The sequence below is a fragment of the Hyla sarda genome, chromosome 5 (assembly GCF_029499605.1).
Source record: "Hyla sarda isolate aHylSar1 chromosome 5, aHylSar1.hap1, whole genome shotgun sequence".
Taxonomy (NCBI): domain Eukaryota; kingdom Metazoa; phylum Chordata; class Amphibia; order Anura; family Hylidae; genus Hyla; species Hyla sarda.
In genome coordinates this window covers 198,476,437-198,548,525 of record NC_079193.1, presented here as the reverse complement: position 1 = coordinate 198,548,525, position 72,089 = coordinate 198,476,437, and positions in this window count along the sequence as shown.

The window sequence follows — 72,089 nt, the reverse complement described above, 5'->3', positions numbered from 1 at the left end:
ACGGCAGTGCAGGGGACCATAGAAGAGCGGCCGGCTGCATCTATGAATAATACAAAAGGATCGCAATGGACCCGGGGTGATCTGTCAATTAGTCCAGGTACTACTACTCCCATCATGGAACAGTGTGTTCCATGCTGGAAGTAGTAGCTACCTAAAAAATTTATACCATAAAGAATAAAAAGTAAAAAACAAACACACACAATACATTTTTATTATTGTCGGCTACATTTTTAGTGCCCTGCCCGCCCACATAAATTGATCCCTGTTTAAAAATTTATAAAAATTTAGTTATAAAAAGATACATTTCATTAAATACAATTTTTCCATCACTAATGTATCTTTTTTATAATTTTTTTTTTAATGGTACTCTACGAAATGTTATTTAAAAACGTATCTCCATCACTTTTTTGGATCGCTAAAGTCCAAAAAAGAATAAACACCGCCTGCAAAAACACCAAAGTTAAAACCCACATGGCGTTTTTCTTGGCTTTTTTTTACTCCCATAGACTTCTATGGGAGGAAAAACACCATGATTTCAGGGATAAAAACGCCATAGGCTCAACATGCTGCGATTTTGCAAAACCGCCAAATAGCTGAAAAAGAGTGAAAAAACGACAAAAGGATAAAAAAAAAAAAAAATGCCAAACTGAAAAACGCAAAGTGGAAAAATAATTTTGCGTTTTTTTCATTGATTTACAGCTAACATCTGATCACAGCGTTTTTTTGGCCGAAAAAATGCAATGCGGCAGAATTGGAGTTTTTCATGAGCGTTTTTCCCCCCAAAAAAACATGTGGAATTCCAGCCTAAAAAAGTGCAGTTTTGTAGCTTTTTTGGTCTAGTTTGCCATGGTATGCATATCTCCTACCATGTGCATTGTGTTTCATCTTGTTCTGCTGCTGCTTTGATCCCGTACATTTTTTATTTATTATGTTTTTCTTAATATAACACCAAACTTAATAGTTAAAAAGCCTTTGCTTTTTCCGATATCACCATGTGAAAAGAAAGAGCCAGCACTGGAGCTCATCCACCATGCAAGCAACCACCTGAAGTGCCAATTCAGTGCAACAAACAATTACCAAATACAGTCACGGCACAATTGGGGGCCTTATGTAACTTTCATGCATTTTGTTACATCAACCTTAAAGTGCAATGTTTTGACTACATTGCTACAATGCTTAATACAGGCAATATAGCAAAAACAATGCACTTTTTGGGGGCATGTAATAAAAGCATGGCTTGACAGTCATCAGTTTTTCTGGTATTATTCCATTTTTGAACTTGCTGCTCCTGCTTCCCTAAAACATTTTGTTGTAACAACTTTAAAGGGGTGCTCCACTGGAAAATATTTTTTTTTAATCAACTGCTGCCAGAAAGTTAAACAGATTTGTAAATTACTTCTATTTAAAAATCTTAATCCTTTCAGTACTTATCGGCTTTTTGAATTGCCTTTCTTCCTGACCACAGTGCTCTCTGCTGACACCTCTGTCCATTTTAGGACCTGTCCAGAGTAGGAGAAAATCCCCATAGCAAACCTTTCCTGCTCTGGACAGAGAACTTCCTGTGGATCATACTGCAGCTTATAAGTACTGGAAGGATTAATATTTTAATTTACAAATATGTTTAACTTTCTGGCAACAGTTGATATAAAAAAAAAATAATTCCAGTGATGGATGTCTGTGGTGCTTCAGGGTCAGGTACTGTGACCCTTATGTCTATGTGTACTTCACTAAGAAAGTTCTTGCTGCTGATGCTGATTCAGTGAGAGATGTTAATGGTAAGTATTATTAATCAACAATATGGTAGTCTATAAGCAGATGACTAATAGCTAGGCTTTAGCTGGCCATTGCAACAGGAGCACAAGTTCCAACATCTAAGGGGTACTCTCATGAATTCACAGGAATTGAATCTCCTGATGGAATTGTGGCCATAGATCCAGTGGGTGGCCAATGCTGACTCATCCCAAGGGTGGATTGACCACATTGCCATCTCTAAAGAAAACAATGCTTTTCTGAGCCCTCCCTATGTCCTTTCAGCTGATTGGAACATCACAATTTCCTTGCAATGGTCACGGTCAGCTCCGATCGTCCCAATCATTTTACTTTCATTTTAGATAAAGTGGATTGCGGCTTTAAAAGAGTTAATGCCGGACGTCAGCCCAATTGGTGATGCGTGGCATTAACCCTGGATCCTGGCTGCTGATAGCAGTCAGAAACCACTGGGCTTGAAGCACACTAGCCCGTGAGCATGCTTTAAACAATGGTAACGGGACCAGGGCATGCAGATATGCCCCTGGTCCTTAAGTACCAGGACGCAAGAGCATACCCTATCACCCTTCATCCTTAAGTGGTTAAGTGTTTTTAAATGTGATATCTTTATTGTGGTTTTTTTTTTTTTTTTTTTTTGTAATTGTGTTTGGGCTTCTTTGGATATATGTTTTTTCCATAGACATTAGCACTCCTGAAGCAGTGCTCATCCACATTTGTGTATATGTTATTAATGTGATAATACTAAATATCAAAAACACATATTTGCAGGCGTTGAGGGGTTGGAAAGCACAACTGTGGAATGTATTATAAGCATAGATGTCTACTGATCGGCTGCAGATTCTCTTTAAGACTGCAGAAAAAATATTTAGTGTGTCTATGCTTTGTGTAGGCGTTGTTACGCCTAGCGCTCCGGGTCCCCGCTCCTCCCCGGAGCGCTCACGGCGTCTCTCTCCCCGCAGCGCCCCGGTCAGTCCCGCTGACCGGGAGCGCTGCACTGTCATGGCCGTCGGGGATGCGATTCGCACAGCGGGACGCGCCCGCTCGCGAATCGCATCCCAGGTCACTTACCCGTCCTGGTCCCCTGCTGTCATGTGCTGGCGCACGCGGCTCCGCTCTCTAGGGCGCGCGCGCGCCAGCTCTCTGAGACTTAAAGGGCCAGTGCACCAATGATTGGTGCCTGGCCCAATTAGCTTAATTGGCTCCCACCTGCTCCCAGACTATATCTGATCACTGCCCCTGCACTCCCCTGCCGGATCTTGTTGCCTTAGTGCCTAGAGAAAGCGTTTACTGTGTTTGTCCATACTGTGTACTTGACCTCCTGCTATTGCCATTTTGACTACGATCCTTGCTGCCTGCCCCGACCTTCTGCTACGTCCGACCTTGCTCCTGTCTACTCCCTTGTACCGCGCCTATCTTCAGCAGTCAGAGAGGTTGAGCCGTTGCTAGTGGATACGACCTGGTTGCTACCGCCGCTGCAAGACCATCCCGCTTTGTGGCGGGCTCTGGTGAAAACCAGTAGCAACTTAGAACCGGTCCACTAGCACGGTCCACGCCAATCCCTCTCTGGCACAGAGGATCCACCTCCTGCCAGCCGAATCGTGACAGTAGATCCGGCCATGGATCCCGCTGAGGTTCCCCTGCCAGCTGTCTCTGACCTCACCACGGTGGTCGCCCAGCAATCCCGACAGATCGCCCATCTAACTCACCAGCTGTCGGAAGTGTCCACCATGGTGCAGCAACTTCAGTCGCAACTTCTGCCTCTGCTACAGCAGCAACCATCTCCTCCGCCAGCTCCTGCAGCTCCTCCGCAGCGAGTGGCCGCTCCTAGCCTCCGCTTGTCCCTGCCGGACAAATTTGATGGGGACTCTAGACTCTGCCGTGGATTTTTGTCTCAATGTTCCCTGCATATGGAGATGTTGTCGGACTTGTTTCCTACAGAACGGTCTAAGGTGGCGTTCGTAGTGAGCCTTCTTTCTGGAAAGGCCTTGTCTTGGGCCACACCGCTCTGGGACCGCAATGATCCTGCCACAGCCACAGTCCAGTCCTTCTTCGCTGAGGTCCATAGTGTCTTCGAGGAGCCTGCCCGAGCTTCTTCTGCCGAGACTGCCCTGCTGAACCTGGCCCAGGGTAATTCTTCAGTGGGCGAGTACGCCATCCAATTTCGTACTCTTGCTTCCGAATTATCATGGAATAACGAGGCTCTCTGCGTGACCTTTAAAAAAGGCCTATCCAGTCGCATCAAGGATGTGCTGGCCGCACGAGAGATTCCTGCCAACCTGCAAGAACTTATCCATTTGGCCACCCGCATTGACATGCGTTTTTCTGAGAGACATCAAGAGCTCCGCCAGGAAAAAGACTTAGATCTCTGGGCACCTCTCCCACAGTCTCCGTTGCAATCTACGCCTGGGCCTCCCGCCGAGGAGGCCATGCAAGTGGATCGGTCTCGTCTGACCCAGGAAGAGAGGAATCGCCGTAAGGAAGAAAATCTTTGTCTGTACTGTGCCAGTACCGAACATTTCTTGGTGGATTGCCCTATTCGTCCTCCACGTCTGGGAAACGCACGCACGCACCCAGCTCTCGTGGGTGTGGCGTCTCTTGATTCTAAGTCTGCTTCTTCACGTCTCACGGTGCCCGTGCGGATTTCTCCTTCAGCCAACTCCTCCCTCTCAGCCGTGGCCTGCTTGGACTCTGGTGCCTCTGGGAATTTTATTCTGGATTCTTTGGTAAATAAATTCCGCATCCCGGTGACCCGTCTCGTCAAGCCGCTCTACATTTCCGCGGTCAACGGAGTCAGGTTGGATTGCACCGTGCGTTACCGCACAGAACCCCTCCTGATGTGTATTGGACCCCATCACGAAGTCATTGAGTTCTTCGTCCTTCCCAACTGTACCTCTGAGGTCCTCCTCGGTCTGCCATGGCTCCGGCTTCATTCTCCCACCCTTGATTGGACCACCGGGGAGATCAAGAACTGGGACTCTGCCTGCCATAGGAAGTGCCTCTCCCCCCCTCCCAGTCCCGTCAGGCAAGCCTCAGTGCCTCCTCATGGCCCCCGTCCTGGTGTCACACTGCCCCGTGCCAGGCTTCGCCCTCTGCCCTCCCTCCCCATTCCCACTCCTGCTGTACTGCCTGCCGTTGAGGAAACCCTCCATTCTTTCCCGGTGTCCTCATCCCAGGGGAGGCAGTTACCGGACAAAGAAAAGGGGAGACCTAAGGGGGGGGTACTGTTACGCCTAGCGCGCCGGGTCCCCGCTCCTCCCCGGAGCGCTCACGGCGTCTCTCTCCCCGCAGCGCCCCGGTCAGTCCCGCTGACCGGGAGCGCTGCACTGTCATGGCCGTCGGGGATGCGATTCGCACAGCGGGACGCGCCCGCTCGCGAATCGCATCCCAGGTCACTTACCCGTCCCGGTCCCCTGCTGTCATGTGCTGGCGCGCGCGGCTCCGCTCTCTAGGGCGCGCGCGCGCCAGCTCTCTGAGACTTAAAGGGCCAGTGCACCAATGATTGGTGCCTGGCCCAATTAGCTTAATTGGCTCCCACCTGCTCCCAGACTATATCTGATCACTGCCCCTGCACTCCCCTGCCGGATCTTGTTGCCTTAGTGCCTAGAGAAAGCGTTTACTGTGTTTGTCCATGATGTGTACTTGACCTCCTGCTATTGCCATTTCGACTACGATCCTTGCTGCCTGCCCCGACCTTCTGCTACGTCCGACCTTGCTCCTGTCTACTCCCTTGTACCGTGCCTATCTTCAGCAGTCAGAGAGGTTGAGCCGTTGCTAGTGGATACGACCTGGTTGCTACCGCCGCTGCAAGACCATCCCGCTTTGCGGCGGGCTCTGGTGAAAACCAGTAGCAGCTTAGAACCGGTCCACTAGCACGGTCCACGCCAATCCCTCTCTGGCACAGAGGATCCACCTCCTGCCAGCCGAATCGTGACAGGCGTATTGAAATAACATATCTGACAATTGAACTTACTGTTACGGCTTAAAGAATTTAAAAGAAACATTTGTATATTTACTTGGTATAAATGTATACATCTTTTTTTCTTTTTCTTGAAATTTTTTGAGTGACAGTTGAGTATTGGTTTAACCCTTGAAAATCTCCATCATACATTTAATGCTGCAGCTTTAAAGGGACACTCTGTTGATAGACATGTTATCCCCTATCTGAATCAAATCAAGATGTCCCATATACTCCAAAATGTTACCAATAAAGAAATTCTAATCATCCCACAGAAATTAGCCCTCAAAATTTGGTGACACACACCATTTTTAAAAGTAAAAGTATTAAAATGTGGTATCCAGTATTATTATTATTATTATTATTATTATTATTATTATTATTATTATTATTTACATTCTTTAAATTGTGGCCGTGTACTTAAAAAGAGTTTCCCTCCCGCTCATTCTGCACTCAATACCACATACATTCAAAGTGAATAAAGAATATTACAAATCTTTGATAATATGTTAAAAAGACATAACTATCAAAACTATCAAACTTAGTATTTTGTGGAAGCCCGTGTAGCAGTGGTTGCAGTCTGCCGTCTTCTCTGCAAATCCTCTCAAGCTCTCTCAAGTTCATCATCAGCTTAGATATGGACCATCAGTTGGTAGCTATTTTGAGGTCTCTCCAGATATGTTTGGTTCAAATCAGGGCTCTGTGTGGGCCACTCATGAACATTAAAGAGTGCCTATCATCAAACCAAATTTTCTAAAGTAACTCAGATTATATTCCATAACTACTCCTAACACCCCTCCTGCCCTTAATTTTACCGAGCTTTAAAAAGCTCTGTATCCTACCTTTCCCCTTGCTCACACCGCGTGAGCCTCCGTCAGGAGAAAGTGGGTGTTCCCCAGCAGGTGTGATGTCACTGAAGCCTGCAAGAGCTGTGCCTCTCCATGCCGGCACAAACTTACTGAGTTTGGTTTCCTGCCAGACTGGGAGGAGACCAAACTAACTGTTTGACTTGTGGCAGGGAACACAACAGAGCCACCTAGAGGCCATTTTTTCAGTCACATTGAAAACATATAAATGTTGAGTATTTTAACAACAAGTAAATAGCAAAGTGTCTTATAATTACATAAGGAATAATATATGAAAGGTTTAGTTTGGTGACATGTACTCTTTAACAGAGTTGTCCCTAAGCTACTCCTGTGCTGTCTTGGCTAAGTGCTTAGGGTTATTTGGGGGTCATTTATCAAAACCTGTATAGAGGAAGAGTGGTACGGTTGCCCTAGAAGCCTTTTTTAAAATAAAAGAAGCAATCTGATTGGTTGCTATATGCAACCAACTGCACCACTCTTCCTCTACACAGGTTTTAATAAATCTCCCCCATTGTCTTGTTCAAAGGTGAACCTTTGAAAACAGTGCTGCCACCAGTATGCTTTACAGTAGGGATAGTATTGGGTGTGAGTGATGAGCAGTGAATATTGTTTTTCACAGTCTCTTGTGTTTTTTACAGCCTTTTGTGCTTTTTTTTGCAAACTCTAGATGACTTACACGTGCCTTTCAACTGTCTTACTACATGAATATACCTATAGATTATGCACCTCTTTCACATAAAGCAAGGAACCAAACATGTTGACAGGGCTATCTTTAATGCAGGGTAAAAGGAGAAGTTGTCTTGTCATTCTGAAGCAGCTGCCCATTGAGCATTTTGCGCTACTCAGCCAAAACTTCAGTTGAAGGGGAAAAGGAGGGGCCCACTCACTAAGTGAGTTCATATTTTAACTGTGCATGTATCTTTGAGATGCCCTCAATGTTAGACTGCACCACTGAATGTGGGCTGCCAGGGAAGCAGTTTTTATTTCATGTTGCCACATAAAGGGGCAGTGTGAAGTGGTCTTAACTGATATATTGGGCAGTGTAATACACAATGGACAACTTAGTGTAACACTCATGTTTCAGAAGACAGGACCCCCAATGGATATGGATCCGCTGGACCTATGTGGCAGGTGACTCGGACCATACCAGGGAGCAGAGTCTTAAAGTGATAACTAAGTGGCTCAGCGAACAAGACACAAATTTTGGGCCCATGGCCAGGAAACTCCACAAATCTCAATTGAGAATCTGTGGTCGATCCTGAAAAAAGCGGGTGGACAAAAATAGCTTTAGTAATTGTAAAATACTCCAATAACTAATTAGGCAAGAACTGGTTATTACTAGTGTTGAGCGGCATAGGCCATATTCGAATTTGCGAATATTCGCGAATATATGGTCGAATATTTGTCATATATTCGCGAATATTCGCATATTTGTAATATTCTCGATTTATTTTCGCATACGCGAAAATTCGCGCATATACATTAACTTAAGCGAAAATTCGCATGTGCGAAAATTAGCATATGTTAAATTTTGCATATGCGAAAATTCATGTATACTAATTTTCGTATATGCGAAAATTCGCACACTGGTCTCACACAGTAGTATTAGACCACACAAGCTGGAAGCAGAGAGGGATGATCACTGTGATGTGTACTGTGAAAAAAAAAAAATAAAGTAAAAAAAAAAAAAAAAAACGAATATTCGTAATTATGAATATATAGTGCTATATTCGCGAATATTCGCGAATTCGCGAATATGCGATATTCGCGAATAAAATTCGCATTGCGAATATTCGCGAGCAACACTAGTTATTACCAGTCAGGATCCAGCATGACAAGACGAATTGCAGAAGTCTTAAAAATAAGGGTCAATGCTGTAAATATTAAGTATTTGTATTTGTCAATAAAAGTTTAAAAACATATGAAATGCTTATAAGTGTACTTTAGTATGCCATAGACTTAAAAACCTAAAATCACCGAAGCAGCACATTTTTGAAAAATACAATGGGGGAGATTCTCAAAGAATTTTGCGCCAAAAAAATAAATTCCCCGCCTAAATTTTGGTGCGAAAAGTATCAATCCCATTTTCAAAGAGCTTCGTGCCTCGGTTTACACTGTTCACGTCAGTTTTGTAAAAGTGGGAGTGTCCACGTATATTGTCTGCTTCACATTATATTTTCAAAGAGGTGAGTGTCCAGTTTACATAAAAGATTTCACACAATCACAGAAATGGTTGTAGTTGTATTGTTTTATTTTCTTTTTTTGGGGGGGAAAAGGTATTATTTAATTTGTTATGATTAAAAAAAGAAATAATTGTTATTGAAAAATGTTATTAAAAATATATATCTTTTTTTTTTTTTTCTTGGTCACTGCACCTGCACTCACATTTAAGCTAAGCAATGTTTTATTTATACAGTTGCCGCTTGTCTGGGCATTAGTAACCATGGAATTTTTTGTGAGATGTTTCCACCAGAATTTTCAATATGGCTACAACAAACAAGTTTTTGGGCCATAAAAAAACACAAAAGTGGCGCGAAAAAGGAATTTTCACATATTTTCATATTTTCAAAGCAGCACAAAAGACCTTTGAAAATATGATGAGAAAAAAAAGTGTGAATAATATCGCGCAAACAGGAATTACAGTCGTTTTTGAGAATCTCCCCCAATGTATGTCAGACTGTAATGTATATAAATAGCAAGGAGATTGTGCAGTTAAAATAAACATAAATAAACTAGTAGACAATGGAGTAAAAAATAATAAAAATAGGGAATCTATTTTCAGACATAAAGACACATCTTTCTTCCTACTGCACTAAAGTAAAATACCAACAAATGGTAAAACATATACTCTACAGTCTTTCCTGTATCCCACAAGGATTTATTTAGAAAGCCGTCAAGATGAAAAGGTTAATGTTATGTTGTTTCAGTAACGTTCACTGTGTGAGAACACACTGCTGATCCAAAGGTAGTTTTTATGTATTACATAGTAATTTATTTTCTGACTTGGACATTTAATATGTGGATAATATCATAACATCTTATTCTTAACATTTTGTTAGGAATATATTTTACATTCTGCTCGGCTTTCATGTCTATTTAGAAAATGAGAGGAGAGGACCCGACCACCTACAAAGTAAAACAGAATGTACTTTGATTATGTCTATAACCAGAGTTATATTGCACTATTATTTTCTTGTGAACTATAATACCAAGGTAATGGTTCTGCTGACATCTTATGTAGAACCTGAAAGAATATATGACCTTATCAGCTGTGCATGCTACTACATCCTCCTGGCATTAATATCTACTGAACCACAACATCAATCATGTTGAGAAGAGTGCACAATCCATTTCCTATACATCGCTCACACAAGCGTTACATTTATTGCAAGATATTGATAGCTCACAACCAATTCCCTCACAAAGCTCCTATACCTGTTTTATGTACAATGCTCAGCTTAGATGATATGGGATTCTAGAAGATTGTGTACATATTTATGTCTAATGTGGTTACTAATGATCATTATTTATCATTAATGTTAATGAATATCCACGTTGATAACAACAACAACAATCATGCAAACAATTAAGTTTTACTCTGGGAATACAATACGGACATTACGCAAATAGCGTACATAATGTACATACAGAAGTGTACATTACGCTGCAGGCCTAATGATGATGTCCTTTTATCATGCGGCGGGTCAGAGAAGTCCTGCTCTGGTAAAAGCAGAGAGCCTGGCCTTAGTGCAGGAGTGGTGGAAAGGTGAGGGAATTTTTTTTTTCGTCGAGGACCTATTGGGGGCAATATCCACCGGAGACACTGCCTATTGGGGGTATTTCATATTGAGGGCATGATGAAATCTGATGAAATCTGAACAGAATGGGGCTCCACAGAGAATTAGTGAGTCAAACAATGCATGCAGAAAAGACATGCTTATTCCTCTTCTCCACCTTCTTCCTTCCCCCTTTCTTTTCCTTTCACCTCTCATCCCACAGGCTCCAACCTACCTTGTTCATCATACCTCTAGTTCTGATATGGTTACTCATGTTTCAGACATCGCTAGTTATCGGTGCATGGGTAGTTTTTTTTTTTTTTCCTACGTACGACTACCATTTTACGTTATTGCTGATTGTCAGGCAAAATTTTCTTTGTTATTTCATATCTGTTCATTGTGCACCCTGCATGGAGCTTTTGCTCTGTGACACCGCCTGTCTGTGCAGGGTTTGTATTTTTAATACTGGTTCTTGTATTTTCATTATTTACGAAAAAATGAATAAATATATACTTTGAAAAAAAAAGACATGCTTAAAGTACTATAAAAAGTACTAAGAACATAACAACAATATGGCAGCTAAGTGTATCCAGGTAGGTTAATCGTCCAACCAACACTAGGGGAAAGAAAAGTGCAAAAATATAAATATACAGCAATAATTACCAAGTGGTAAGAACAAAGTGTAAAGTGCAGGCCTCCAACACCCAACATTTCGCTCCAATGCTTCTTCCGGGTGCCTTAGTACTTGTTATGAGCGCTCCTGTGGTCTGGTGTCCCAGCCGCAGGCACTCCCCTGCTGTTATGGGTGCTCCTGCAGTCCAGTGTCCCGGCCGCAGGGGCTTGCCTCTGCCCCCCTCTGGTGCTGCGGTCCGCTACCTGGATCGGGTGCACTCCAGTGTTCCCTGCCCCTACTCACCTCTCCATGCTCCTATACATTCTGTTTGCCGGCGTGCATATGCGTTCTGTTTGCACACCTGTCCAATAGTGCGCGCGCATGCTGTCTCTCTGAGATTTAAAGGGCCAGCGTGCCGGTTATTGGTAATTGCTGGGCACTGAACCTATAAAGGGGACTGACTTCCCCTTGAACCCTGCCAGATCTTTGTGTCTCCTAGAGCTTTAGAGAAAGCATTTTCCTGTGTGTTCTGATTATCTGTGTACCGTACGTTCCTACTAAGTTCCTGACCTTGCTCCTGTAGATAGGGGATAAGTTGCTTTTTGCTGCAAATGTGCTTTAACCCCTTAACGATCATGGACGTAAATGTACTTCCTGGTTTGGCAGGACTTCCAGCACCAGGACATACATTTATGTCCTGTGTATGACTGAGAGCATCGGAACGGTCATACGTGTCATACACGGCAGGTTCCGGCTGCTAGTAGCAGCCGTGGAGCCGCCAGTAATGGCTGACATCCGCGATCGCGCAGATGTCTGCCATTAACCCCTCAGATGCCGTGACAATACAGATGATCCGATCATCCAGCATGGCGGCCGGAGGTCCCCTCACCTGGCTCCCTCACCTGGCTCCTGGGGTCTTCTGCTCTGGTCTGCGATCGAGCAGACCAGAGCAGGAGATAGCCGATAATTCTGATCAGTGCTATGTCCTATACATAGCACTGAACAGTATTAGCAATCAATGGATTGCTATAGATAGTCCCCAATGGGGACATAAAAAGTGTGAAAAAAAACGTTGAAAAATGTAAAAATAAAAAGTAAAAAAAAAAGTGAAAAATCCCCTCCCCCAATAAAAATGAAAATTGTCAATTTTTCCCATTTTACCCCAAAAAGCGTAAAAACATTTTTTTAAAAACATATTTGGTATTGCCGCGTGCATAAATGTCCGTACTATCAAAATATAATGTTAATTATCCCGTACGGTGAATGGCGTAAATGTAAAAAATTTAAAAAGTCCAAAAATTTTTTATCACATTTAATTAAAAAAAAATAATAAAATATGATCTAAAAGTTTTATATATGCAAATGTGGTATCGATAAAAAGTACAGATGACGGCACAAAAAATTAGCCCTCATACCGCCCTATATATGGAAAAATAAAAAAGTTATAGGTGGTCAAAATAGCGCGATTTTAGATTACTGATTTTGTACAAAAAGTTTTAGATTTATTTTTTTTGAGCTGTACAAAAATATAAAAGTATCTAGCCATGGGTATCATTTTAGTGGTATTGACCCACAGAATAAAGAGCACGTCATTTTTACCGTAAAGTGTATAGCGTGAAAACAAAACCCTCCAGAATGTTCAAAATTGTGGTTTTCATTCAAATTTCCTCCCCTTTTTTGGATTTGACGTACATTTTAAGGTAAAATGAGAGGTTTCATTACAAAGTACAATTGGTGACGTAAAAAACAAGCCCTTATATGGGTCTGTAGATGGAAATATAAAGGAGTTATGGATTTTAGAAGGCGAGGAGGAAAAAACGAAAACGCAAAAATAAAATTGGCCTGGTCCTTAAGGTGAAAATGGGCTTGGTCCTTACGGGGTTAAAGGGGTACTCCGGTGGGAAACTTTTTTTTTTTTTTCTTATCAACTGGTGCCAGAAAGTTAAACAGATTTGTAAATTACTTCTATTACAAAATCTTAATCATTCCAGCTGCTGAATACTACAGAGGAAATTATTTTCTTTTTGGAACACAGTGGTCTCCAAACTGTGGCCCTCCAGATGTTGCAAAACTACAACTCCCAGCATACCAGACTGCCCAAGCATGCTGGAAGTTGTAGTTCGGCAACATCTGATCCTTCAGATTTTGCCAAACTGCAACTTCCAGCATGCCTGGGCAGTCTGGGCATGCTGGGAGTTGTAGTTTTGCAACAACTGGAGGCACACTGGTTTGGAAACACTAAGTTAAGTAATAAACTTTCAAGTGTTTTGCAACCAGTGTGCCTTCAGCTGTTAGAAAACTACAACCCCCAGCATGCACGGACAGCCAAAGGGCATGCTGGGAGGTATAGCAGTATGCCTCTAGCTGTTGCATAACTACAAGTACCAGCATGGCCTTCTGCTGTAACTGCATGCTGAGATTTGTAGTTTTTGCCACAGCTGAAGGCACACTGGTTGCGAAACACCAGTTTATTATCTAACTCCGTGTTTCACAACCAGTATGCCTCCAGCTGTTGCAAAACTGCAACTCCCAGCATGCACGGACAGCCAAAGGGCATGCTCGGAGTTGTAGTTTTGCAACAGCTGGATTTTTGCCCCCCCCTCCCCCCATGTGAATGTACAGGGTACACTCACATGGGCGGAGGTTTACAGTGAGTGCTGCAAGTTTGAGATGGCGCCAATTTTGCACTGCAGCTCAAGCTTCCAGCGGCAAACTTGCTGTGAACCTATGCCCGTGTGACTGTACCCTAAAAACACTACATTACACTTACATTAACCTAAAATAAAAAGTAAACAACACTACATATACACATACCCCTACACAGCCCCCCTCCCCAATAAAAATGAAAAACGTCTGGTACGCTACTGTTTCCAAAACTGAGCCTCCAGCTCTTGCAAAACAACAACTCCCAGTATTGTCAGACAGCCATTGACTGTCCAGGCATGCTGGGAGTTTAGCAACAGCTGGAGGCACCCTGTTTGGGAATCACTGGCATAGAATACCCCTATGTCCACCCCTATGCAAATCCCTAATTTAGGCCTCAAATGCGCATGGCGCTCTCTCACTTTGGAGCCCTGTCGTATTTCAGGGCAACAGTTTTGGGACACATATGGGGTATCTCCGTACTCGGGAGAAATTGCCGTACAAATTTTGGGGGGCTTTTTCTTCTTTAACCCCTATGAAAAGGTGAAGTTGGGGTCTACACCAGCATGTTAGTGTATAAAAATAAAAAATTTTACACTGACATGCTGGTGTTGCCGCATACTTTTCATTTTCAAAAGAAGTAAAAGGGAAAAAAGACCCTCAAAATTTGCAATGCAATTTCTCCCGAGTAGGGAGATACCCCATATGTGGGCGCAAAGTGGTCTGGGGGCGCACAACAAAGCTCAGAAGGGAGAGTGCACCATGTACATTTGAGGTGATTTGCACAGGGGTGGCTGATTGTTACAGCAGTTCTGACATAAACGAAAAACAATAAATATCCATATGTGACCCCATTTTGGAAACTAAACCCCTCATAGAATTTAATAAGGGGTGCAGTGAGCATTTACACCCCACTGGTGTATGACAGATTTTTGGAACAGTGGTCTGTGAAAATGAAAAATAAAATTTTTCATTTGCACAGTCCACTGTTTCAAATATCTGTGTCAAACGCCAGTGAGGTTTAAATGCTCACTGTGCCCCTTATTAAATTCCATGAGGGGTTTAGTTTCCAAAATGGGGGTCACATGTGGGGGGGTTCACTGTTCTGGCACCATAGGGGCTTCCTAAATGGGACATGCCCCCCAAAAACCCTTTCAGAAAAACTCACTCTCCAAAATCCCATTGTCGCTCCTTCCCTTCTGAGCCCTCTACTGTGCCCGCCGAACACTTTACATACACATATGAGGTGTTTACTTACTTGAGAGAGATTGGGTTACAAATTTTAGGGTGATTTCTCTCCTTCTATCCCTTGTAAAAATTCAAAAATTGGGTCTACAAGAACATGCGTGTGTAAAAAATGAAGATTTCAAATTTTCTCCTTCACTTTGCTGCTATTCCTGTGAAACACCTAAAGGGTTAAACACTTACTGAATGTCATTTTGAATACTTTGGGGGGTGCAGTTTTTATAATGGGGTCATTTATGGGGTATTTCTATTATGAAGACCCTTAAAATCCACTTCCAACCTGAACTGGTCCCTGAAAAAGTACGATTTTGAAAATCTTGAGAAAAATTGGAAAATTGCTGCGGAACTTTGAAGCCCTCTGGTGTCTTCCAAAAGTAAAAACACATCAATTTTTTTATGCAAACATAAAGTAGACATATTATATATGTGAATCAATATGTAATTTATTTGGAATATCCATTTTCCTTACAAGCAGAGAGTTTCAAAGTTAGAAAAATGCAAAATTTTCAACATTTTCATGACATTTTTAGATTTTTTTACCAAGAAAGGATGCAAATATCAGTGAAATTTTACCAATAACATAAAGTAGAATATGTCACAAAAAAACTATCTCTGAATCAGAATGATAAGTAAAAGCATCACAGAGTTATTAATGTTTAAAGTAACAGTGGTCAGATGTTCAAAAAATGCCAAGGTCCTGAAGGTGAAAATGGGCTAAGGGTTAAGTGTTAAATTAACTATCCTATATTTTAAGTGGACATATAAGTAACATTTGACCAAGTATTATCGAAATATCTCAAGCCGTTTGGAAGTTATGCAGTAACATATATCTCCCATTGACTTGTATGGAACTTTAAACATAAACCCCGCCCCTGGCAAATGGGGGTGAGTAAGGGTTAAATCACCTATCCTATGTTTGTTCTTGACATATAAGTAACATGTGTGCCAAGTTTGGACGTGATGCTGGAACATACACACATACATACACACATACATACATACACACACAATGATATATATATACATATATATATATATATATATATATAGATAACATCACACAAACTGATCGACAACAAAGGGAACCTCTAAAATATAGCTTTCAATTATTATAAAAGTTAAAAAATCAACACGTCCACTTGTGAATTGGCAGTGGCAATGTGGTGCTCAAGAGCAGACTGGACTGTTGATGAGGATCTATATATTTGATGTTTACCGCACAATGTGGACAGTGGTCTACGTTATCATCTCATATCATAGGAGAGCTGTAGTACTGGTCGCAATTTATGCATGTCTAACGCATGAGATATAAACATATGCTGTGCCTTGATTGAGCACTGTACGCTTCACAAATAGTTTGAGCTGAATATTCTGGTACCCTGCACATTTGAAGATTTTCAGAGTGGTTCATGGTGAAGTATTCTTATCGGAGACTCTGTACTTCTGTGGAATAATATTGATTAACATCTTTTGTGTGAACTGCAACTTATGAAGATTGGTCTATGCATCTTAAGTGAACTGCTACATATTTTTTTTTAATTGTCCAGTTAGAGTTCTACATATCTGAACTGTGCCGCTGTGGCTACTACATATTCAATCGGATTCTTTGGACTACATGATGGCCCGTAACTAATTGGATTTTTGAGTATAATATATATTTTTCAATTTTTTCTAGTTTAATTTACTTCTATTTCACTTTTTTCACCACAGTAATTTTTTAACATTTATAATAATTAAAAGCTATATTTTAGAGGTTCCCTTTGTGGTCTATCAGTTTGTGTTACTATTGGGAGACCTAACATATATACATTTATATCAGTGCAGATATATAGATAACATGCCCAGTTTTAAACTGTTTCACATCCCATACAGTCCCAGAAGCAGGATTTGTTCAATCCCTCTGTCTGCCTGTCTGATAATTATTTGAAATTACAGAAATAAATTCAGCATGTGTCATGCTACTTTCCTTTAGTCATTGGTGAGAAAAGTTTCTCAAATTATTTTCTAGTTTTGCCTTACCATTGTTTTATCATGTTCTTATTTTTAACAAAAACATGTAGGATGACAGATGAGAGAGAGAAAGAGAGAGCATATTTTTCTACCTTGTCAGTTTGAAGCAATACATTCTCTCCAAAATCAGTCAGAAAATGTAGAAAGAAAAAAAAAAATAATAATGGTATTTTATTTGCTGTTTCTATAGAGAGAGAATTTCTTTTACATTAAGAGATTGTGAAAAAAAAAAGCATGACAGATGATATGTAAAATAGAGCGAGTCAAAGAATCAAATAGCGGATAGAATAAAGGAGTGAAAATAAAGTAGACTAAACCTAGAGCAGAATAGAAAAATACAATAGAGTGACAGAGCACAAATGAAAAAGAGACATGGGAGGGAGTTATCAAGAGCGACTTTTAACCCATTGGTCCAATGTGAACATGCTGTTTTCTCTACATGCCTCTTAACCCCTTAAGGAAGGACCCATTTTTTTTTTACCTTAATGACCAGGCTCTTTTATTTTTAATTTGACATAGAACTCTTTAAATGGTAATAACTTTAGAACGCTTTTTTCGTGACCCAAAATACTTTATATAAGTGGTGCATTTTTGTTGACACATGCAGCATTTTATGTGAAAAACTCCAAAATATTAGGAAAAACTGGAAAATGACTTTCATTTGTTTTATTTTTTTATGGTGTACACTGTGCAGTAAAAGTGATGTTATATTTATTCTGTGGGTCAGAACGATTATGGTGATACCCATTTTATATTGCTTTCTATGTTCTTTTTCGGGTCAACACTATTTGCGGCAAATCTATATTAAAAACGGCTATTTCTGGCCTACAGAGAGCATCAATAGGGGTGTAGAACACTTTGCTTTTTCTATCACGCATATGGAGTGTGCTGGGGTAGTGAAATAATACTGATATTCAGAATAACATGCAGATTACAAGCATTGCTTTTAGAATCACTGCCGCAGAGAGGCACAATGACAGAGCCTAGAGGTGTCCTCAGTATGAGGACACTATATAGTGGCTGAATGACACAGTGTGGATGTGTTGGCACCATGAAGAGACCATATTGTGGCTGAATGAAACAGTGTGGAGGTGGCATCAGTATGAGGAGACCATACAGTAGCTGAATGCACAGCATGGAGGTATCGGCAGAATGAGGAGACCATATAGTGGCTGAATGACACAGCGTGGAGAAGTTGGTAACAGGAGGAGACCATATAGTGGCTAAATGACACAGTGTGGAGGTGTTGGCAGCATGAGGAGACCATATAGTGGCTAAATGACACATTGTGGACGTGTTAGCAGCATGAGGCAAACATATATAGGCTAAATGAAACAGTGAGGAGGTGTTGGCAGCATGAGGAAACCATATAGTGGCTGACACAACATGGAGGTGTTGGCAGCATGAGGAGACCATAGAGTGATTGAATGAAAGAGCATGGAGGTGTTGGTAGCATGAGGAGACCATATAGTGGCTGAATGACACTGTGGAGGTGTTGGCAGCATGAGGATACCACATAGTAGCTGAATGACACATCGTGGAGGTGTTGGCAGCATGAGGAGACCATATAGTGGCTAAATGACACAGCGTGGAGGTGTTGGCAGCATGAGGAGACCATATAGTGGCTGAATGACACAGCTTGGATGTGGCTGAAGCATGGAGAGACCATATAGTGGCTGAATGACACAGCGTGGAGGTGTTGGCAACATGAGGAGACCATATAGTGGCTGAATGATGCGGCTTGGATGTGGCTGAAACATGAGGAGACCATATAGTGGCTGAATGACACAGCATGGAGGTGTTGGCTGTATGAGAAGACCACATAGTTGCTGAATGACACAGCCTGGAGCTGGCAGCAGCATGAGTAGACAGTAGGGCTTCGCAATCCCTAAAATTAATTGAATATTTATGGTAGCTAGTGCTACCATAAAAAATTTTAGGCCCAGGCCCAGCAGCATCAGTAAACCATAAATTGGCTGAATGACACAGCCTGGAGGTGGCTGAAGCATGAGTAGACCATATAGTGGCTGAATGACACAGCCTGGAGTTGGCTGATGCGTGAGGAGACCATATAGTGGCTGAATGACACCGCCTGGAGTTGGCTGAAGCATGAGGAGACCATTGAAATTAAAGATTTTTAAATTTAAATTTGAAATTGAGGATTTTGAAATCGGTACACGGGACCAAATCAAAAAAGGAGTCACATGTCACATGGCAGCACAATGACAGAGCCAAGAGGTGGCATCAGTATGAGGAGACCATTTAGTGGCCGAATGACTGCCTGGAGTTTGTGGCAGCATGGGGAGAACATATAGTGTCTGAATGGCACAGTCTGGATTTGGCAGAAGCATGAGGAGACCATTGAAATTTAGGATTTTTAAATAGAAATTTAAGATATTGGAATTGAGGATTTTTAAATTGAAGTTTTAACTCCCAAGTTTTAGTGTCCTGGGCCCTGGCGTGTGGATACAAATGACCAAATCAAACAAGGAGTCACATGTCACGTGGCAGCACAATGACAGAGCTCGGAGGTGGCATCAGTATGAGGAGACCATTTAGTGGCTGAATGACTGCCTGGAGTTTATGGCATCATGGGGAGATCATATAGTGTCTGAATAGCACAGCCTGGAGGTAGCTGAAGCATGAGTAGACCATATAGTGTCTGAATGGCACAACCTGGAGCTGGCAGCAGCATGAGTAGACACTAGGGCTTCACAATCCCTAAGATTAAAAGATGGATTTTGAAATTTAAATTGAATATTTATGGTAGCTAGTGCTACCATAAAAACTTTAGGCCCAGGCCCAGCAGCATCAGTAAACCATCAATTGGCTGAATGGCACAGCCTAGAGGTGGCTGAAGCATGAGGAGACTATATAGTGGCAGAATGGCATAGCCTGGAGGTGTCTGAAGCATGAGGATACCATATAGTGTCTGATTGGCACAGCCTGGAGTTGGCATAAGCATGAGGAGACCATTGAAATTTAAGATTTTTAAATTTAACTTTAAGAATTTAAAATTGATGATTTTGAAATCAGGCCTCGGCGTGTGGGCACAAAGGAACAAATTTAACAAGGAGTCACATGTCACATGGCGGCACAATGTGAATTCAAGTAGAAAAAACAGACATGGTCTCACCTCTACATTTTGTATTTTGATCTAATTGCTTCTCAACATAAATTCAAAAAATTCAAAAACTAACAGGTTGTTAGTATACATTTTAATCAAAAGGTACAAGCCCACTCACCATGTCAAAGCCACTTATTTAGAGTGGGTCCCTAACGTCCCTTGCATAAAATGGCGTAGCACTGGGCGGTGACCACCACCGCCACAACACCAGTGCCCACAGGGGGAACGACCCACTGGCTGAACGGCCCCAATGCCACTCAAATCAGTCCTTGGGCCGCACATACCCACAGATACGGTGCCACGGCAGCAACGGACGCCGCACAGCACCACACCAGTGTGAGCAAGGCCTAAAAGCTCACTTACCATGTGCTCCAAGTCAGACTGAGAGACCTGCTACTTATATAGAGTTGGGCTGAGGGGGTGGGTCAGAGTGCAGACACAAGGGAAAACAATAAAAAAAAGGAGGGGATAGAAAACACAATGTGAATTCAAGTAGAAAAAACAGACATGGTCGCACATCTACATTTTGTATTTTGATCTAATTGCTTCTCAGCATGGCGGAACAATGACAGAGCCTGGAGATGACATCAGTATGAGGAGACCATATAGTAGCTGAATTGCACAGCCTGGAGATGGCTGAAGTATGAGGAGACCATTGAAACTTAAGATTTTGAAATTTATATTTAAAGAGGTTATCCAGCATAAGGTGATTTTAGTACGTACCTGGCAGACAGTAATGGACATGCTTAGGAAGGATCTGTGCTTGTCTTGGGGATAAATGTGTATGCTGTGAGATTACCATAACACTGTGGCTAGCTTTCTGTGAACTTGTATTTCCTGTTTTCAGTTTTCTTGTTTGCCTACAAATCTCATGATACAATTTTCCTCCTTCCCACACATCAGCTACCCCACCCATTGAAACATAAATGAGCTGCAGACCTGTGGTCTTCAATCAGGATGTCTACAGCTGTTGCATTAGTTGCAGATTGCTCTCTCCACCCATTGAAGCAGACAGGCTCCCTGTCATCAGCTGACTAGTGAGTCAGGTCTCGACCGCATTGCAAGCTGGGAAAAATCTGAGACAGCAGTCATTTTGTATGCTGTTAAAAATTGAAATTGGGGTTAAAAAACACAGAAAAATTGTGAAAAAACCATCACACACAGGTAAAGACACCATATTATGAACTACACTAACTTTACAGCCCCTTTAGCATAGTCAAATAAAAAAAATTCCCAGAATACCCCTATAAGATTTTGAAATTGAAATTGAGGATTTTGACTCCTAAGTTTTAGTGTCCCAGGCCCCGGCTTGTGGGTACAATGGACCAAATTTAACAAGCAGTCACATGTCACATTGCAGCACAAAGAGAGAGCCCAGAGATGGTAGCAGCAGCATGAGGGCCATGCCAACATAGGGTTGAGTCTGAGGAACCCACCAACTGTTGAATGGGGGTGTCGGATGTCACTTGGAATGAAGTGGATGACTGAGTGAACCGATCAATCATGGCTGCTGGGTTGCTAGTCGAGACACGACTGCTAGCTGACATCGGGAGCTAAGACCACTCGCTGCAACTCCCGCTGCCAAACGCCCCTACTCTGCTGCGACCTTTGCCTGCGCCTGATGAATTTTGGCCTCTGCCACTCCTGTGCACATCCTGGCACTACTCTACCTGGCATACTTATTGTGTATATGAGGGGAGTACAATACGCTTCACTACGGTTAAAACAGTATTTGTCTAGAACAGCAGCAGGTGTGTACTATTGGCTGTCCTATCACAGTATATAGACCATTGACAGATTAACAGATACAAAATATTACACTACTTAGATGTAGTATGCACTTATGAGAGCAGAAAAATGTGCTATAGTACGCTTAAAAATATTTATTTTTACCTGTGTCCCAGATGCCAAAATTCCTTTATAATCAGAAAATGTCAGAATACCACATGACATTCAAAATAAGAAAATGATACATATGTTCTCTGAAGTAAAGGATCCTTCATTAGATGACAATTTGAGTATTGTGTGTTCCAGTTACATACAGTAGCTCATTGGAGGAACAGAAAAACATGATACAACTTAATTCTGCAAATGAAGAACCACAACAAAGAATGAACGACTTAAAGCCTACTGGAACTGAGGAACTTCAAAATGGTAAATCTACCACCTGGGATAGTCAGTCAATTCCAACAGCCAGTGATCAGTATCCACAGTTCCCTGTTTCTGCTTGTCCTTGGCAATATTCCTTTTATTACTGGTATCAACATGGCAATAATGCTGGGTGAGTAACTCAAGGATACCCACGTTTCGTACAATACACAGCCAACCAATCCTTATAATCAGTCATCTGCATTTGCAGTGCCAAATTCCTATAATACAAACCAGCCTTACTCTGATTTCAATGGACAGATTCAAGCACTTATGTATTCAGTTTCTGGCCCATTTGGTGCCAATTTGCAATACTATTATGCAGATCCATCCTCTTCTTCAAATCAGAATCCAGTGCCAAATCCATACTCTTATAGTTCTCCTGGAAATACAGGCTGGCCATGGAGTTCTTGGAAATAATGAAGAAAACACAATGAAAGATGAGACAAGATGAAAAGATGAAACAAGACAATGATCTCTGGATTCAATATTTGAATTTTTAATTGCAAAAAATTTGTAGTTGACTACTTGCCGTAGTACAATTTATGCCAATGACATTTGTAATTTTTGGCACATTTCTTAACTGTGCTAACTTTTTTGTATGTTTTTGCATTATATTATCTAAAGTTAAAATGTTTTGCCAGTATTTCATTTTTATAAGCAAAATACTTATTTTGATATATTTTTCAATTTTTTATACAATTCTTTTCCTCGGGGCACTTGCTTAAAGTGCTTATAACTCTTTTATATATTTGTTTGTTAGGAGTCACAATATATGATTGTGTTGTTTTGTAATTGATATTTATATTTGAAAGATTTTGTGATTTAAATAATTGTTATGTGTTTCCTGTCTTGTATTAAAAAACTGAATTGACACTTTCCAGCTCTTAAGTGAAAAATGAAGTTAGCACCCTTATCATCTATTGAGCAATGATTAAAAAGTGAAATAGTTAGTTTAAAAAAAAACGCCCTTTGAAAAAGTTTGGGAGGTTTGGTGTTCCCCAACAAAGGGAAAGAAAATAAAAAAAAATATGTATTTTTGCACCACACCAGCAGTACACAACAGTGCTACAGTCGCTGTGTACGAAACACAAAATTGCACTCTCTCACAGACTATTAGGAATGGACTGCAGGGTATGTATTATACCATCTACAGACTAGTATAACAGGCAGACCATTTGTAGTGGAACAAAGAGGGCAGACAAATGTGCTACAGTACGCTTAAACGTATTTTAGTAAAACACCAGACGGTGATTACTTTTGTCTGGACTTTCACAGTATCTAGGCCCTTGACAGATTAACAGGTACAAAACAGTACTCTACTTAGATGTACATATGTGGTATGCACTTATGAGGGCAGAAAAATGTGGTACAGTATACTTCAAAAAACATATTTTAATAAAACACCAGCCGGTGATTTCTTTTTGCCTGGACTTTCACAGTATCTAGGCCCTTGACAGATTAGCAGGTACAAAATAGTACACTACTTAGATGTATGCATGTGGTATGCACTTATGAGTGCAGAAAAATGCGCTACAGTATGCTAAAAATATGTATTTTAATAAAACACCAGCCGGTGAGTACTTTTGCCTGGAATTTCACAGTATCTAGGCCCTTGACAGATTAACAGGTACAAAATAGTACACTACTTAGATGTAGGTATGTGGCATGCACTTATGAGGGCAGAGAAATGCTCTACAGTAAGCTTAAAAAACACATTTTTGCACAAGACCAGCAGTACACAACAGTGCTGCAGCACACAGTGGCTGTGTACCAAACACAAAATTGCACTCTTTCACAGACTATTAGGAATGGACTGCTGGATATGTATTATACCATCTACAGACTAGTATAACAAACAGGGCAGACAAATGCGCTACAGTACGCTTAAAAAAACGTATTGGAGTTAAAAAAAAAACAGCCGGTGATTACTTTTGGCTATCCTTTCACAGTATGTAGGCCCTTGATAAATTAACAGGTACAAAATAGTACACTACTTAGATGTAGGTGTGTGGTATGCACTTATGAGGACAGAAATATGAGCTACAGTATGCTTATTAAACGTATTGGAGTAAAACACCAGCAGGTGATTATTTTTGGCTGTCATTGAGAGATTACCAGGTACAAAATAGTGCACTACTTAGATGTAGGCATGTGGTATGCAATTATGACGGCAGAAAAATGCGCTACAGAACGCTAAAAAATATATACATATATTTGCCCACAGCCCCAGCAGTACACAACAATGCTGGAGCACACAGTCACTGTGTACTAAACCCAAAATTTCAAAAAAGACTCTCTCTCAAATGCAGTTAGGAATAGACTGATGGGTATGGATTATACTGTCTACAGACTAGTATAACCAGCAGACCAGTTGTTGTGGAACAAAGACACAGATTTGCCCTAAAAAAAATTATTTCTCCCTCCTGTGAAAACGTTTCTGCAGTTGAGGCAACATACAGCTCTCTGCCCCTCTCTGTAACACAGTGCTGTTCACAGTGACTGAGGGGTTAATCGCTGCAGTAAGAATACATTTCTATGCAAATACGCTGTGCTCTATGTCCTACAGAAGGCTGAGATGACTAAGAGGTGAAACGCTGATGCAACAAGCTTTTCTGTGTAACACACACAGCAATGTCCATCCTATCTCTATGGACAGCAGTAAATTAAGTTAAATGAAGAGATTCGTCCAATAGAATTGCGGTGATATTCGAATTTGTTACAAATTGAATATTTTACGCTCCCTCTGTCAACACCATAGATCCGGGATCAGGATTGATCACGGCATCTATGGGTTAATGCTGCCGGGACTGGAGCGACCGTGGCTCCGGCAGCTACGGCGGGACTCCAGCTGTGATTGACAGCTGTGTCCCGCCGCCGATCTCCTGCGCTGCCCGTGGCAGTGCCAGAGATCACTAGGATGTATGCATACGTCCCAGAGCCCGAACGTGTCAGATGCTGGAATGTATGCATACGTCCTATAGCGGGAAGGGGTTAATAAATTTAAAGGGGTACTCTGTTACCTTGCTGTCGGAGCTCCGCTTTCCAGCATCCGGAAGTTATTGTTCTGAACGATGTGTGTGCGGGCTTCCGTGTTCAGGGCCGCCCCTTGTGACGTCACGCCTGCCCCCTCATGACGTCACGTCCGCCCCCTCAACGAAAGTCTATGGGAATGGGGCGCAACATTTATTTTTTTAAATCAACTGGTGCCAGAAAGTTAAACAGATTTATAAATTACTTCATTTAAAAATTTTAATCCTTCCAGTACTTATCAGCTGCTGTATGCTCCAGCGGAAGTTGTATAGTTCTTTTCAGTCTGACCACAGTGCTCTCTGCTGATACCTTGGTCCATGTCAAGAACTGTCAAGAGTACAAGCAAATTCCCATAGCAAACCTCTCCTACTCTGGACAGTTCCTGACATGGACAGAGGTGTCAGCAGAGAGCACTGTGGTCAGACTGAAAAAAAAAAACTATATATGTACTGGAAGGACTAAGATTTTTAAATAGTAATGGTATAGTAAATAATTTACAAATATGTATAACTTTCTGGCACCAGTTGATTAAAAAAATAAATAAAAATAAAAATTTCCACCGAAGTGCCCCTTTAACAGGTCAACTTTTCCTTTGCACAGGTTTTGATAAATCTCCCCAATTGTCTTGATTTAGAAAACCCCATCTGTGAGAAATTATGTTATCCCTGAGGGTGTTGATTGGCACTAGCTGGTGTACAAAGTAGTAGGTGATTCTTTAGTGTAGAGAGCAATAAATTGAAAAGGCTCTGGAAGCTTGCCATGTTTTTGCATTTACACCATTAAATGCTCCTTAATTTAAAAGGAAAAAAAAAAAAGGATTTGAGTCAAAGTATCCCAGGAAATGACAGGTTCCGAGAGACTCTAACAGTTGTTCAGGGCCTGGAATTCTGTGAGCCTTGCCTTTCTTCAATTCACAATCTGTGTAATCCAGTAGAGCAGCTTTGATGAGAGATTGGAGGTTTTTTTGTGAAGTCTGCTGGTATTTTGTTCAGATATGCCACATGATTTGATGTTATTTAGCCGTCTCTTATATTCCATATCCATGATTTTAGCATACAATTGAGTCACTTCAGATTCCAAGATTTCAAGTCATAATAGATGTCTAGTAATTGATTGTACAATGTTGATCATCTCAGCATTTTGCATGTGATCACCTAAATAGCTTACTGCAACTTTATTGGGTTTGCATGAGTCCCTGCAAGCTGACTCGCAACAATTTGCAACAAGAAGGGCCACTTTGACCTTTATGATTAAGATTGCTCCCATCTGGTGCAAGGGCTGCATCAGAAGAAGCCAATGCTTGGTCTCCGTGAGTTGGACCATTGGAAAAATTGTGGTGGCCAGAAAGATGAAAGCTGAATATCTGAAGCAGGTAAGTTGTGAATATTTGTCTACAAGTACAGAGGATGTGGTCTGACATAGAGGGACTCGTAGTGTGTATGTAATCCGCACCATTTTGAAGAATCTGGTTGCACAAGTAAGAAATTCAGCACATCAACCAATGCATCTGCTAACCACACTCCTCGAAACACATAAGAAAAATAACAAAGCCAGCAAAGACAACCTAAAATAGTGGAAAATTTAATGATAATTTGGAGTACTGCTCAAGCAATTTTGCAAGTTAACACCAGTTAATAAATTCTGCCCTATGTGAGTGTCCTGAGATCATATATTATGATGATATAGTATACTTTAATAAATACCAAGAATAATTTGAAAAGAAAAAATCACAAAATTGCATCGGGGGAAGCGCACCGACCAGCTGTCAGAAATACTGTATTAGCTCACTTTAAAGCAATAATGAATTCCAGGTAAAGCTCTAAAATTTAACCCAATAACAAAGTCCCTTTATGCATATGTCCAAAAAATTACCTTGTGCAAAGGCTGTACTACGTACTAATATAATAAAAGACCTGGACCACAGAGAGGAATTCCCAATCATGCTGAGAACGCTGGATGTCACTGGATGCTAAAGTGCTCCATGTCTATGGACCCGCCACATGCACACCTCCAGAAGGGCCCCCCCAAAGTATCCGTGCTACAATAAGGTTATACAAATGGGCAAAACTCAATTAAGGTTTGCATATCTCACCCATGATGCATAAAGTGACTAAGTAAATATACACAAAAAATAGGGGAGTGAATTTAAAAAACAAAACTTTTACTAAATATCTACTAAAACACATAATATAATTGTATTTAGAAATGATTGTAGGTAGATAATTACCTTACATTTGACGCAAAATAGACAACTGCTAGAATCATAAACAACAATTAGCTCAATAGAGTGTAGATAGAATCCCTATCTGATTAAATGGGTCTCCATGTATAGCCTGACACATTTCTGACATAGTTTCAAATGTCTTCTTCAGGGGAAAATGGGGAGTCAGACACCCACATTAGATAATCATAATCAATGTACCAAGTCATGAAAAGAGCCAATCACCCAGGTGGCTGATACAGTAGAAATCCGCCGTAATCCGCTTGCAGTGAACACTGTGAGCAGACGGAGCTCTGTTAACTCCGCCGCTGCTGAAACGGACATATAGTAGCACTAGCACTACTATATGTCCGTTCCGGCAGCGGCTGAGTTAACAGAGCTCCGTCCGCTCGCAGTGTTCACTGCGAGCGGATTACGGGCCTCCCACCATGGCATCAGCTGGGGGACGCTTCATCACGGAAGCTCCACCTGCCGCGCCGGAAGTGGATATGAGCTCAGATGCCGCTGTAGCTCAGCCATGCGCATAGTAGCCGGCACAACTGCACGGCTCCCCACAACAGCGGGTTTGCGCATCAGACGAGCGTGGACGCACAAGCCTAATAGTGAGTAAGATCCCCACCTTTTTCTTTACAGGCTGTAGGGGACAATAAGCGAGCCTCATCATATATGTATTATGTGTTTTTTATTACAGGGTCTACAGACCAGACCTCATGAGGCTACTCCCGCTCACTCAGTGCTTATTGTGCCAATAGACTTTTGTGCACATGTATATGTAAACCTAGGGTGCTACTGTATCAGCCACCTGGGTGATTGGCTCTTTTCCTGACTTGGTACATTGATTATGATTATCTAATGTGGGTCACTGTCTCCCCATTTTCCCCTAAGGAAGACATTTGAAACTATGTCAGAAACACGTCGGGCTATACATGGGGACGCATTTAATCAGATAGTGACTCTATCTACACTCTATTGAGCTAATTGTTGTTTATGATTTTAGCAGTTGTCTATTTTGCATCAAATGTAGATAAGGTAATTATCTACCTACAATCATTTCTACATACACTTATAGTATGTGTTTTAGTAGATATTTAGTAAAAGTTACATTTTAAATTCACTCCCCTATTTTTTGTGCAATTCTGAGACTGGGAGCATCACACATGCAAGGTGTTTATATACGTGATTTATCTAAATTTTTCAAAGCAAATATACCATTTAATAAGTTACAGATTCATTCATATACACACTATTAAATATATAAACAAATTAACTATAAACTGATTTCTGCATATAAAAATACATTGATAAATAAAACTTCATATAATAAAGTGCTAATAAATTTCTAATTTAATTCCAGAATACTTCCTCTAAATTCAGTCATTCCTTCAATGTCACTTCCCTTAGTTGCATGTGACAAAGATGTTAGATACACAATCATATAGCGCTAACAATTGTCACTCATGGTTTATTAATATAAAAAAGTACAGTGTGTCTATCTTAATACCTCTAACCTGTAACATGCCAGCATCACAATTATGATGCAATCTTAAATGTATATAGAGTTTTTAGTTCACACATATCCACACGTACATCTCTTGTAGCAACAATGGGGGAGATTTATCGAAGCCTGTGCAGAGGAAAAGTTTGCAAGTTATCCATAGCAACCAGATAGCTTCTATGAAAGAAGTGATCTGATTGGTTGCTATGGGCAACTGGTAAACTTTTCATCTGCACAGGTTTCAATAAATCTCCCCCAATGTCCCTAATACGTTCAAAGATTCTGACCTGTAATTCCCTGGAATTCAGTCTGATATATATTCTTGAACATGTGTACGTTGGATAATAAATTGCTTGGGAAAGCATTAGGAAGCATGAAACAGCTGCTGTTGCCTTTTAGAATCTTCTTTTAAGCAGACAGTGCCACTATAAACATTCTTCTTTAGAGCACATAATAAATTACACACATGCCGCTGCAAGGGATGGACTGGTGGATGTTCTTCTCATGCAAACCGCCTGAAGAGATGAACACCGGTGTGCCAATAGAACCAAAAGGATTTGATGGTCTTGCCACATAGTGGCTCTTTGCTAAAATAAAAAGGTGTGATAAATTTGGTGCAGGTACACCGTTTCCACTGCATGACTTAATGGTGTAAAACATGTTCACCTACCTCACTTTTCATGAATACCCCCCCATAATCTTAGAGAGTTTACACTTAGAATATTAGCTATTCTATAAATGCACCACATTTTTAAAAGTGGCTTAGGCTGTTCAAAAATCTTGCACATCTTTAGACTATCTAGTTTAACCCCTTAAGGACGCAGGACGTAAATGTACGTCCTGGTGAGGTGGTACTTAACGCACCAGGACGTACATTTACGTCCTATGCATAACCGCGGGCATCGGAGCGATGCCCGTGTCATGCGCGGCTGATCCCGGCTGCTGATCGCAGCCAGGGACCCGCCGGCAATGGCCGGCGCCCGCGATCTCGCGGGCGTCCGCCATTAACCCCTCAGGTGCCGGGATCAATACAGATCCCGGCATCTGCGGGAGTTCGCGATTAAAATGAACGATCGGATCGCCCGCAGCGCTGCTGCGGGGATCCGATCATTCATAACGCCGCACGGAGGTCCCCTCTCCTTCCTCCGTGCGGCTCCCGGCGTCTCCTGCTCTGGTCTGTGATCGAGCAGACCAGAGCAGGAGATGACCGATAATACTGATCTGTTCTATGTCCTATACATAGAACAGATCAGTATTAGCAATCATGGTATTGCTATGAATAGTCCCCTATGGGGACTATTCAAGTGTAGAAAAAAATGTAAAAAAATGTAAAAGTAAAAAAAAAGTGAAAAATCCCCTCCCCCAATAAAAAAGTAAAACGTCCGTTTTTTCCTATTTTACCCCCAAAAAGCGTAAAAAACATTTTTTCTAGACATATTTGGTATCGACGCGTGCGTAAATGTCCGAACTATTAAAATAAAATGTTAATGATCCCGTACGGTGAACGGCGTGAACGAAAAAAAATTTAAAAAGTCCAAAATTCCTACTTTTTTAATACATTTTATTAAAAAAAAAATTATAAAAAATGTATTAAAAGTTTTTTATATACAAATGTGGTATCAAAAAAAAGTACAGATCATGGCGCAAAAAATGAGCCCCCATACCGCCGCTTATACGGAAAAATAAAAAAGTTATAGGTCATCAAAATAAAGGGATTATAAACGTACTAATTTGGTTAAAAAGTTTGTGATTTTTTTTAAGCGCAACAATAATATAAAAGTATATAATAATGGATATCATTTTAATCGTATTGACCCTCAGAATAAAGAACACATGTCATTTTTACCAGAAATTGTACGGCGTGAAAACAAAACCTTCCAAAATTAGCAAAATTGCGTTTTTCGTTTTAATTTCCCCACAAAAATAGTGTTTTTTGGTTGCGCCATACATTTTATGATATAATGAGTGATGTCATTACAAAGGACAACTGGTCGCGCAAACAACAAGCCCTCATACTAGTCTGTGGATGAAAATATAAAAGAGTTATGATTTTTAGAAGGCGAGGAGGAAACAATGAAAACGTAAAAATTAAATTGTCTGAGTCCTTAAGGCCAAAATGGGCTGAGTCCTTAAGGGGTTAAAGAGTAGCTCCCACCATCTTTTTTTTTTCTGTCCCTGCCTATTGCCCATCTATCCCTAACTCCCTCCCTGCCTTTAATTTTTTTTTTTTTTAACTATATTAAAAAGGCCTTTTTGTCTGCCTGGTAGTGTGCACACTACCAGGCAGACTTCCCCAGCAGTCACAATGTCACTGATGCCTGCTGGCGCCGACACTTACACCCTTAGTTCATCTTTACAGGGTGCCTCCAGCTGTTTCACCACTACAACTCCTAGCTTGTCCTGACATTTATTGGCTATCAGGTCATGCTGGGAGTTGTAGTGGTGAAACAGCTGGAGGCACCCTGTGTTAAAAACAATATCTTTCCATGGCCACGGCGCAACCCAAAACCCAAATGTCGACCCCCCACCCCTACCCACGCGAACATCGCTACCCGAACCCCGGCTCGCAACACGCTCTACCCCATACCAAAGTGTAGGACAGTGCTGTTTGAGGTGGATACCGGCAGCAGCGATGGGATGCTGGGAGGCGGGGCCGGCATGTTAGGCCAGGGAGCAGGGGAGCCAATACGTGCATCTGTTCTCAGTGCTCGCTCCCGCCTTTCTGATTGACAGGCAGGGAGCGAGCGCAGCCTGACTGAATTCAGACCGATTGCCCGGCCGGCATCGGTCCGAATTCAGGCGTGACGTCACACCAGGCTGCAGCCGGCCACTAGGGGGGAGACCCCCTAGTGGCCGGTTTTCAAATGTAAATTAAATCATTTTTTTCATAAAAATAAATATAATAACTATATTAGAGATATGTTGTTGTACATAAGTACTACAACATATAAAAAAAAAAAGTTGGTGACAGTGTGCATTTAAGTTTGCACCATCTTTAAGTTGGATTAGTTTTTGACACTATGATTTGAACATTGTTGGTGCCATTTTGGCACATTCTCAGTACACAGTCTTTGCTCTGTGGTGGGAAACTTAAATGGGCACTGTAAGATATAAAAAACTTTTTATATGTTGTACATCTTGGCAAACATTAACCTTTCTAATATGCTTCATAAGAAAATCATGGCTTATAAAATCACGGCTTTGTTCATGCTGAAGCACAGGCTTGGACAAAGTCTAGTAAGTTAAAGTAAGCTAGAGTTTCTCTGTGCTCTCTTCTGTCTGATTGCACTCCTCTGTGATCTCTCCTATCTAATAGGACACCTCTGTGCTCTCTCCTGTCTGATAGTACTCCTCTGTGCTCTCTCCTGTCTCATAGTATTCCTCTGTGCTCTCTCCTGTCTGATAGTACACCTCTGTGCTCTCTCCTGTCTAATAGTACTCCTCTGTGCTCTCTAGTGTCTGATAGTACTCCACTGTGGTCTCTCCTGTCTGATAGTACTCCTATGTGGTCTCTCCTGTCTGATAGTATTTCTCTGTGCTCTCTCCTGTCTGACAGTACTCCTCTGTGCTCTCTCCTGTCTGATAGGACTCATCTGTGTTCTCTCCTGTCTGATAGGACTCCTCTGTGCTCTATCCTGTCTGATAGGACTCCTCTGTGCTCTCTCCTGTCTGATAGTACTCCACTGTGCTCTCTCCTGTCTGATAGTAATCCTCTGTGCTCTCTCATGTCTCATAAGCCTCCTCTGTGCTCTCTCCTGACTGATAGGACAGGAGAGAGCACAGAGGAGTGCTAGCCCACCCCTACTTACTGGACTTTGTCCGTGCATGTGCTTCAGCTTGGACAAAGCCATGATTTTACAAGCCATGATTTCTATAAAAAGGAAATACATTTTTTTTCCAAGATGTACAACATATAAAAAGGTTTTGAATTTGACAGTGCCCATTTAATTCTTGCATAATTTGTGTTGAAAATGTGTCCGATGACATGTGCAAACACTGTTGTAAGAACCTTTTCTGGCATTGTGTACTACAAATCTTACCTAATACAGTAGAGTTGCATAATGATGTAATCCCTATAGGAGTTCTATACAAAACTGATTTGAAGTCAACAATACATATCAGAAATATTCCAAAACTGAAGCTTCCCTGCCTCAGTGTCCTAGTCATGAGACAGTTTATTACTGTGTAACCATCAGAATAACTGTCATGCTAGAAGAGATGAAAGGTAGAAAAATGTATATCATATTACAGATAGAAATATTGATCTGTAATATGGATATCATACAAAAAATATCAGTATTTGTTTACAGACTCTTGTTTTTTCAGGCTATGTTGAACTCTTTAAAGAGAATATGGATGTCATATGGCATCTGATTTTTAACTTTGATGTGGCCCTAATGAATAACATTATCTCTGTATTACGAAGCAAACAAAATGAACTGCAAGCATAGGATGCTAATTTAGTCATATGCTTAAAATTTTGACCTCTTTTTTTCTTTCAGACAAGCACAAAAATGCTATTTAAATGCATTCATTCTTTATTTAAATATTATTTTTACTGAAAGAAACCTCATTAAAAGTACACCTTGGTCAGTACCAAATCCTTTTTACCCCTATATATTATAGTGTTGAACAAATATTAAAGATGGCTTACTGAAGATGCATTTTTGAAGAGTTGGTAATTCTGCTGTTGGACCCTTGTGGTAGAGTGCCCCCCCCCCCCCTTTTTCCCATCCTGGTTACAGGGGCATAATGACTGGGCCTTCCGGGGAAGGGTGGACAACCCGTGGGAATCCGATGAGTAAAGATGGTGGCCAGAGGTCACCTTGTCTGCCTTCTGATGCTTTCAGGGGATCCTCTGCTCTGGTCTGCCTTCTGGCAGATCAGAAATGTAGATTACTGATTATAGTGATCAGTGCTATGCCTATGTATAGACAGTATGAACAGAATAATCAATCTAATTTCACATAAAAGATGTAAAATAAATTGTAAAAAAAAAAAAGTATGTATAAAAAAAAACATATTTGGTATCGGCACGTGTATAAATGTCTGAAGTACTGAAGTATAAAAAATATCATGTTCATGATTCCATAAAGTGAACCGCATAAACGTTATTAAAAAAAAAGTCCAAAGATGCTGCTTGTAGGTCACATCACATTCCAAATGTATTTTTATAAAAAGCGATTGAAATAAAAAGTAACTTTATATGTAGAAGTTGTACCAATAAAAAAAATACAGATTGCAATGCAAAAAAGAGCCCTCATACAGCTCCGTATACATAAAAATTTGAAATGTATTAGTGGCCAAAATAGAGCAGTACAATAAAATAAAACATGTAAAGATGGGTATCGTTTTTATTGTACTGACCTACAGAATAAAGAAAACAATACATTTTTACTTTAACCCCTTAAGGACCAAGCCCATTTTGACCTTAAATGGGTACTCTGGCGCTTAGACATCTTATCCCCTATCCAAAAGATAGGGGATAAGATGCCTGATTGCGGGGGTCCCACCGCGTGGGACCCCCGTGATCTTGTACGCCGCACCCCATTAGAATCAATCCCAAGAGCGTGTCTGATTACTGTCGATCACGGGGACGGAGCATTGTGACATAAAATCTGTATGTTTAAAATTGCCCTTTTTGTAACCACCTATAACTTTTTCATTTTTCCGTAGATGGGGCGGTATGAGGCTAATTTTTTTTGCTGTAATCTGTACTTTTTATGGTTACCCCATTTGTGTATATGAAACTTTTAAATCTCGTTTTATAATTTCTTTTTCGATTAAAATGTGACAAAAAATAAGCAATTGTGGACTTTTTTTTATTTTTTACGTTCACCGTAAAGGATCATTAACATTATATTTTGATAATTCGGACTTTAATGCACGCGGCAATACCAAATATTTTTATTCATTTTTTTACGCTTTTTGGGGGTAAAATGGGAGAAAGGGACAATTTCCATTTTTATTGGGGGAGGGGATTTTTCACATTTTGTTTTACTTTTTCTTTTTACATTTTTAACTTTTTTTTTTTTTTTACACTTTTTATGTTCCCATAAGGGACTATCTATAGCAATCACTTGATTGCTAATACTGTTCAGTGCTATGCATAAGGCATAGCACTGATCAGTATTATCAGCGATCTTCTGCTCTGGTTTGTTCGATCTCAGACCAAAGCAGAAGATCCGAGGAGATGGCCGGAGGCAGGTCATCTATCTGATCATCTATTTAAACATGCGCATTCCCACAGATTCTGTGATTGGAATTGCTCAAGGCATCTGAGGGGTTAATGGCGGCAATCGCTGATGTCCGCCGTTACCGGCGGGTCGCCAGCTGCTGATAGCAGCCGGGATCTGCAGTGCATGACGTGAGTACCGCTCCGATGCTTGCGGTCATATACAGAACGTAAATGTACGTCCTGGTGCATGAAGTAACTCCGCATCAGGACATACATTTATGTCCGTGTCGTTAAGGGGTTAAAGTATTCAAAGTGAAATGAAACCCTCCAAAATTTGTAAAAATGCAGATTTCTTTTCAGTTTACCTAAAGAAATAATATTTTGGGGGGTTTGCCCCACGTTTTATGGTAATAGGAGTGATTAAATTGCAAAGAACAATTGGTCACACAAAACAAGACCTCATATGGGTGGGTCTGGAAGGAAAAATGGGCAATGTTCTTAAGGGTTTACGGCAGAAATATTCAATACTTTTTATCCCTCCCTCTATAACATCAGACAAAAAGAAATATCACCTAAAATGACAAACAGAATGATCTGAATAATACAACAGTTTCCCTAACCACTAAATTACCCAGAAAATTAACAAAAGGAACTGATGTTCCCCATCATAGAAGGTGGCATTACCTATACAAAAAAAAATAATAATCCCTTCCCTATACAAAAAAATCTCCAGGCCATACAGCTTTCTGAATAGTTACTGTAATGACTTGACCTGATTCTGGCAAAAGGGTTACATTTCCTTGTGTTTGGCTGAAGCATCATGCTTAGCTGTGGTGATACACGATCCTAGCAGGGGTTTTGGATCTAGAGACTATCAAATCTGCTCTCTTTGTTCACACCCCTCTCGGTATACAATAAATTCCCAGCCAGCCTGTCATTCATTACTTGTTTGTATCTGCATTAGCTCTTGTTATACTCCTGGCTTGATCTTCTCTGTGTATTTTTGATCATTCTCCTGTCTTCCGTATTGGTTCTACGTGTCTTCTGCCTTGTTAGACTCTAATTTTAAGTTTGTGCCTTCAATAGCTTTCTTTTGTCTTAATTATGTGCTTGTTAAACTAATATATCCTGACCTATTTTCCTGACTTCCATAAAGTGTTGTTTTTTGTTTTGGCCCTTTTACGTCCCTGCACTAAAGATAGAGACAGTTGTCCAGTTGAGGATCCGTTGCTTAGGGTAGATACTCAAGTAGGCAGGGAAAGTGGCTGAGCTCAGGGTTTGTGAGCTAATGACTGCTTATATACATATCCAACGTGACAGTATTGTATAAAATGGCATGCTATTTTAACCCTGTATTTGAGAAAAGTTTGTAATGAATTATTGACAGCAACACACACACATTTCCTTTCATATGCTCAAAGCACACATCAAAATTATATAAAGGTAAAGTGAAGACTCTGACATATGTGGAAAATGTTGCCACCTCTCAATTTAAAATACATACCTAAAAGTTGGTTCAAAAACCTTGGTGATGGGATATTGTTCCCCAAACTAATTTCTAGATACCAGGTGGGTTAGTTAAGTTTAAGGTGGGTAAAAATAACTCCTCCAAACCAATATACTGTATGCTAAATTACATAGTTACATAGTTACATAGTTAGTACGGTCGAAAAAAGACATATGTCCATCAAGTTCAACCAGGGAATTAAGGGGTAGGGGTGTGGCGCGATATTGGGGAAGGGATGGGATTTTATATTTCTTCATAAGCATTAATGTTATTTTGTTCCAGGAATGTATCTAATCCTGTTTTAAAGCTGTTAATTGTTCCTGCTGTGACCAGTTCCTGAGGTAGAACGTTCCATAAATTCACAGTCCTCACGGTAAAGAAGGCGTGTCGCCCCTTGAGACTAAACTTTTTCTTCTCCAGACGGAGGGAGTGCCCCCTCGTCCTTTGGGGGGGTTTAACCTGGAACAGTTTTTCTCCATATTTTTTGTATGGGCCATTAATATACTTATATACGTTTATCATATCCCCCCTTAAACGTCTCTTCTCAAGACTAAACAATTGTAACTCCTTTAATCGCTCCTCATAGCTAAGATGATCCATGCCCCATATTAGTTTAGTCGCGCGTCGCTGCACCCTTTCCAACTCCGCAGTGTCCCTTTTATGGACAGGTGCCCAAAACTGAACAGCATATTCCAGGTGAGGCCGTACCAATGCTTTATAAAGGGGGAGTATTATGTCCCTGTCCCTTGAGTCCATGCCTCTTTTGATACATGACAATATCCTGCCGGTTTTGGAAGCAGCAGCCTGACATTGCATGCTATTCTGTAGTCTGTGATCTACAAGTACACCCAGATCCTTCTCTACCAGTGACTCTGCCAGTTTAATCCCCCCTAAGACATATGATGCATGCAGGTTATTAGTACCCAGATGCATAACTTTACATTTATCCACATTGTACCTCATTTGCCAAGTGGATGCCCAGACACTTAGTCTATCCAAGTCATCTTGTAACTTATGCACATCCTCTATAGACTGTACCATGCTACAAAGCTTGGTGTCATCTGCAAAGATAGAAACAGAGCTGTTAATACCATCCTCTATATCATTGATAAATAAATTAAACAACAGCGGGCCCAGTACTTAACCTTGGGGTACACCACTAATAACCGGGGACCAATCAGAGTACGAATCATTGACCACCACTCTCTGGGTACGATCCATGAGCCAGTGTTCAATCCAGTTACAAACTAAAATTTCCAAACCCAAAGACCTTAACTTACCTGTCAGACGTCTATGAGGGACAGTATCAAATGCTTTAGCAAAATCCAGAAACACTATATCCACAGCCATTCCTCTGTCAAGGCTTCTACTCACCTCTTCATAAAAGCAAATTAGATTGGTTTGACAACTTCTATCCTTAGTAAACCCATGCTGGCTATCACTTATAATACAATTATCCCCTATGTATTCCTGTATGTAATCCCTTATAAGTCCTTCAAACAATTTACCCACAATGCACGTTAAACTTACCGGTCTATAGTTTCCTGGGGAAGACCTAGAGCCTTTTTTGAAGATTGGCACCACATTCGCCTTGCGCCAGTCCCTTGGCACAATACCAGACACCAGAAAATCTCTAAATATCATGAACAGGGGTACAGATATTACTGAACTTACCTCTCTAAGAACTCTTGGGTGCAATCCATCTGGCCCTGGAGATTTGCTTACATTTATATCACTTAACTTACCTTGTACCATCTCTACATTAAGCCAGTTCAGTACATTACATGATGTGTTACCAGCACTGACCTGGCCAATGTCAGCTCCTTTTTCCATAGTGTATACAGAACTAAAGAACCCATTCAGTAGCTCCGCTTTCTCTTAATGTTCTACTTATACCTGCAGCACACCACTCAACAAAAAAACCTTTGAGCACTGCATCTTCTGATGTGATTTTTAGATGATGTGTTAACATTGCATACTGTACATTGCTTTCCACAAACATTAAGAACACTGGTACTCTTTAAATAATTTGGAATGAGAAACGGAACCAGGCCACACTACAAAAGCACCTTAAAGAAGACCCAAACATTGAAGAGCTAACAGAAAAGCATACTATTCACATCTCAGTGGCCTTTAGTAATTACCAACTCCAGATCAGCCTTACCAAAAATGTGCAATATCATTTAATATGTTTACATAAATTTTTAGTTAATCAAAAATGTAAAATCCTCAGCATTCCAGAGAAAGAAGTAAAATAAATAATCTGTAACAAAGCACGAGAAGATAGCGGGTATCTGGCACTTCACTTTGGATATATATATAATCCCTATTCACATGCATGCATGGTGTTGTAGATCAAAGCAAAGTTCAATTCAAATGTGATCTGTATGAAGATAAGTAACAGAAGATCGCACTCACCACATAGGCCAGTGATTCTTTATTGAGACATACTCAACAGGTACAGAGATCTCAGATGCGGGGGCGCCTCCATGGGACGTTGTCCATTTTGTGTGGCAAGCACACTTCTTCTAGTCAACGCAAACATTGGCTAGACGAAGTGTGCTTGCCACACGAAACAGAGACTGTCCCATGGAGACGCCCCCACATCTAAGATCTCTGTACCTGCCGAGCAGGTCTCAATAAAGAATCACTGGCTTATGTGGTGAGTGCGATCTTCTGTTACTTATCTTCATACAGAAGTAAAATAAATTACAACATTAACCCTATTCGCATGGTGCTATAAGTCATTATAGTGCCGAGAAAATAATTTAACCAAAGAATTTGTACAACGAGAATTTTCATAGATACTAAAGCATGTAGAAAAATTACCAACTGTTAAATTCCTAATATTTCTTACATAGGAGAAATTAGATTAAATTCCTAAATTGTTATGAATGGGTTAAAAAAAATCTTAAATTGTATATAATGATAGGTTAATCAATTACATAGAACCAACTTTCCAAATTTTAAAATCTACATTTTTAAATTCTTTTTGGTTGAATATAATATTGAGTTTGGCACAGAAAGCCTAGGATTATACCACATGGGATTATCTTAAAAAAACAAATGGTGTTAGGAAGGTGATAAGGATACAGGGTCCATTAAACATATCTGGTGTAGCTTCCTGTTAATTCATATATTGGAGGGCTATTGAAGGCAACATTAGGCAAGTTTATAACAACTTGCATTACATGTTGACAATCAAATGTAAATACAATCATAATTAATAACATGACTTCTAATAGCACGTTCCTTCTATAGAGCTTATGAGAGGATCCAATGAACGGACTCCTAATTCACCCTTTTGGACTGTTTAACCCCTTAATGACACAGCCCATTTTGACCTTAAGAACCGAGACAGTTTTATTTTTGCATTTTCATTTTTTCCTAACTCTTTCAGTTTTCCATCCACAGACCCATATGGGGTGTTTGTTTTTTGCACAACTAATTATACTTTGTAATGACACCTTTCTTTTTACCCAAAAAAATATTATTTTGTGGGGAAATTGAAAAGAAAAAACACAATTTAGCAACTTAACTTTTGGAGGGTTAAGTCTTTACGCAGTGCTCTTCACTTTACAGTAAAACTGACATTTTTTCATTATTCTTGGGTCAATGCGATTAAAATGATATCCCTGTCTACACGTTTTCAATTATCACACTATAAAAATAAAAATGTATACTTTTTTTTTTAACAAAATTAGAAGTATGTTTGAAAACTTTTTCATTTATTTATTTTTTTCTGGGATGTGATATCAATAAAATTTCAGTTTTTTTGCATTTACACCGTTCACCATACAGGATCATTAAGATTATATTTCAATTGTTTTGACATTTATGCATGTGGTAATACTAAATTTGTTTATTTAAACAATTTTTTAACAATATTTTTTGTAAAAAACAAAAAAGGGAAAAAGGGGAGGATTTTTATTGGGAGAGGCGCTTATCCACTTTTATTAAAACTTTTTTTACTTTACTTTTTTTTAGGTCTCTTTAGGGGACTTAACATAGCAATCATTAGATTGCTATTACTGATGAGTGCTATCCATATGCATAGCACTGATCAGTAATATCGGTGATCTATTGCTCTGGTGTTTTTAAAGGCAAATCAGGGGAGAAGATCGCTGGAGCTGCCAGGAGGCAGGTAACGAGATCTCTGGAGGCAATTCTGATGGTTTGAACCCCGCAATTCTGCTGCGGGTGGTCCAATCAGTCACCCACAGCAATGCTAATGCTGTAGATGCTGTGATCAGTATCAGATGCAGTGATCAGCGTGATCGTTGATATCCGCCATCACCGACTGGTCCCTGGCTCCTAATAGCAGCCAGGACCTGCCATGTATTAAGCGAGCCCAGTCTCTGTGCATTAACCCCTTAAGGACCCAGCCATTTTACACCTTAGGACCCGGCCATTTTTTGAACATCTGACCACTGTCACTTTAAACATTAATAACTCTGGAATGCTTTTAGTTATCATTCTGATTCCGAGATTGTTTTTTCGTGACATATTCTACTTTAACATAGTGGTAAAATTTTGTGGTAACTTTCTTGGTGAAAAATCCCAAAATTTGATGAAAAATTTGAAAATTTTGCATTTTTCTAACTTTGAAGCTCTCTGCTTGTAAGGAAAATGGATATTCCAAATATTTTATTTTTATTTTATTCACATATACAATATGTCTACTTTATGTTTGCATCATAAAATGGATGTGTTTTTACTTTTGGAAGACACCAGAGGGCTTCAAAGTTCAGCAGCAATTTTCCAATTTTTCACTAAATTTTCAAACTCACTATTTTTCAGGGACCAGTTCAGGTTTGAAGTGGATTTGAAGGGTCTTCATATTAGAAATACCCAACAAAAGACCCCATTATAAAAACTGCAGCCCCCAAAGTATTCAAAATGACATTCAGTCAGCATTTTAACCCTTTAGGTGTTTCACAGGAATAGCAGCAAAGTGAAGGAGAAAATTCACAATCTTCCTTTTTTACACTCGCATTTTCTTGTAGACCCATTTTTTAATTTTTACAAGGGGTAAAAGGAGAAAATTTATACTTGTATTTGTAGCCCAATTTCTCTCGAGTAAGCACATACCTCATATGTCTATGTAAAGTGTTCGGCGGGCGCAGTAGAGGGCTCAGAAGGGAAGGAACGACAAGGGGATTTTGGAGAGTACGTTTTTCAGAAATGGTTTTTGGGGGCATGTTGCATTTAGGAAGCCCCTATGGTGCCAGAACAGCAAAAAATAAAACACATGGCATACCATTTTGAAAACTAGACCCCTTGAGGAACGTAACAAGGAACACCCACAGGTGTTTCACGACTTTTGCATATGTAAAAAAAAAAAAAAATCACTAAACTGTGTGTTTCCCCCCAAATTTCACATTTTTGCAAGGGTTAATAGCAGAAAATACCCCCCAAAATTTGTAACCCCATCTCTTCTGAGTATGGAGGTACCCCATAAGTTGACCTGAAGTGCACTACGGGCGAACTACAATGCTCAGAAGAGAAGGAGTCATATTTGGCTTTTTGAGAGCAAATTTTGCTGGGTGCTGGGGGCATGTCGCATTTAGGAAGCCCCTATGGTGCCAGGACAGCAAAAAAAAACACATGGTATACCATTTTGGAAACTAGATCCCTTGAGGAACGTAACAAGGAATTAAGTGAGCCTTAATACCCCACAGGGGTTTCACGACTTTTGCATACGTAAAAAAAATTTAAAAAAAATGTCAGTAAAATGTGTTTCCCCCCCAAATGTCACATTTATGCAAGAGTTAATAGCAGAAAATACCCCCAAAATGTGTAGCCCCATCTCTTCTGAGTATGGAGGTACCCCATAAGTTGACCTGAAGTGCTCTACGGGCAAACTACAATGCTCAGAAGAGAAGGAGTCATATTTGGCTTTTTGAGAGCAAATTTTGCTCGGGGGCCATGTCGCATTTAGAAAGCCCCTATGGTGCCAGGACAGCAAAATAACCTCCACATGGCATACCATTTTGGAAACTAGACCCCTTGAGGAACGTAACAAGGGGTACAGTGAGCATTTACCCCCACTGGTGTCTGTCAGATCTTTGGAACAGTGGGCTGTACAAAATTTTTAATTTGCACAGCCCACTGTTCCAAAGATCTGTCAGACACCAGTGGGGGGTAAATTCTCACTGCACCCCTCATTACATTCCGTGAGGGGTGTAGTTTCCAAAATGGGGTCACATGTGGGGTTTTGTGTTTTTTGCGTTTGTCAAAACCGCTGTAACAATCAGCCACCTTTGTGCAAATCACCTTAAATGTACATGGTGAACTCTACCTTCTGGGCCTTGTTGTGCGCCCCCAGAGCACTTTACGCCCACATATGGGGTATCTCCGTAGTCGGGAGAAACTGCAATACAAATTTTGGGGGGCTTTTTTCCCTTTTACCTCTTGTCAAAATGAAAAGTATAGGGCAACACCAGCATGTTAGTGTAAACATTTTTTTTTTTACACTAACATGCTGGTGTAGACCCATACTTCACTTTTTCATAAGGGGTGAAAGGAGAAAAAGCCCCCCAAAATTTGTTAGGCAATTTCTCCCGAGTACGGCGATACCCCATATGTGACCCTATACTGTTGCCTTGAAATACGACAGGGCTCCGAAGTGAGAGCGCCATGTGCATTTGAGGCCTGAATTAGGGATTTGCATAGGGGTGGACATAGGGGTAATCTACACCAGTGATTCCCAAACAGGGTGCCTCCAGCTGTTGCAAAACTCCCAGCATGCTTGGACAGTCAACGGCTGTCCGGCAATACTGGGAGTTGTTGTTTTGCAACAGCTGGAGGCTCCATTTTGGAAACAGTGGCGTACCAGACGTTTTTCATTTTTATTGGGGAGGGGAGGGGGGCTATGTAGGGGTATGTGTATATGTAGTGTTTTTTACTTATTTTATTTTGTGTTAGTGTAGTGTAGTGTTTTTAGGGTACAGTCACAAGGGCGGGGGATTACAGTGAGTTTCCCACTGCCAGTTTGAGCTGCCGCGCAAAATTTGCTGCATTGCAAACCTGCAGCCTAATACTCACTGTAAGCCCCCTGCCCATGTGAATGTACCCTGTACATTCACAGGGGGGGGGGGGAACCTCCAGCTGTTGCAAAACTACAACTCCCAGCATGCACGGTCTATCAGTGCATGCTGGTAGTTAAAGTTTTGCAACAGCTCGAGGCACACGGGTTGGGAAACACTGAGTTAGGAAACAGACAATGTTTCCCAACCAGTGTGCCTCCAGTTACGCAACAGCTGGAGGAGTGGTTACGCAACAGCTGGAGGAGAACAGTTTGGGGACCACTGTGTAGTGGTGTCCAAGCTGTAGCCCTCCAGATGTTGCAAAACTACAACTCCCAGTATGCCAAAACTGTCCAGGCATGCTGGGAGTTGTAGTTCTGCAACATCTGAAGGGCCAGATGTTACAGAACTACAACTCCCAGCATGCCTGGACAGTAAGGGCATGCTGAGGATGTGTAGTTTTGCAATATCTGGAAGGGCACAGTGGTTTCCAAACTGTGGAGCTCCAGATGTTGCAAAAATGCAACTCCCAGCATGCCCAGATGCCAAGGGCTGTCTGGGAATGCTGGGAGTTGTAGTTTATAGGGTCCCATTACAGCAATGCATATCGCTTTACGGCGATGTGCATTGCTGTAAAGGGCCCGACCGCGGCTGAAGATCTACTCACCTGTCGCCGCCGCCATCTCCGTCGCCGGGATCCGGGTCTTCAGGGACGAGGCAAGTACCGGGGCCGGTCCCCAGCACTCCCCCGTCCCCCGCCGCGTCCTCCCGTCCTCTCCGGACATCCAGGTTCCGGGCAGGGCGGGAGGAAGTAACCGCCCCCCCCCCTGCAATTGGTCGGTTAACTAACCGACGGATCGCAGGGTATAGGAGGTGGCCGGCTTGCCACCTCGCTCCTATACGTTAGCATGGTCCTGGCTGTCTGTGACAGCCGGGATCATGCAAAATTACCGGGTGGTCGGGTCCCAGATACCTGATCAGCCCGGTATCGCCGCAGATCGCAGGGGCGATTTCCCTTGCGATTTGCGGCGATCGCCGACATGGGGGGCCTACATGGCCCCCCTCGGTGTTTGCCCTGGATGCCTGCTGAAGCATTTCAGCAGGCATCCGCTTCCGATCTCTGCCCGCGGCGCGGCAGAGACCGGAGAAACACCAGGACGTAGTAGTATGTCCTGGGTACTTAAAGCCCAGGGTGCCAGGACGTTCTAGTATGTCCTGGGTCCTTAAGAGGTTAAATACCAGCGCGTCAGGACGTACATTTACGTCCATTGTCCTTAAGGGGTTAAATTTGTGCACACAGTTGTTTTTTCCTTCTTCGCTGTCCCACCTCCTTACCCCCTACACTTTCCATGTTCCTATTCTTTATCTATTTATTTATTTACGTATGCTTTGTTAACTTGTTTTAAAAACCAATAAAAATTTAATTAATAAAACCACAACTCTTGCTTAAAATCAGTTGAATCAAATATTTTTCCTAAAAGTATGTATTTCAATCTGTGAAGCTCAGATAAAGGCTTATGGTATTAAACATTAATCACACTTATAATTACAAACACTCACTTGATAAACTTCAAGGATTTATTTGTTCAGTGACTTTGTTTTGAATTTTATTTTACTTTATGTATTGTGGTGAATATTTCCCTCTAGATATTAGTTAGCAAAATGTAGAAATTTTATTGCAACACGTCTTAAGATGCTACTGGTCATGTCCATGATGCTACTGTTTAAAATTTGAAATATTTAAATATCATACTTAAAAGGGTACTCGACTGGAAAACATTTTTTTTAAATCTGGTGCCAGAAAGTTAAACAGATTTCTAAATTACTTACCGTATATACTCGAGTATAAGCCGACCCGAATATAAGCCGAGGCCCCTAATTTCACCCCAAAAATCCAGGAAAAGTTATTGACTGGACTATAAGCCTAGGGTGGGAAATACATCATCCCCCCTGTCATCATCCAGACCCCCGTCATTAACACCCCCATCATCATCACCCTGTCATCATCCCCCTCGTCATCACCCCCCCTTCATCACCATCGCCTGTCAATCCCTACATCAGTGGTCTTCAACCTGCGGACCTCCAGATGTTGCAAAACTACAACTCCCAGCACGCCCATGTAGTTTTGAAATATCTGGAGGTCCGCAGGTTGAAGACCACTGTGGCCATCGTCATCATCCAGACCCCCCTTTAGTTTTCTACTCACCTCCCCTCGGTGGGAAGGAAGGGTGAGCTGGTCCGGGCCATCTATGCTGCAGGGACCGTCCGGTGGGGAGGGTTAGTCGTTCCGGTCTTTCCATCTTCACCGTGACGTCCCTGCACATGAACGTCCCTGTGCGTCGTCGTCAAGGCAACGTCATTAGTCTGGCCCGGAGTGGATAGGAGGGCCTCCCGGTGAAGATGTACAGCCTGGAATGACTAACCCTCCCCACCGGACAGTCCCTGCAGCATAGATGGCCCGGACCAGCTCACCCTTCCCACCGAGGGGAAGTGAGTAGAAAACTAAAGGGGGTCTGGATGATGACAAAGGCCGCAGTGGTTACACTAACTTGCTGGTGTAAAGGTAAAAGAAAATAAAGACCCCCCTGAAATTTGTAACACAATTTCTCCTGAGTTTGGAATTACCCCATATGTGGATGTAAAATGCTCTGCGGATGCACAACAAGGCTCAGGAGTGAGAGAGCCATGTACATTTGAGGTGATTTGCTCAGGGGTGGCTGATGGTTACAGCGGTTCTGACATAAATGCAAAAGAAAAAAAACACCTACATGTGACCCCATTTTGGAAACTACACCCCTTAATAAAAGTAACACGGGGTATAGTGAGCCTTAACTACCCACAGGTGTTTGAAGAATTTTTGTTGAAGATGAAAATTTTTACATTTTTCACAAAAATGCTAGTGTTTTCTCAAATTTTTACTTTTCACAAGCGGTAATAGGAAAAAAGCTCCCCAAAATTTGTAACACCGTTTCTTCTGAGTAGATAAATACCCCATATGTGGATGTAAAGTGCTCTGCTGGCACACTACAGGGCTTAGAAGAGATGGAGCGCCATTGGGCTTTTGGAGAGAGAATTTGGCTGGAATTGAAGGCCATGTGCGTTTACAAAGCCCCATAGTGCCAGAACAATGGACCCCCCCCCCCCACCACATGTGACCCCATTTTGGAACTACACCCCTCACATAATGTAATAAGGGGTGTACTGAGCATTTATGCCCCACAGGTGTCTGACAGATTTTTGGAACAGTGGTCTGTGAAAATGAAAATGGACTTTGATTCCAAACAAAGTCTCTCTCCAAAAGCTCCTTTTCTTCTGAGCATTGTAGTGCACCTGCAGAGCACTTTACATCCACACATGGGGTATTTCCATACTCAGAATAAATGTGGTTATAAATTTTGGGGGGCATTTTCTCCTACAACCTCTTGTAAAAATAGTAAATTTGGGGGGAAAACTGCATTTTAGTGAAAAACAATAACATTTTATTTACACATCCAACTTTAACGAAAAGTCTTCAAACACCTGTGGGTTATTAAAGGACAACTGTAGTGCTAGACTTTTATATATCCCTGTGCCCGGGCTTCAAAAATAAACATAGTAAACTTTAACTCACCTTCCTATGAGCCCTTGTTGGTCTGGCACAGGCCTCACGGTCCAGCGGTGCAAACCTTGTTCAACTTCCTGGGGACGGGGACGCCGCAGAGCTGTCGGCGTATCACCAGCCACAGTGATGTCCCACCTCGGCCGGTAATAGGCTGAACCCACTGTCATATAAGGAGCTCTGGCCGGCTTCTTACATGACAGTGGTCTCAGCCTATCACCAGCCAGGGCGGGACAACGCTGCGGCCGGTAATACGCCGACAGCTCTGCAGCGTCCCCGTCCCCATGAAGCTGAATGAGGTTCACACCGCTGGACCATGAGGGATGTGCCGGACTAAAGGAGGCTCATAGGAAGGTGAGATAAAGTTTATTTTGTTTATTTTTGAGGCCCGGGCACAGGGATGTATAAAGGTCAAGCACTACAGTGTTCCTTTATGGCTCACTGTATGCCTTGTTACGTGCCTTGAGGGGTGTAGTTTCCAAAATAGTATGCCATGTTGTTGTTTTTTTTTTTCTTTTAGCTGTTCTGGCACCACAGGGGCTACCTAAATGTGACATGCTCCCCAAAAACCATTTCAGCAAAATTTGCTTTCAAAAAGCCAAATGTGTCTCCTTCTCTTCTGAGCATTGTAGTGCACCAGCAGAGCACTTGATGTCAACATACGGGGTATTTCCATACTCAATAAATGGGGTTAAAAATTTTGGGGGCCATTTTCTCCCATTACCTCTTGTAAAAATTGTAAATTTGGGGGGAAAAACTGCAGTTTAGTAAAAAAAAAAAATGTACATATCCGAATTTAACGAAAAGTCTTCAAACACTTGTGGGGTGTTAAGGCTCACTGTATGACTTCTTATGTGCCTTGAGGGGTGTAGATTCCAAAATAGTATGCAACGTGTTTTTTTATGCTGTTATGGAACCATAGGGACTAAATGTGACATGCCCCCTAAAAACCATTTCAGCAGAATTCACTCTCCGAAATCCCCTTGTCGCTCCTTCGCTTCTGAGCCCTCTAGTGCACCCGCAGAGCACTTTACGCTCACATATGAGGTATTTCCTTACTCAAGAGAAATTGAGTTACACATTTCGGGGGGCATTTTCTCCTTTTACCCCTTCAAAAATTCAAAAACTGGGTCTAGAAGAACATGTTAGTGTAAAAAAATAGAGATTTTGAATTTTCTCCTTCACTTTACTGCTATTCCTGTGAAACACTTAAAGGGGCTATTCCAGGAAAAAAACTTTTTTTTAATAGATCAACTGGCTCCAGCAAGTTAAACAGATTTGTAAATTACTTGTATTAAAAAATCTTAATCCTTTCAGTACTTCTGACCTTCTGAAGTTAAGGATGTTCTTTTCTGTATAAGTGCTCTCTGATGACACGTGTCTCGGGAACCGCCCAGTTTAGAAGCAAATCCCCATAGCAAACCTTTTCTAAACTTGGCGGTTCCCGAGACACGTGTCATCATAGAGCACTTAAACAGAAAAGAACAACCTTAACTTCAGAAGCTCATAAGTACTGAAAGGATTAAGATTTTTTAATAGAAGTAATTTACAAATCTGTTTAACTTTCTGGAGCCAGTTGATATATATATATAATAAAAGTTTTTTCCTGGATAACCCCTGTAAAGGGTTAACAAACATTCTGAATATCATTTTGTATACTTTGAGGGGTGCAGTTTCTATAATGTGGTATTTATGGGGTACATCTAATATGAAGATATATCATCAACTTCAAATCAACTTCAAATCTGTACTAGTCCCTGAAAAATTCCGATTTTGAAAATTTTGTGAAAAATTTGAAAATTGCTGCTGAACTTTGAAGCCATCTGATGTTTTCCAAAAGTAAAAACTTGTCAACTTTATGATGCAAACATGAAGTAGATATATTGTACATGTGAATCAATATATAATCTATTTGGTATGTCTATCTTCCTCACAAGCAGAGAGCTTAAAATTTAGAAAAATGCTACATTTTCAAATTTTTCATGAAATGTTGGATTTTTTCACCAAGAAATGATGATCGATGAAAATCTACAACTATGATAAAGTAGAATATGTCACGAAAAAACTAATCTCAGAATCAAATTCATAAGTAAAAGCATCCCAGAGTCATTAATGATTAAATTGACAGTGGTCAGATGTGCAAAAAATGCTCTGGTCCTTAACCCCTTAAGGACACATGACGTACTGGAACGTCATGTGTCCACTCCCGATCTATAACGCGGGGCCACGGCGTGGCCCCGCGTCATAGCGGGTCGGGCCCGGCCTCTAACAACGGCCGGGACCCGTGGCTAATAGCGCGCGGCATTGATCGCTGTGCCGCGCGCTATTAACCCTTTAGACGCGGCGTTCAAAGTTGAACGCCGCGTCTAAAGTGAAACCGAAAGCATCCCGGCTAGCTCAGTGGGCTGTTCGGGATAGCCGCGGTGAAATCGCGGCATCCCGAACAGCTGACAGGACAGCGGGAGGGCCCCTACCTGCCTCCTCGCTGTCCGATCGCCGAATGACTGCTCAGTGCCTGAGATCCAGGCATGAGCAGTCATGCGGCAGAATCGTTGATCACTGGTTTCTTATGAGAAACCAGTGATCAACATAGAAGATCAGTGTGTGCAGTGTTATAGGTCCCTATGGGACCTATAACACTGCAAAAAAAAAGTGAAAAAAAAAAGTGAATAAAGATCATTTAACTCCTCCCCTATTAAAAGTTTGAATCACCCCCCTTTTCCAATAAAAAAAAAAACACAGTGTAAATAAAAATAAAAATAAACATATGTGGTATCACCGCGTGCGGAAATGTCCGAATTATAAAAATATATAATTAATTAAACCGCTCGGTCAATGGCGTGCGCGCAAAAAAATTCCAAAGTCCAAAATAGTGCATTTTTGGTCACTTTTTATATCATTTAAAAATGAATAAAAAGTGATCAATAAGTCCTATCAATGCAAAAATGGTACCGTTAAAAACTTCAGATCACGGCGCAAAAAATGAGCCCTCATACCGCCCCATACACGGAAAAATAAAAAAGTTATAGGGGTCAGAAGATGACAATTTTAAACGTATTAATTTTCCTGCATGTAGTTATGATTTTTTCCAGAAGTCCGACAAAATCAAACCTATATAAGTAGGGTATCATTTTAATCGTATGGACCTACAGAATACATATCAGGTGTCATTTTTACCGAAAAATGTACTACGTAGAAACGGAAGCCCCCAAAAGTTACAAAACAGCGTTTTTTTTTTCAATTTTGTCGCACAATGATTTTTTTTCCCGCTTCACCATAGATTTTTGGGCAAAATGACTGACGTCATTACAAAGTAGAATTGGTGGCGCAAAAAATAAGCCATCATATGGATTTTTAGGTGTAAATTTGAAAGAGTTATGATTTTTTAAAGGCAAGGAGCAAAAAACGAAAATGCAAAAACGGAAAAACCTCCGGTCCTTAAGGGGTTAAGGCCAAAATGGCATAAGGCCAGACCACATCATAAGAAAATATATACTAGACATAATAAGCCTAAGATATCAGTTGATATTTTGGCCACAATATACAAGTTTCTTTTCTGTGATTTTTTAAGTAATTTTTGTCCCATTTTCTGTGATTTTTTTCTGTAATGTTGGTGTAGGGACTCAACAGACTAAGGACCCTTGATGTGGGTTGCAAGCTTGCATATTTTGGCCAACATGTTGACTAATACCTCATGTTTATTATGTCTAATATATATTTTTCATGATTTAGTCTGGCCTTATGATGTTGTGGAGCCTGGGGTGCCAAGTGCTTTGTGGGGTGCACATATAAGATGTTGGACAGTCCGCTTGATTGACTAGTATAGGCATCACTAATAAGTTGTAAGCCAGCATTGCACTACACATTATCATGTTACTGGAACCTTGTATATGCCTTATCTGTGTGCAACTGTAATACTAAGCAACTATCCCCCTCATGAATAGTAGGCATGTGAGTTGTTGTTCATCAGTATTTTGCACCTGTGCTATCTCCCCTATATAGCATTGTGGCTGGTCTTCATCATCGTGGGAATAAATGTCTAACCTGTCCTTGTACCAGTAACCAGTAAGTATGTCCTCTTTTCTGTGATTTTTTTTTATTATCCATATTTTAATGTTCAGCATTTTACAGTGAATACTATCAATGTGTTCATATCAGTATTATGGGCAGACAAGTTATCACTTTAACCCCTTAAGGACAGGACCATTTTTCCTTTTTGCACTTTCGTTATTTCCTTGTCACCTTCTAAAAATCATAACACTTTCAATTTTGCACCTACATAAGGGCTTTTTTTTTGCGCCATCAATTTCACTTTGTAATGACATCAATCATTTCCCTACAAAATCTATGGCAAAACAGAGAAAAAGTTCAATTTTGCAACTTTTGGGGGCTTCTGATTCTACGCAGTGCACTTTTCAGTAAATATTACTCCTTATCTTTATTTTGTACGTCCATACAGTTACAAAAATACCTAATTTATATAGCTTTTATTTTAATTTACTATCTAAATTTTTTTTTTTATAACTGCATGCACCAAAATTTGTATGTTAAAAATTGTCATCTTCTGACCCCTATAACGGGGATGTGTGAGGGCTCATTTTTTGCACCATCATCTTAAGTTTTTATCGCTACCATTTTTGTTTTGATGGGACTTTTTGATTGCTTTTTATAAAAATTTTAGGGTATACAAAGTGTCTTAAAATATGCAATTTTGGACTTTTTTTTTTTACATAAACGCCTTTGACCATGTGGTTTTAATAACATTATATTTTTATAGTTCTAACATTTGCGCACGCGGCAATATCACATACGCTTATTTTTATTATGTTTACATTTAAACTTTTAATATGGAAGGGGTTAATGGGTGATTTTTTAAAACTTTTTATTCAACTTTTTTTTAAGTCTCTTTAGGGGACTTTTAGGAGGAATCAGTGAATTCCTTATGCAGATCAATGTAGTTCCATAGAATTACATTGATTTGTGTGCTCTGTGCTCAATTGATAAAGCCTTGTTCTACCAGGCTTTATCAATCACAGAGCCGGTACCAGCCCTGGAGGAGAGGTAAGCCCTCTGGCTATCTTCACAGTCCATCACCCACCCCCCCCCCCCCCCAAGATCGCTCTGCAGAGGGTTTTTTCCACCCCACTGGACCACCCGGGACTGGTTAAAGGTCCCTTTAGACGCTGCTGTCAACTTTGTACTTAGACGACAACCGGTTAAATCTGTATAGTTTTTAATTACTACCAAAAATATTTATTTATTCATTTGTTTGAGATTGTCCATTGTCAACCTTACTGTATTTCTTTGCAATGACCCTTTCTATTAAGATCCTTCAAACTTAGCAATTAATCCATTAATCAAGAAAAAAAAATGGACAGCATGTACTTCTGTTTCAGTTTCACAAGTGTGTAAGTGGTGACCAGGATTAGAAGGGTGGTAAACCAATTTTAATCTTTTTTTATTAGACAATTAGTTATACAGTGGTCCCTCAACATACGATGGTAATTCATTCCAAACGACCCATCATTTGTCGAATTCATCGTATGTTGAGGGATTCGTACAATGTAAAGTATATGTGTCACGATGCCGGCTGGCAGGAGGTGGATCCTCTGTGCCAGAGAGGGATAGCGAGGACCGTGCTAGTGGACCGGTTCTAAGACACTACAGGTTTTCACCAGAGCCCGCCGCAAAGCGGGATGGTCTTGCTGCGGCGGTAGTGACCAGGTCGTATCCACTAGCAACGGCTCACCTCTCTGGCTGCTGAAGATAGGCGAGGTACAAGGGAGTAGGCAGAAGCAAAGTCGGACGTAGCAGAAGGTCGGGGGCAGGCGGCAAGGTTCGTAGTCAGGGGAGATAGCAAAGTTCTGGTACACAGGGTATAAACACACAAAAACGCTTTCACTAGGCTCTAGGGCAACAAGATCCGGCAAGGAAGTGCAAGGGAGGAGACTAGATATAGCCAGGAAACAGATGGGAACCAATTAAGCTAATTGGGCCAGGCACCAATCATTGGTGCACTGGCCCTTTAAGTCTCAGGGAGCTGGCGTGCGCGCGCCCTAGAGAGCGGAGCCGCGCGCGCCAATACATGACCGCAGGAGACGGGAACGGGTAAGTGACCTGGGATGCGATTCGCGAGCGGGCGCGTCCCGCTGTGCGAATCGCATCCCCAACGGCCATGACAGGGCAGCGCTCCCGGTCAGCGCTGACCGGGGAGCTGCAGGGAGAAAGGCGCCGTGAGCGCTTCGGGGAGGAGCGGGGACCCGGAGCGCTAGGCGTAACAGTACCCCCCCCCTTAGGTCTCCCCTTCTCTTTATCGGGTAACTGCCTCCCCTGGGAAGAGGACACCGGGAAAGGAAGGAGGGATTCCTCAACGGCAGGCAGAACCGCAGGAGTAGGAATGGGGAGAGAGGGCAGAGGGCGAGACCTGGCACGGGGCAGTGTGACACCAGGACGAGGGCCATGAGGGGACACAGAAGCTTGCCTGGGAGGGGGGGAGGGGCATTTCCTGTAGCAGGCAGAGTCCTTAATGACCTTAGGGGGACCGGATACAGGAGGAACCACAGAGTTACGGCAAGGGTTACTGGGAACCGGTTTTAGACAGTTCTTGGCACAAGAGGACCCCCAACTCTTGATCTCCCCAGTGGACCAATCCAGGGTTGGGGAATGAAGTTGAAGCCAGGGAAGTCCAAGGAGAATTTCCGAGGTGCAATTGGGGAGGACCAAAAGTTCAATCCTCTCGTGATGAGATCCGATGCTCATAAGAAGGGGCTCCGTGCGGAAACGTATGGTACAGTCCAACCTGGCTCCGTTGACCGCGGAGATGCGGAGTGGCTTGACAAGACGGGTCACCGGAATATGGAATTTATTCACAAAGGACTCCCGAATAAAATTCCCAGAAGCTCCAGAGTCCAGACAGGCCACGGCTGAGAGGGGAGAGCTGGCTGAAGTGGAAATCCGAACAGGTACCGTGAGACGTGGAGAAGCCGACTTGGCATCAAGAGACGCCACACCCACGAGGGCTGAGTGTGAGCGTGCGTTTCCCAGACGTGGAGGACGGATTGGGCAATCCACCAGAAAATGTTCAGTACTGGCACAGTACAAACAAAGATTCTCTTCCTTACGGCGATTCCTCTCTTCCAGGGTCAGGCGAGACCGATCCACTTGCATGGCCTCCTCGGCGGGAGGCCTAGGCGCAGATTGCAGTGGAGACTGTGGGAGAGGTGGCCAGAGATCTAAGTCTTTTTCCTGGCGGAGCTCTTGATGCCTCTCAGAAAAACGCATGTCAATGCGAGTGGCTAGATGAATGAGTTCATGCAGGCTAGCAGGAGTCTCTCGTGCGGCCAGAACATCTTTAATGTTGCTGGATAGGCCTTTTTTAAAGGTCGCGCAGAGAGCCTCATTATTCCAGGAAAGTTCAGAAGCAAGAGTACGGAATTGTATGGCGTACTCGCCAACGGAGGAATTACCCTGGACCAGGTTCAGCAGGGCAGTCTCAGCAGAAGAGGCTCGGGCAGGTTCCTCAAAGACACTTCGAATTTCCGAGAAGAAGGAGTGTACAGAGGCAGTGACGGGGTCATCACGGTCCCAGAGCGGTGTGGCCCATGACAGGGCTTTTCCAGACAGAAGGCTGACTACGAAAGCCACCTTAGACCTTTCAGTAGGAAACTGATCCGACATCATCTCCAGATGCAGGGAACATTGGGAAAGAAAGCCACGGCAAAACTTAGAGTCCCCATTAAATTTGTCCGGCAAAGACAGGCGGAGGCTAGGAGTGGCCACTCGCTGCGGAAGAGGTGCAGAAGCTGGCGGAGGAGATGGTTGCTGCTGCTGTAGCTGAGACTGAATCTGCTGTAGCTGCGACTGGAGTTGCTGAGTCATGGTGGTCAAGTACGACAGCTGGTGATCTTGTTGGGCAATCTGTCGGGCTTGCTGGGCGACCAGTGTGGGGAGGTCGGCGACAACAGGCAGAGGAACTTCAGCGGGATCCATGGCCGGATCTACTGTCACGATGCCGGCTGGCAGGAGGTGGATCCTCTGTGCCAGAGAGGGATAGCGAGGACCGTGCTAGTGGACCGGTTCTAAGACACTACAGGTTTTCACCAGAGCCCGCCGCAAAGCGGGATGGTCTTGCTGCGGCGGTAGTGACCAGGTCGTATCCACTAGCAACGGCTCACCTCTCTGGCTGCTGAAGATAGGCGAGGTACAAGGGAGTAGGCAGAAGCAAAGTCGGACGTAGCAGAAGGTCGGGGGCAGGCGGCAAGGTTCGTAGTCAGGGGAGATAGCAAAGTTCTGGTACACAGGGTATAAACACACAAAAACGCTTTCACTAGGCTCTAGGGCAACAAGATCCGGCAAGGAAGTGCAAGGGAGGAGACTAGATATAGCCAGGAAACAGATGGGAACCAATTAAGCTAATTGGGCCAGGCACCAATCATTGGTGCACTGGCCCTTTAAGTCTCAGGGAGCTGGCGCGCGCGCGCCCTAGAGAGCGGAGCCGCGCGCGCCAGCACATGACCGCAGGAGACGGGAACGGGTAAGTGACCTGGGATGCGATTCGCGAGCGGGCGCGTCCCGCTGTGCGAATCGCATCCCCAACGGCCATGACAGGGCAGCGCTCCCGGTCAGCGCTGACCGGGGAGCTGCAGGGAGAAAGGCGCCGTGAGCGCTCCGGGGAGGAGCGGGGACCCGGAGCGCTAGGCGTAACAATATGAAGTTATACTCACCTGTCCCCGCCTCTCCGCACCATGTCCTCACCGCTCCTGATGCTGTCCCAGGGGCTCACGATGCTGTCCCGCTGTTCCGGCATCTTTTTTGGGATCCTATGGCTTTTTCCGCATCTTCTCCGGTGTCCGGGCCTCGCTTTCTGGTGACGTTATTATGTTGCGGCACCGGGATGGCGTGTGCAGCGACGTAATAACGACGCCGGAAAGCGAGGCCCGGACCCCGGAGAAGATGCAGAAAACGCTGGAGGATCGCAAAGTGGACCAGGAGCAGTGAGGATGGGTAAGTGAACCTGTCCGGGATGCTTAAACTGCTATCCGACAGCAGCTTAAGCATTTTGCGCTGTCGGATAGCAGTTAATGCGATGAATATAAAAGCATTGTATGTCAATGCTGACATCGACAGGCGATGGCCTCTGAGAGGCCATCGTATGTCGATTGATCATATGTCGCTGCCATCACATGTCGGGGGGTTACTGTACCTGATCATTATTCTCCTTACGCCCACTTCTTCATGTACTCTGCTTTTTGTTGGTATAGTTCTTGATCATATTTAGCTATTTCTTTAGCAAACATACAGTTTCAACATTATTTTTGTATGATGATGTACATATATATATATATATATATATATATTTAGCATTTGTTTCATTTAATCCACATGAATTTAAAAAAGGGTTGTGTTTCAACTATTACGGTGATTACTCAATAAAATAGCAATGTGAAGACACAGACTGTATTTCTTTAGCATAAATGTTTCTCATTAAAGTATTTTACTTGACACATTGAAAACATTAATATCATTTGGCATTGATTGTAGCAGCAGAAAAAATAATCAATATACAGTAAATCATACAACAGTAGTGTGTAAAAGAGCAAACCTGGAATACCTTTAACATTTTATCTGCTCTTGGCATATCTAGAAACTAATTTAATTCAACCTTTATTTATATTTTTCAGTGCTTTATTTTAACAGCTAAAGCCTAGATTTTATTTTATTGAAAATATTTGGTTTTCCAAAACAGATTTAAGAAAAGGCTGTTCTTCAATAAATCTATTTGTGCTTTTTGTGAAATGCCCAAAACAGTATGCACAGATGGCTGAAAGTTTTGTAACAATGATTTGTAACAAAGCATTTTAGGATGAAAATATGTCTAAATATATAAAGTATATGAAAAGAAAGTATTAAAGGGGTACTCTGGCACCACAGTTTTATGGTTATCAAGCGTGTTTGTAGTGAGTTTAGTACTTTTGTAATTCACATGTTATACATCTGAAGCCCTGCACCCACGCTCACCAATCATTCATTCCCCAATGTGGGGAGAATGTACATCGCTGCCATGGCTCACAGTTAACCCTTGCGGGGACATCGCTGGAAGCAGAGCAGCGCCCGCGGGTAACATATGACTAATTCCCTGATGTGGAGACAGCGCGTTGCAGCTGGCAATTCATTTATTCCCTGATGTGGGAGAACGTACAGCAATGCTGCGGCTCACAGTTAACCCTTGCGGGGACATCGCTTGCGGGGGGGGGGGTCAGGAAGCAGAGCAGCGCCCACGGTTCAAATATTATTTGTTCCCTGATGTTGGGATATCACGCTGTGGATGGCAATTCATTCTTTCCCCGACACGGGAAGAATGGCTCACAATCTCACAATTAAACTGGGGACATTGCAGAGCAAAGCCCACGGGTCACATATGATCACTTCCCCCCACTGAAAATTCATTAATTCCCTGATGTGGGGATTGTGGGGTGAGAAGCTGACAGTGAGGGTGGGATGAGTGTACTAATGAGCAGGGCGAGGAAAGGGAGTGCTAAAGGGGAAAGAAAGAAAAAAGCCGCCCATAAACAGGGCTGGGCGGCAATGCAAAACAAGTTGGGCAGGGCACTGAAAGAGGAGACAGGCAACAAGGCATGCTGGGAGCTGTAGTTTCTAAAACAAAGGCAAAATGTAAATATATGCTACACACTTGTGCAAAGAAAGGAAAAGAAAGACAAACAAAGAGCAAACACGAGACCAGAAATAACAAGAAAACTCACCTGGAAAGGGTAAGTAGAAACTGAAAAAACACATTGGCCACCGGAGTACCCCTTTAATTGTGAAAACCATGTCAAATGTCAAGTTTCTTTAAGTTTATAAAGAACTGGGCTGACTTTCTTGGTAACTACAGGCTCAATGGTAGGGGTAAGCTGGAATGAATAATAATATGGGGGGGTGGAGCAGAGGGAGGTGTTAAAATAGTTTATAAGGATTTTAAAAAATGGAACACCTCCAAATAGCATGCTGACAATTAGGGATGCACCGATATATCGGCGGCCGATACATATCGGCCAAAAATAGCTATTTCGGGGAAATGCCGAAACAACAAAAAATGTGCCGATAATGACCCACCTCCCCTGCCCGCCCACAGCACAAGTTACAAACACTGCCAGTGGCAGAGGCACTCGTGGGGGTGCAGGGGGGGGGGCGGCCGCACCGGGCGCAACATCTGGGGGGGCGCGCTCTCCGGGATAGGAATACTTCCTTTTATGTGCCCGGGCCGGCTCCCATGTGTGGCTGCAGGCGGGGGCCGACCAGAGCATATAAAACCTAATACTGTATACTAAAAACCAGGGGGCCTCCAGCTGTTGTGAAACTACAACTCCCAGCATGCCCGGACTGGCAAAGTCTGTACGGGCATGCTGGGAGTTGTAGTTTCACAACAGCTGGAGGCCCCCTGGTTTTTAGTATACAGTATTAGGTTTTGGTCTGGTCGGCCCCCGCCTGCAGCCACACACGGGAGCAGGCCCGGGCACATAAAACGAAGTATTCCTATCCCGGACATCCCTGTGTCCCGAAATATCTTTTCAGGACATAAGGAGGTCCGCCGGTCACTCACCATTCCCCGGCATCCTCCTGCGATCCTCCTTCGGTCCTTCGCTTTTCCGCCTCTATGGTTTTACGCACGGGACATCACTGACGTCCCATGCGTACAACCATAGAGACGCAGGAGGACCGCAGGATCGTCGCAGGAGAACACGTGCTGACGCACGTCATCTTGTTCAGTGTTCCGGTCACCGCTCCTTCGGTCCCGGCACCTACTGCTATGGTCCATAGGCCATAGCAGTAGATGTGACCCCGGGCCGGAGGAGCGGTGACCGGATCACTGTGGGGGCAGCAGTACAGACATACAGCCTCCAGCCATACACTGTATATGGCTGGCAGTTGTATGTCTGTGGGGTCGGGGGAAGCTGCCTACTATTGTGGGGGAACAGCTGACCTAATGTGGGGGGGAGCTGCCTACAAATGTGGGGGGAGCTGCCTAATATTGTGGGGGGGAGCTGCCTAATATTGTTGGGGGGGAGCTGCCTAATATTGTTGGGGGGGAGCTGCCTACAAATGTGGGGGGAGCTGCCTAATATTGTTGGGGGGAGCTGCCTTATATTGTTGGGGGGAACTGCCTAATATTGTGGGGGGGGAGCTGCCTACAAATGTGGGGGAGCTGCCTAATATTGTTGGGGGGAGCTGCCTAATATTGTGGGGGAACTGCCTACTATTGTGGGGAATCTGCCTACTATTGTGGGGGAACTGCTGACCTAATGTGGGGGGGGGCTGCCTACAAATGTGTGGGGAGCTGCCTAATATTGTTGGGGAAGCTGCCTTATATTGTGGGGGAACTGCCTACTATTGTGGGGAACCTGCCTACTATTGTGGGGGAAATGCTGACCTAATGTGGGGGAGCTGCCTACTATTGTTATGGAGCTGCCTACTATTGTTCGGGAGCTGCCTATTAATGTGGGGGAGCTGCCTACTATTGCGGGGGAGATACCTACTATTGTGGGGAAGCTGCCTACTATTGTGGGGGAGCTGCCTATTAATGTGGGGGAACTCCTGACCTAATGTGGGGGAGCTGGCAATCTAATGTGGGGGAATCTAATCTAATCTAATGAGCGGAGCGCTGCATTTTACCAGAAGACGGGTAGAAGTCATTTTCGGTATCGGTATCGGTTTCGGACGGACATTTTTTTTTTATTTCAGTTTCGGTTCTGAAATTTCCATTTCGGTGCACCTCTACTGACAATGCTAGTTGCCTGACAAATAATTTTGACCAAATGGACTCAATAATGTCTGAAGAATAATATGACATAGTGGGAATAACTGAGAAATGGCTGGACAATAGCCTTGGAATGGGCAAGTAACTTGCAGGATTGCAGTTAATTCAGAAACAATCAAAAAAATAAAATAAAAAAGTGGAAAGTTTTTGTCTTTATGAAAAGTTGGCCACGCTGCTTGTAGATATATGTGAGGGGAATGATAGTGTAGAGTCTTTAAAGGTAAAAATATGTGAAGAGAAAAACAATATCAAAATGCAGGTAGGTGTTTGCTATAAGCTGCCAAATATAACAGCAAGTAGCAAGGAATCTATCATTGAGGCAAATGTATAAGGCAGAAAACCACAATGAGGTAGTTATTATGGAGGACTTTATCCCAATATAAGCTGGGAAGCTGAGACCTGCGAGTCTCTATTAATCTCTGGGTGTTCTGTAGAGGAGCCTCAAGAACAATGCACTTCAGGAAGGCAATATTCGATCAGTTTAGTGATGCCCTAAACATTATAGATTTGGATAAAGTCCCAAAATATAAAAATACAGGCTCTTTCACTGTAAGAGGTACATAAAAAGTGGAATAAAAAGTTTAGGAAGAGGATAAAATCAATGTTGATAAACAAAAATGTTAATAGGGGGCAATACATAAGAAAAGAAAACCATTTAAAACCAAAAGGTTGTAAAGAACAGAGAAAAATCTATTAAGGGAAAATTTGAAAAAAATAAATTAAAATAAATAATAGGAAGCATATTTGGAAACAGAGACATATAAATTGTCAAGTACCTAGCTCTATGGAATTGTGAGGAGATCTGATGGCATTCTAGATTGACATTTTTTTTTTCAACCACATAAAACCTCAGAAATCTGATCAATATTATAGTATGATTATGTGATACCTTCTGTTTGTTGGCATGCCTGTTATTGTGACTTGCTGCAAATTGAGAGTGATAGAATCCCTTATACTGAAAGACTTTGGTTTATCCCTCTAGCAGATCGCTATGCGTGTAGGCTAAGATGTCAGCACTGCTCAATGTTGCATGTCTCAGTAGTTGGAAGATTAGACAGATTAGAAGAATAAGTAGTAATGATCCATTCTTTAATACAAGTAAAATTGGGTGTCACATACCAAGCCTGATATGACAACTACACTTCATAGTATATCATTGGGTTATCATTTTTAATCTTTTATATTATATAAGTTATACTTTAGGAGTGGGATTTGAATAGGGGTTTTTAACGCTGGGCTTCAGCCCAGGACTTTGATTCATTTACATACTAAGCCTTGGGCATTAAACAGTGTATACAGATACAGATGTTCCATTGACCCAACACCTCCTCTCTCAATGGCTAAGATGATACAGTGAAAGATGGCAATGGAGACTGAAATGAAGGTCTATCCTCTTTAATGATGGTGTCAGCTTTTGTATCGTATGCAGTGATATCCATAGATTCAATTGGAGAAAAATGGGCAACATTATAAGGAGGCCTTCTAAGGGGGATTTGACACTCTAGCTTGTAGGGTTATAATGTAGGACTATATTAGTCTTCATTCCAGGTACCCTAACAGACTGGCCATACATTGACTTGGCCATGAAACCAGTGGTATAGCCATTTCTCTGACCTGTCCTAGGAGCAGTTTTTAATCATAACTAGAGATGAGCAAATCGAACCGGACGATTCAAATCATTCATTCATTCCGAATTTCATGAAAAACTCGATTCAGACCAAATCCGAACTTTGAATAGATTAAAAAAAACAAATTTCTTCATTAGCGACACATCGTCCCGTATGATGTATAGTTGTGAGTCGCTTTCTACTGTGCTTGCATCTCTGCAATAGATAGGACAATCGCAGCAGATGTCAGGAGTGACAACTGCTGTGATCTGTCCTTAACTGCAGGTACTACTGCTCCAAACATGGAGCACATGCTGCTCCATGCTGGGAGCTGTAGTTCCTATATTAATAGACAGATCACAGCGGTGTCACTTCTGACACCTGTTCTGAATTGTCTATTAATGCAGGTACTACAGCTCCCAGAATGGAGCAGAGTGTGCTCCATGTTGGGAGCAGTAGTATCTGCAGGTAAAGAAAGATCACAGCGGGTGTCACTCCTTACACCCTTTGCGATGGTCCTATATAATGTATAGATGTGGGCGGGCCGGCCGCTCTTCTCTGATCACACTATAGTAAGAGTATATGCCGTATATACCTATTTTTCATATTTCCCGCAGAGATCTGCGAGTGGCTAGAACCATCTGGCTAATCACAGCTCTCTGCGGGAAATATGAATAAAAGAGGTGAATGCTATTCACAACACTGGCCGGCTGGAGTATAGTGCAGAGATGCTGTTAGGAATGGATTAATGTGCGGACTTAATCTGTGAGTGGCTACCGCTGTACTAATTTCCGATGTTAGAAAATTCACACCAGGCCAGGTTGGTATGGTTTCTCTCCTCAGTACCCCGGGGGAGTTCTGTTTATTACAGGAAGTAAATTTGGTTTTTACAAACTGAGAAAAAGGGGAGGGTGAAAGGTAAAATTATACATCGTTCTGTATGCTGATTGGTCATTTGAGCATGGCGTAGCATAAATCATTATCTTGCTAGTCCTCTTAGCTTTAGATTTCAGCATCTTTCCACAAAGTCCAATGTTTAGATGTCTTGTATCCATAGTCTCCATCTCAAGGCTCTAGTCTTAGTTATAGGCAAAGCGATGAGATGAAATGTTCTGCATTTAGCATTCTGACGTATCTGGGTTAAAGGGTAAGGGAACAGATATTTTTCCAGCAACAATGGCATATTAATATTAATATATATATATTAGTCATTAGAAACATAAGGGTCATCCCTATCAAATCCCCCCTAAAAGATATCTGTTACCGTACATGACATCTCTCCCTATGGTGCGTTCTGCCTAATAGTCCCAAGTTCAGGTGGGGAAAATAAAAAACGGGTATGGGATGCTTCACTGAATTGAGACGAGCGTCCCCTTGCTTAACCGCCCCCCTTTGCAGTCAGACTAGTCCTTTACCTGGGACTTCTATGTTTACCCTACTCTGCTGGGTATACACTTGCACCATTGGCATAAAGTAGTTAAAAAGGAAAACATTATGCAAAACAGAAAATGTGACTTAACAGTATCTGTGAGGAAAAAAACAAACCAAAACAATGAAAAATAATAAGCAGTTCAGCTGCAGCTTTCCTAAACGTATTACTGCAAATTACCATGAAATTATATATATATATATATATATATATATATATATATATATATATCACTTATTAAACCATGATTTATTTACAAATGATAGAATCCATGGACATCAAGTAACTATTGTTCATGACTGACTATAAAGGACATTGTACCTAGGACAAGAGTGCATCTTAAAAAAACTATTAAATGTTAAAATCATGTGTCATGGGTGATAGAGTGTACAGCTTATATACAGAAAGTAAATATAATATATATTTGTGTAAAGCACTATTTCATTTCAATCATTTGGTGTTTTAGGGTTATTTTTAAACATGGCTGCCAGGATCAAAATACGCAACATATTTAAATCCCCCCACCCCCCCTTTCATTTCCGTGAGTCACCAGGAAACTGACTCACCCGAAATGAAGAAGAGGTATAGTGCTCTCCAATATCACATTCTGGAGAACATACCTTTAATTTAAAATAAATGGACTACAAATTGTGTGTACTTTTACGACACATAACCAATGTGCTAACATAATTATGCAATTTCACTTCCAGTACATTAACGTGTCAATACTGGTTGTAAACCACTAATGAATATATACCACAATTATTTAGATGACCACGGCAGAAAAAAATGTCTCGACTATTGAATTAAGAAATTCAGCTGCTAGTCCGGAACCTCTAGTCCTGCACTCAGATGCAATGTTCCAAGCTTCTAATTTTCACTTTAGTTACAATTCAGTTATTATTACTTAAAATTTCATTTTGACCTTGATTGGTGCAAACTGCTATGAGATTTTGATAATAAACTTTCACACTGAGCAGAAAATGAAAGTATTTACATAAGCCCGCAGATGCGTGAGAATCAAGTTCTCCTCCTTTTTTTTTTTTTTTTTTTAGTAGTACACAAAAAAAGTTTTTTAGAAGTACACAGCTCCTTCATCAGAAATTATTTCGGGAAAAAATATATTACAATGTACCTCTATTTTTCCCTGACACACTTATTTCCATTGTCCACGGGACAGCACAGTTTAGTACAGTCAGACAAAGAATATATTTATAGGGTCCCACCTAAGGCTGTCAGATGAAGTCTATTCATATTCTCTGAGACGGGTAAGATGTTCTGGAGTATGTTGGTCAGGTACCTTTATTTTTACCTAAGTCATAACAGATGCAAATAATGAAGTCTATATAAACACTCTTTTTGCATTGTTGAAGCTTGAGGCGACCCAATATACGGACATTACTACACACCTTCCTTCTGTTTAGCGTATGAGGCTGCGTATGTTAACATGGGGTACAAGACTGCTGGCCCACACAGTTTCTTACCAACTTTTCAGATGCCGTCTTTGTCCTGTACAACCTCTCTTCTTCTTCCATTGGTCTCTCTCGGTTCCTGCAAGAGACCTAACTAGAAAAATCCACACTCCCCATCCACCTGTACACTTTGTACCATAGTTGTGGGGAGTTGTGGGGAGATGGCAGCCTCCATTACCATTCAGTCCCCTTGGCTTTTGGGGCTGCTTCCTTCATGCTGGGTTTATCTTTACGATGGCCACTTCCTCAAGCCACTCTCGGATTTGAACACTTGAATTGCCAACTACAGATTGGTTCGCCCCAGGATTTAAAAAAAACAAAAACCTTCTAACTTCTTTAGGCCCATACTTGTGGGCGGTAATAAAACTGTACCCATACTCATTGTCATACCTTCAAATATCTTACATATATCAGTGAATATCTTCAACTCTACTTCTCTGAACCACCAGCTCAGATCGAGTGGTTTATTGTAGTAGAACTTCACTCTGCGTGTGGACACCATATATCCTGTCTGATGCATTACATCTTTACATTACTTGCAACAAACTTGCATTTATAACTCAGCATTAACCATGGATTCCCTGATTTTTTTTTACATAGCTCTTGAATTCTTAACCTCATAAATTCAAAACAATTTTAATCATAATCTGAGAGTAGCACAGTTGACAAAAGGGGAAGGAGAAAGAGAGGAAAAAAATGATATACCGTATTTTTCGCCATATAAGACGCACTTTTTCTTCCCCAAAACGTGGGGGGGGGGAAGTTGGTGCGTCTTATACGGCGAATATACGCCGAGGCTGCTGCGGGCGAGAGCGGGAAGTCAGCGGTAAGTACAGAGGCTGCGGCGGTGCAGTACAGCACTGACTACCCGCTCCCCACCCGCAGCAGCCTCGTGACCACCGGTGAATTTTTCACCTCACCCGGCTATGTTTATTGCCCTGCGCCTGGAACATACAGTTCCGGGCGCTGGGCAGGTGAATTACTAATAACTGTATACTAAAAACCAGGGTGCCCCCAGCTGTTCTGAAACTACAACTCCCAGCATCCCCGGACCGGCAAAGGCTGTCCAGGCATGCTGGGAGTTGTAGTTTCACAACAGCTGGAGGCCCCCTGGTTTTTAGTATACAGTATTAGTTTTTACCTGCTCGGGCCAGCCCCCGCCTGCAGCCGCACACAGGAGCCGGCCCGGGCAGATAAAATCATAGGTATTCCTATGCCGGACATCCCTATGTCCCGAAAAATCTTTTCGGGACATAAGGATGTCCTCGGGTCACTTACCATTCCCCGGCCGCTGCGCGCCCTCCTCCAGTCCTCCTGCAGTCTTCCTGCGATCCTCCGCCTCTCTATGGTTGTACGCACGGGACGTCAGTGATGTTCCGACGTGCGTACAACCATAGAGGCGTCGGAGGACAGGAGGACCGGAGGAAGACGCGCGCCGGCCGGGGCCTGGTGAGTGACCGGCGGCGCGTAATCTTCAGTGTTCCAGTCACCACTCCTCCGGTCCCGGCACCTACTGCTATGGTCCATAGGCCATAGCAGTAGATTGTGACACCGGGCCAGAGGAGCGGTGACCGGAACACTGGGGGCAGCACACAGACATACAGCCTCCAGCCATACACTGTATATGGCTGGAAGCTGTATGTCTGTGGGGGGGAGCTGCTTACCATTGTGGGGGAACTATACTGCCAACCATTGTGGGGGAACTATACTGCCAACCATTGTGGGGGAACTATACTGCCAACTATTGTGGGGGAACTATACTGCCAACCATTGTGGGGGAACTATACTGCCAACCATTGTGGGGGAACTATACTGCCAACCATTGTGGGGGAACTATACTTCCAACCATTGTGGGGAAACTATACTGCCTACCATTGGGGGTAAACTATACTGCCAACCATTGTGGGGGAACTATACTGCCAACTATTGTGGGGGAACTATACTGCCAACCATTGTGGAGGGGGGGGGAGCTGCCTACCATTGTGGGGGAACTATACTGCCAACTATTGTGGGGGGGGGTGCTGCCAGTGCCTACCATTGTGGGGGAACTATACTGCCAACCATTGTGGGGGAACTATACTGCCAACCACTGTGGGGGAACTAAACTGCCAACTATTGTGGGGGAACTATACTGCCAACTATTGTGGGGGAACTATACTGCCAACCATTGTGGGGGGGAGGGGGAGGAGCTGCCTACCATTGTGGGGGAACTATATTGCCAACTATTGTGGGGGAACTATACTGCCAACTATTGTGGGGGAACTATACTGCAAACTATTGTGAGGGAACTATACTGATATAAAATATTTTACTACAGTATTTGGTTCAGAATCTTTTTTTTCTAGATTTCCCTCCTTTAAAATTGGGTGCGTCTTATATGCCAGAGCATCTTATATGGCGAAAAATACGGTATATCATTATAAGGTTATCCATTCAAAATTGGTAGTATTCAAATAAATGCAACATAGAAAGTATACGGTAAGTATATCACATTGTATATGCAGGTCCTGTAAACATATTCAGTTTATATATATAAACATTTCCTTCAAGTGTGATTTTTTTTCAAAAGAGGAGGATGTCAACCTTCCTGTAAACCCCTTACTCCTCCCAAACCTCTATGTCACCAGCCACCGCCCCTTTGAGTCTAGCCCTCTGCTTTCCCTAAAACTAGCTCATTTATCAAAAACCTTTGAGTGTCCAGCATGTCACTGGATTTCTGCACTATTTTACAACAAGAGACATACAAGACATATGTAACATGTAACAATACCGACATACAAAACACACAGGGCCCAAATAACACACATGGCCTACATTCACACAAAAAAAAATGCAAAAGAAAAAATTATGTAGAGCTCTTTTGGGGGAAGAGGAAAAAATTTGCTGATTTTAAACATTTATCAATTGAATAGTGATCACTTTTTCCTTTTGTCTCATTTTATTTTTCTTGCCCAAACTTCTTCTTTTGTTACTCCTTTAATATAATCAGACAATTAATCACATTTTCTGACACATTTCCTTTTTTGGCATGGCATCCATCCGTGTAACTGTAAAGACAAGGAAATTAATGAAATATCATTAAATGGTTCAATCAATACCACGCGGATATCCTCCACTTCTGACACCAAAATTCATTACAACTCAAACAACTTCATAGTGGAAACATTCACTAGTTATTTCCCATATATTCCTGATTCATCAATACACATAACACATGTACAACATACTTTCTATCAAAAGAACCCTTTATGAACGTCATCACATGACTACATACACCCAACTTTCCCAGAGACCTAACACATTATCTGCATTCCATTCACTCATCTCCCTCATTGATCCAGGGGACCCCCAAGTTTCCCCCCTAACACCTTTAGTGCTTTCCAGAACAAAGGACTAAAGGATTAATACTGTTTCAGTCTGCATCTTCAGCAGCATCATCCTCCTAAACAGAAGCAGTCACCTTTTTCATTTCCCTTTGCTTTTCAGCACATGACTGTATACAAATATTGTATATAACACTGCTGTATATCTATACCATTAATCATCAGTATATTCCAAACTTTCAACTAACTTAATTTTCACATGCTTTTCCCTTCACAAATCACCTACTTTTTCACCAAAACATTGAATCTCTATTTCTGACATGAATCTCTCTAATCCTATCAAACTATTTACAACATCTGCTCCAACCACTTGCACACATCGGACCAAAAACACCAATTTCCTCAACACAATGCACACAGCCATTTGTCCACTCAAACCACCATATAACAAAACTACCAAGGGACATTCTTTAGAGGACACTAAGGCAATTAATCCTACTCAACAACTTAATTTACAACACAGACACACTTCTCACACAGCCATACATCCTTCCCTTCACACAGTCACCCAAAAAAAAGAAACTCTGTGAATTGGCCCAAAAATTTATACTAAAACACCAAACAAAAGAGGGTGTCAACGTGACAACCACCATTTGTATGATGCCACTATAATCTGCTACTCTTATGCATTACTAGTTCAAAAAAAGATACCAGAGCAACTCCCTGCTCGCGTGTGACAGAAGATACTTAATAATGACGTTTATGCATTAACAGTCCAATACAAAAGATACCAGAGCAGTCCCTTGCTCCCATGCGACAAAGATACTTAATAATGCCATTCATGCATTAACAGTCCAATACAAAAGATACCAGGGCAACTCTTTGCTCCCGTTCAACAAAAGTTACTTGATAATGCCATTCATGCATTAACAGTTCAATACAAAAGATACTAGAGCAACTATTTGCTCCCGTTGGACAAAAGTTACTTAATAATGCCATTCTCTAAAAAAGTTATTTGAGAACCTAGAACTCAAAAATCTACATTACTTATCTGCTTTGGTCTAATCCATAAAATTAAAAAATCAAAAAATCAATTAAATCCGAACTATCAGGAAAGAAAAAAAAACTGGATTTTTTAAAGACTCAAAAATCCCAATGAATCTTTCTCAGAGTTACAGTTAGTCTCCTTTTTACATTATGAAACAGATCTGACCTTGTTACAGCACACCTTATCTGCTTCTCAGATAGAGGAATTTACAGCCCAAGGAATAGAGAAAAAAAAATTCTTATTATAAGCCTGCAAACTTGTGGCAAAGGAAAAATCTCTGCTTTTGCCTTCTAAGCCTATTTAAAGCGGCAGTCAATCACAAGCGACTATAAAAACAAGAGAACAACACAGCGGGAAAATCTCTGTCGCTAAGAGTTAAATCCTAGAGGTTCGACTTAGGCCATCCAGACTTCCCACAGAAACTACCCAAACACACAAGCAAGGCTACAGATTTATAAAAATCAGCAGACTTACCGTGTTTTCAGTGGGGTTGATCGCTCCCCTAGTTTGGGTAATAATGGGTTGCCTCAGGTGGCTCAAAGTGTCGCTCCACTGGATTTGTATCTTCCCTCGAGTGTGGTTCCACCATCCCGCGCTGCCACAAAATGTTAGGGATGGAATAATGTGCGGCCTTAATCTGTGAGTGACTACCACTGTACTAATTTCCGACGTAAGAAAATTCACAACAGGCCAGGTTGGTATGGTTTCTCTCCTCGGTACCCCGGGGGAGTTCTGTTTATTACAGGAAGTAAATTTGGTTTTTAAAAACTGAGAAAAAGGGGAGGGTGAAAGGAAAAATGATGCATCATTCTGTATGCTGATTGGTCATTTGAGCGTGGTGTAGCATAAATCATTATCTTGCAAGTCTTCTTAGCTTAAGATTTCAGCATCTTTCCACAAAGACCAATTTTTAGACGTCTTGTATCCATAGTCTCCAGCTCAAGGCTCTAGTCTTAGTTACAGGCAAAGCGAGAAGATGAAATGTTCTGCATTTAGCATTCTGATGTATCGGGGTTAAAGGGTAAGGGAACAGATATTTTTCCAGCAGCAATGGCATATTAATATTATATATATTAGTCATTAGAAACATAAGGGTCATCCCTATCAATGCGAGCACAGGAGAAAGACTCACCATCTCTGCAATAGATAGGGTGATTGCATCGGGTGTCACTTCTGACACCCGGGGCAATCTGTCTATTGGTACAGGTACTGCAGCTCCCATCATGGAATAGTCTGTTCCATGCTGAGAATAGTAGTAATACCTAAAAAAATTTAATAATCGGGAAAAAGTGAAACACACACACACACACAAGTTATTAACCCCTTAAGGTAGCAACCCATTTGGGCCTTAAGGACGCAGACAATTTTATTTTTACATTTACGATTTTTCCTCCTCGCCTTCAAAAAATCATAACTCTTTTATATTTTCATCCACAGACTATTTTGAGGGCTTGTTTTTTGCGCGACCAGTTGTCCGTTGTAATGCCATCACTCACTTTACCATAAAATGTATGGTACAACCAAAAAAATACTATTTGTGTGGGGAAAATAAAAAGAAAACCTCAATTTTGCTAATTTTGGAAGGTTTCGTTTTCATGCCGTACAATTTATGGTAAAAATGACATGTGTTCTTTATTCTTTGGTTCAATACGATTAAAATGATACCCATGATAACCTACTTTTCTATTACTGTTTCACTTAAAAAAAATCACAGACTTTTTAACCAAATTAGTTCGTTTAAAATCCCCCTATTTTGAAGACCCATAACTTTTTCATTTTTCCATATAAGCGGCAGTATGAGGGGTAATTTTTTGCGCCGTGATCTGTACTTTTTATTGATACCATATTTGCTTGTATAAAACTTTTAATAATTTTTTTATATTTTTTGGGGGGAATAAAAGGTTATAAAAAAGCAGCTATTTTGGACTTTTTTTTATTTTACGTTCACGCCGTTCCCCGTACGGTACAATTAACATTTTATTTTAATAGTTCCGATATTTACGCACGTGGCGATACCAAATATGTATATAAAATATTTTTTTAACACTTGTTGGGGGTGAAATAGTTAAAATGGTCCAATTTACGTTTTTATTGGGGGAGGGTTTTAAAAAAAATTTTTACTTAATTTTTTTACTTTTTTTACTTTTATTTTTACACTTTAATAGTTCCCATAGGGGACTATTTATAGCAATCATTTGATTGCTAATCCTGTTCAGTGCTATGTATAGGACACAGCACTGATCAGGGTTATCGGTCATCTTCTGCTCTGGTCTGCGGGAAGGCAGATCAGAGCAGAAGACTCCCGGAAGGCAGCAGAGGCAGGTGAGGGGACCTCCGTCTGCCGTGCTGGATGATAGGATCGCCGCAGCAGCGCTGCGGGCAATGCGATCATCCATCTCAGTGACCGCAATGCTGCAGATGCCGTGATCTGTATTGATCACGGCATCTAAGGGGTTAATGGCGGACATCCACGGGATCGCGGGTGTCCGCCATTACCGGCGGGTCTCTGGCTGCGATCAGCAGCCGGGACCTGCCACGCATGATCCGGGCATCGCTCCGATGCCCGCGGTTATGCTTAGGACCTAAATGTACATCCTGGTGCGTTAAGTACCATGTCACCAGGATGTACATTTACGGCGCTCATCGTTAAAGGGTTAAACACAATATTAAAATACTACTAATAAATAAATATGTAAAAAATTATTTAAAAAATATTATTTTTACATTTAAATGGCACCATTCTACATTTTTATTATTTTTGGCTACATTTTTAGGTCCCTGCCTGTCCATATGAATTGATCCCTGTTTAAAAATTAACAATAACTTTTTTTCTTTTTTGTCTTTCAATTTTTCGTGAACGGGTAGGGCCCAGAAAATTCAGCCCTCAATATTAAATATGTATGAGGAGTGCATTTCATAATTTTTCTTTCTAGTGTTTGTTCTAAATCATTTTTTTTTACTTTTTTAGTCCCATTTATTTAAATTTTATTTTTTCGTGCATTTAGATGTGCTGCCATGAATAATTGTGGGGGTCAGAGCCGAGCCGAGGACAGGGATATCAGTAATATGTATGATACAGTAGGCAAAAAAAGGTAGAGTTTCCCTAATTTACCAAAATTCTATAAATATGCATAGGTCTTCTATCAGAAATTAAAGATACTTCAAATTGTATTTTGCGGAGGCAGA